The 72,089-nt window shown below is 47.1% G+C and overlaps 3 protein-coding genes and 1 long non-coding RNA gene across 4 annotated transcripts; all 4 read right to left on the reverse strand.

Moving 5' to 3' along the window:
- Window positions 1–28,261: 28,261 nt before the first annotated feature.
- Window positions 28,262–29,733, reverse strand: LOC123081545 (phenolic glucoside malonyltransferase 1-like). The gene has a single exon (XM_044504110.1). The coding sequence runs from the start codon at window positions 29,713–29,715 to the stop codon at window positions 28,342–28,344; it is 1,374 nt and encodes a 457-aa protein (XP_044360045.1). The 5' UTR covers window positions 29,716–29,733; the 3' UTR covers window positions 28,262–28,341.
- Window positions 29,734–31,686: 1,953 nt separating this feature from the next.
- LOC123081546 (malonyl-coenzyme:anthocyanin 5-O-glucoside-6'''-O-malonyltransferase-like) lies at window positions 31,687–33,195 on the reverse strand. Its single transcript, XM_044504111.1, has one exon. The coding sequence runs from the start codon at window positions 33,185–33,187 to the stop codon at window positions 31,823–31,825; it is 1,365 nt and encodes a 454-aa protein (XP_044360046.1). The 5' UTR covers window positions 33,188–33,195; the 3' UTR covers window positions 31,687–31,822.
- Window positions 33,196–41,558: 8,363 nt separating this feature from the next.
- Window positions 41,559–42,280, reverse strand: LOC123081547 (uncharacterized). Its single transcript, XR_006438735.1, has 2 exons — window positions 42,091–42,280; window positions 41,559–41,917 (listed from the first exon to the last, which is right to left on the reverse strand). It is a non-coding gene; the product is annotated as an uncharacterized lncRNA (long non-coding RNA).
- A 9,033-nt stretch (window positions 42,281–51,313) lies between these two features.
- LOC123084719 (serine/threonine-protein kinase RIPK) lies at window positions 51,314–56,134 on the reverse strand. The gene is made up of 5 exons (XM_044506212.1): window positions 55,641–56,134; window positions 54,581–54,716; window positions 53,135–53,271; window positions 52,431–52,554; window positions 51,314–52,237 (listed from the first exon to the last, which is right to left on the reverse strand). Exons 1-5 carry the CDS (start codon window positions 56,085–56,087, stop codon window positions 51,777–51,779), a joined length of 1,305 nt encoding a protein of 434 aa, XP_044362147.1. The 5' UTR covers window positions 56,088–56,134; the 3' UTR covers window positions 51,314–51,776.
- Between the last annotated feature and the right edge of the window lie 15,955 nt (window positions 56,135–72,089).

Raw genomic sequence — 72,089 nt, forward strand, 5'->3', positions numbered from 1 at the left:
TGAGTAAATGGAGAACACTAGGGTTCAGGCTGCCCATCCGGCTTAGTAACCGGATTTGGCCCCTCAGGCGACGTGCCGGAGTGGCGAGATAAATGCGTACTCATTGTATCGATTGGTTTCAATGTGTGCCTGCTTGGGTGCCGTCCGTCAGTCCAACGTGGCGGACGTGTCCGGACCTCCTCATATTTGCCCAACTGAACATGAGGCGCCAGTCAGGCTGGACGTATAGGGCCGGTTCAAGGAGCCCATTAAAATCACGATTTTGTGAGCGGTCATTGATCGGGTCGTCCGCCCCGGTATATAGGGGCATTTAAGGACTCATGTACATGCTATAAGAGGCTTCCTGATACTCTTTCCACATGTTGACTGGTTTTGAATCCAATCTTGAGTCTTCGTGCCACGTCAGATTTTCTCTCTATGTGTCACTGTCACATAGGCAAGTCCAGTCAGCTAGTCAAGAGGCGAGACAAATCCGGTCTCCCCAGCCCGAAATCACACACACTTGCCTGTGTCGGTCGGTCTATGTCCCCCGCGAGTCTCCTCGCCCCGCCTCCTGCCGGCCCCCGCATCTCTGGTGCAGCCCTGATGCTGCCACCGCCGACTGGGTCCTCCTGGAGCCGCTGGCGTATGTCGCTGACCGCACCACCGCCACCACCGCCGAAGCCATCTCGAGGAGCTGCTACACCATCCAGGCCACCTTCTGCACCGCCAACCCGCCGGATGTCTCCTGCGTGTGCATCCACTGCCCGGGCATCGAGGAGGTCGACTTCCCGGAGAGGCCCCGCATAATCTGCTCCCACAAGGACCTCCTCCTCTGGGTCACCTTCAAATTCGGCCCCTACAACGAGGAGGGGCTCCACGAGTACTTCGTCTACAAAGACGGACCCCGGCGGCCGTCACTCCACCTGCTCCCAGATCCCCTTCTATTCGTCACCAGAGCCTGGGAGGTCGGCCTCTTGCCCCATGGCGACGACGGCCATTTCTTGATGGCCGCTCTCTGTTTCACACAGGCCCCTTTGGTCTATGACCTGCATCTCTTCTCGTCCACAACATGGGCTTGGAGCACTAAGGTGGCATCAACGGACATGTCAGACAAGGTAAATTCTCGGACGTAGGTAGATGTGATTCACAAGGTGATTTCGCTTGGAGGAGGCACACTCGGCTGGGTCGATCTCTGGAGGGGAATTTTTCTCTGCAATGTGCTCGACGAGGTGCCTGTGGTGCAGGTCATTCAGTTGCCTATGCTGATGCCTGGCAATAAGGGTGGTCTTAGAGTATGTCCGTGGAACATTCGCGACATTGCGTCCAGCGATGGCTTGATTAAACTTGTTGAGGTAGAAACTTATGAAAGACAGATTGATGAACCGGTGTATGATGACATTCTTGTAGTTTATGATTCAGATCTTTTGGCAGAGCAGCCGGTGCGGGACAATGTTGGTTGGAAGATAATAACATGGTATAGGATGATTTCTTGGAACTATTGGCGTAAGGAGTGTTGTAGGGTGGAACCCTATGGAGAGATCTTTCACGAATTGGAGGGAGAATCCCCAAGAACAAGAAGAACACAAGATAGAAAACAAGAGGAAACACTCAATTGACTAGATCCAATCACACATATGCTAGATCCAAGAACATACAAGAGGTCACAATGATCCAAGAACAACAAAGGAAAGATACAAGATACTAGTTCATCCCAATCCTATGAGGAGAGAGGTCTTGATGATCCTATGATGGGGATCCTTCCCACATGTGGGGTCTTGATATCCACAAGTGGATCTTCTCCCTTAGGAGGTCATGATCTCCTAGAGGAGTGGGTACAAGGAGCAAACTCACATAATCATCTCATATACTTTGCTCTCCCTAACAAATGGTCTAGGTACGGAATATATAGGTGGCTGGAGGTGAGGGACAAGGTGGATGAAGAGGAGGCCCAAACAACAATCACAGCCGTCCATCCTGTAGGGCCTGTGCGCACGGGGTAAGTTGGGCCCGTGGGCACGGTACAAGCCCGTGCGCACGGGGTGCTCCAGCGCCAGCTTCCTGTGTAGTCCGTGTGCACGGGGTCTTAGAGGCCCGTGGGCACGAGGTCGCCTGGGAGGTGCAGAGTTGATCTTGTTGCACTCCTTCTTCCTCCTTGTGGCCTTGGGGTCCTTCTCCTTGGCCTCCGGGATGCTCCCCAACAGCTTGGTGGTGGTCGTCCTCGTACCTAGTGATGCACAATGATCCATGGTGAGGTAGCAACCAAGTCCTATGGATATTCATGTAAATCTTGAAGAGGAGCGAGTTCACCTTAAGTCCGGTAGGTCCACTTGGGGCTTGAGGTGCAATGAAGGTGAACATGGTGATGTCCATAGGATGCTCCGCAACTTTCCCTCCCCCTTGGGAAAGATCCGACCCTGGATCATAAACCATATCACCATGGGAAAGAGATGATGTCGTCGCGTATAAGTTGACGATCACCAAGCATTCGTCCTCTTGTATCTTGAAATGGGCACTCTCCAATGTCGCACCCTCTTGAAATTCCTTCAAAAGGAGCAAAGACAACAAGCACTTGGAAAAACAAATGTGGTTGGCATTAGAGCAAAACCAAGCATTCGAGAGGTGATTCACCCAACAAGTGTTGTCATCACGCATAGCATATGGTGTAACAAAGGATTGTGACATGGCATGAAAGCACATAAATTGAGTGAAATCAAGGACATCATGGAAACAAGCATGTAAATGTGAGGTAGCGATGCAAATATGTGTGTCAAGAGAATAAGAATCTACCTCAAACTCATAGAAAGCATGCATAAGGCGCTCAACAAATGGTCTATGGTATGCATATGAAGCATTCACAACACCAAAAATAATGAGATGTCTAAACACATGGGGCAAGTGCAAGACAATCCAAGCATAATGTGCGCGGGGTGTGGTGAATATAGAGTGGCACTCAACACAATAGAAAGAGCAATTGTTCATCATGTGCGAGGCAATCATAATGATCAAGTAGTGCAAGCTAGTAGTGCGAAGATGCAACATACTAGAAGGAATCATGGCTAGAATGTCATGTGTACAAATAGTGGGCATGAATAATTCATATGACATAGCACAAGCATGAAAGCAAGATATGAGCAAAACATCATCAATGTATTGGCGAGAGGGCATATGTAAATATCAATGGGGCATAATGACTCTCCCAACACAACAAGCATCAAAAGCATTGGGCACAAAGAAAACATGGCAATGGCTACTAGAATCTCCACCAAGCATGCAAATACACATAGAAGTAGTATAAAGATGAATCATGGGTAGATGCAAGCAAGGGTCACAATTGCATGGAAAATCATGTAAAGAGGCATAGCATGCAAAGTGAACAAGATACAATGGTCATAAAGTAACAAGTGATATATAGCCCATAGCCTTGTGAGAGCCAAGTAGAAGAGATGCGCGTAGTCGTTGCGCGAAGAGAATGGTAGGAAGGACAATCCACGGGATCCCAAATTGTCGTTGCTCTCAAGAGCTCGTTTCGTCAACTCTTGAGATTGAGAGGTTGACGAGTATACATGAGTACCTACACAGAACAAAAACAAAGGGAAAATTATGTGTGCGTGGTAGATGTACACATCATCCATCATGATGCGCACGTGCTTGTGTTGGTTAGCACAAAATATCTAATGCTCAAATAAACGAGTTGCACGATATAGAAACATGTCATCCATCATGAGAGGTTTGTTGTTATGTATAGCATAATGGAGACTCAAAGGATGTAATGCATCACTCGCAATATCTAGAGCATTGTGAGGAATGGTATGCATGTGCTGCACACAAGGGATGTAATCATGTGAAACACAATAATTTTCATGGCATGGCATATGAGATGAATTGCACAAATTTTGCAAAGGAAGCATAGCAATATCATCGCAAGAGAAACAAAAGCCAATGATCATCATCTCGTCATCTATGCCATATGTGCAAATAGGATTTATTTTAATGGGCAAGCATAGTTACTATGTTGAGATTGAAATGATGCAATATGGGATATCTTACTCATAGCATATGACAAGTTCAAAGGATTGTCAAACATGATGTGACCAAAAGAATTTTCACATGGTATCCTATGGAGCATAGCATCACAAGTAGGCAATTCAACATGCTCATCATCATATTCATCATAAATGGGTGGCATATCGAAACAAGACATAGTATGTGATGAATCCATAGGGTGATCATCATCATGCAAGCAATCATTTGCAAGATAGTCCACTAGTGGGACAAGAGAAGCACCATCACCTATGTTACCTATGGAGCTCCACTCATGTGGTGTAGGTGAGGTGTCGAAGATCGAGTCGTGGTCATCTTCATCATGATGGAACCATGTGGGGAGTGCATCGTATTCCACCATGGCCATCATCTTGTCCATAGGGAGGACGAAGTCGTCGAGGATCGGGGCATCATCATAAATGGGACCTAGCACCAAATGAGAAGACACAATAGAGGTAGAGGCCAAGTCGTTAGAGTTGAAAGTGGCCTCACATGACCTATAAACTATCTCACTCTCTCTATGTGGTGGTTCACTCACTCCCTCAAGGTAGGTGCACTCAAACTCACATATGGTGGAGTCACTCATCTCACTCAAGTGGTGGGGGTTGTGGTTCTCCTCACATGGGAGTTGTGGCAACTCGTCATATATGGGGCTAGTGGTGAAGTCACTCTCACTCTCAATATGGTGGCACAAGTCACTCAAGTCATCATTTGTCGCCGTGGTCGAAGGGAAAATCCCATGCTCAACAATCTCCATTGAGGGGCTTCCAAAAAAGGAAGTGTCGCCCTCGCTCGTAGGTGATCGCCTTGGACTTGATGATGTTGAAGTAGGCGTACTCGTGGGAAGTAGGCGAAGATGCCGTACGTCCAAAGGCGAAGATGCCTTGACATCACTTGGCGAATATGCCAAAGTTGTTGTCGAAGCCGCATCCTTGGGGTCAATGGTGCTGTTCTGTAGAGCCCGTGCGCACAGGGGTTCAGGAGGCCGTGGGCACAGGGTCCCGTGTGCACGGGGGTCCACTGCCCCTGTGCACGGGGGTGGCAGAGAAGCCAACTCTCGTCCCGAAGGTCGCTCTTCATGCTCTTGGTGGTCGCCTCGAAGATGATGATGGTGCCGCGTGGTACTTGCACCGCATGGCCGTAACGAAGACTTGCGACTTGAGCGTCTCCGCCGTGAAGATGACGAAGAGGAAGAAGACTTGTAGTTGGCCCACACATGTCGGATGTCATCCAATTGTGCATCCAACTTGGTGTCGATGTAGTCCCTTGTCCGTGCTTCGCGTTGGTGAATGTCGACGGTGAGTCGATCAATGCTTCACATTCTCGTTGTAGTCCGAAGATGGGCATTTTGGTGATGTAGTTGTTCGCGCCGTCGTTGTCGTGGAAGACCGGAGATGAAATGCCTTGCCTATCCATCACAAGACTCGAGCAAATGTGAGTGGAAGAAAGGAAAGAACTAGACCAATGTACCTTATCCAATGTTGAAGATGGATCAATGATCACTCAATAATGTAACAAGGAAATAGCACAATTGGTACCGGATCTTGTCAATTCTCACACCTACACAAGTAAGGCTTATGGTGGAGCTCGGTGAGGATAGTGGCACAAAAATTTGATGCAAAAATGTTAGCAAGGGTCAATAATGTTGGAAAAGATTCACAAATTTGCAAGTGAAATAAGTAGACCAATAGAAATATGTGGCACACGGAAACACACACACACGGATAGATAAATGGGGTCATGCAACCAAGGAATGAGCACAAAATGTGGAATCCACGGAAAACGCTCGTGTTGCACAACTCAAGAGAGACGCTAGCACGATTGCTCAATAGGCGGATACGACACTTGTGCACAACCTATAAGAAGCAAAATGTATGAGCTTTCTATCCCAAGTATGCTATGTGTATGATGTTCTGATGTTTCGCATACGATGATCCAAGATGATCAATATGGTAGTATGGTATGCAATGTGGCGATGCTATGGCTCTTGCTTACAAGCTTCTTTGCTCTCTTTTCTTTGCTTAAAAGCTTATTCTCTCTCTTTTTATATATATGGCCACATGCGAAATGCACAAACCAAGATAGCGATTTTGTATATGCGGGAACAATCTTGTGACACAAGAGATGATATGATGCCAAGATGATACCAATATGATCTGGTATGTGCACAAGTAACGTTGCCGGCAATACTCAAATGGCTAGTCTCGATAGGCAAGTGACGCAAAATGGGCTAAGGGGTTAACAATGTAATGGCAAGAATGTACAATGATAGGATACCACGATACCAAGATGATATAGAGGTTACCGTTCTTGCTTACGGTTAGGTTGTCAAAATGGTGAAGTGGTCGATGTCGATGATGACCTCGTGGCGATGATGAGTGGCGGTGGTCTTGATGTAGATACCAAGATGATGTAGACCGTCCCTAAGTAGCCGAAACACCTTAGGAAACGGTAAAAACCGCAAACTCAAAATCTCATATGGAAAATGTCAAATGGTGGAAGCGGAGATGGTAATGTGGAAGTGGTGGTGGTGGTTGACGAAGAAGCAACCGTCCCTAAGTAGCCGAAACACCTTAGGAGACTCAAGTCACAACTCAAACAACCACAAAAGCTATATGGAGCAAAAAGGGTTAGGTTGCGGAAGGCTATGGTGGTTTTGCGGATGATATGGTGGAGGGCCTAGGAAAAGATGCCAAAATGTAAATTTTTTGATGGAGTCAAATGGTGATGGAACCTATCTAGGTGGATGGGGGATATCAATAGCTACTCAACGAGCTAAAGAATGCGAAAATCGGACTCTGGATGTGGAAGTTATGGCTGAAACGGTGAAGTGCACGCGACTGCTGTAGGGGGGTCGTGCGCACGGGGTCTAGGGCCCGTGGGCACGGGGTCCCGTGCGCACGGTACACACACCGAGGGCACGGGGTCACCTGGTACATGCGGGTTTGGCGGATTTCTTCTCGATCTGGGCTCCAAATGGATGGATTTCGTTGCTGGGGTTTAGCTGGGGGTATGGGGGTGGTATGGGAGGGTGGGGGGATGAAGGGGCAGTGGCGGAAGCGCACTGGAAGGGTCGTGCGCACGGGGTCTGCGAAGCCCATGTGCACGGGGGGCCGTGTGCACGGGGTCCCGATGGCCCGTGTGCACGGGGTGCTCTGCGAGCGGACGAACTGCTCCGGATCCATGGGTAATCTCGAATCTGAGGTCAAAATCGAAGGATGGAAGGTAGGGGAAGGTGGAGGAAAGCTAGATCCACTTGAAACCAAGCAAATCCATGGATCAAATCCAAAAAAAACCTCATCAAACCAACAAATCATAAAAAAATTGGGGCTATTTTTGGTGGGGAATTTTCGAAATTGGGACAAAATCAACAAAACTAGGCTAGAAAAAAAGGGGGGCTCCAATTTCATGATCAACCTTGCTCATGATACCAAGATGTTGTAGGGTGGAACCCTATGGAGAGATCTTTCACGAATTGGAGGGAGAATCCCCAAGAACAAGAAGAACACAAGAGAGAAAACAAGAGGAAACACTCAATTGACTAGATCCAATCACACATATGCTAGATCCAAGAACATACAAGAGGTCACAATGATCCAAGAACAACAAAGGAAAGATACAAGATACTAGTTCATCCCAATCCTATGAGGAGAGAGGTCTTGATGATCCTATGACGGGGATCCTTCCCACATGTGGGGTCTTGATATCCACAAGTGGATCTTCTCCCTTAGGAGGTCATGATCTCCTAGAGGAGTGGGTACAAGGAGCAAAGCTCACATAATCATCTCATATACTTTGCTCTCCCTAATAAATGGTCTAGGTACGGAATATATAGGTGGTTGGAGGTGAGGGACGAGGTGGATGAAGAGGAGGCCCAAACAGTAATCACAACCGTCCATCCTGTAGGGCCCGTGCGCACGGGGTAAGTTGGGCCCGTGCGCACGGGGGTCCCGTGGGCACGGTACAAGCCCGTGAGCACGGGGTGCTCCAGCGCTAGCTTCCTGTGTAGTCCGTGCGCACGGGGTCTTAGAGGCCCGTGGGCACGGGGTCGCCTGGGAGGTGCAGAGTTGATCTTGTTGCACTCCTTCTTCCTCCTTGTGGCCTTGGGGTCCTTCTCCTTGGCCTCCGGGATGCTCCCCAACTGCTTGGTGGTGGTCGTCCTCATACCTAGTGATACACAATGATCCATGGTGAGGTATCAACCAAGTCCTATGGATATTCATGTAAACCTTGAAGAGAAGTGAGTTCACCTTAAGTCTGGTAGGTCCACTTGGGGCTTGAGGTGCAATGAAGGTGAACATGGTGATGTCCATAGGATGCTCCGCATCAAGGAGTGCATGCATTATGATGAGGAAATATCCATTGACCACTCTAGGCATCAAATCGGCAATGCCGGCGGAGAATTAGCTTTGAAGAATTGGTCTACGTCTTTCCCTGTTCTAAGTTCAAATTGTCACTGTGATGATACTGTTTACCTCTTGTGTAACTTGAAATTTGACACTAGAAAGATATGGTTGGTCGCTGTTGACCTGAAGATGAAGCAGCTGATAGATTTGGGAAGGACCCGTTTTTTTAATTATTATTATTACTATTATCTCCGGTTTGCATTACTTTTTGTGCACAGGAAAATGATCCAAGGACTTCGGCATCACTCTGCCGGTCTGCATTGACCGTGCTATGTCACCACTTCGGCGTGTTGAGCTCTCCGCTCCGCCACCTCGGGACCGGCTTGGGGGATGGAACCTTATCCCGCATCAAGCTCGGACCACGTCATCACTGCCGAACACATTAACCAGCTAAGTCGCTTTCATGCTCAAAGTTTTAATTTTTAACTTGTGTTCGGTTCGACCAAGCATTATACTTTTTTTGGAAAAAGTTGCTTGTAAAAAATTTCCTTGTCCAAACTTTGTTTGTGACACACATATTCAAATACCCCGTTTATTTGTGGGCTTTCTTTATGAAGCTTTTCCTCTTGCATATGATTATACTTGTACGGCTTCGTTCCTTATTCGTGTATTACGCCACAATATGCACCATATTGACTTAAGCGATTTGCAAGCTGGGTTGCCTGGCTCCTGTGCTTACCCCTACGTTCCCGATTGTTCGGCTAGGGAGTAAAGGGAGCACCTCTGCGATTGTCACGACCGGGTCCTCCGAGCTCTGACCTCAGACTGGGTGAAGCTGAAAGCTAGCGCTCTTATTGTTTTCAATCATGGTCGGCACACAATGGAACTCATGAGTACAAAAAATCTATTGCACAAGTCTCATAATAACAATGAGCGCCGAAGAAAGGTATCGGTGGGGGTACTATTTTCTTCGAAGATGCTTCTTACACTTTGCAGTAATATAGCATAAGTTCCCTGAGCGCGCTTTGTCTGTTACAGCCTTATGGCCTGATTGCCTGGTTATTGGAAACACTGTCGATATTCTCGACAGGTGGAGTACATAACACTTTTCGGTCCTTGACCGAAGAGGGAGAAGCCGACGGTCGGTTAAGACGCGTTTAAAGTTTGGTTGAACATAGATATGATATAAGTACTTCGGTACATGGAATCATTCTTTTACTTAAGTCACTTGGGGGCTGTTAAGCTTATTTGAGCCGTTTTATAATAAGTGTTCTTCTTCTTAGTCGTTGCAAAGTTTTATTATTATTATTTATCACTCTTTTTTTCGACGCGAGTGTGCGGTCACTAGCCGGGGAGCCTAATTTCTCTCTCAAAGCCGCTAGAGTTTAGTTTGCTAAACTGGCCTAATGAGAAGTACTCCGCCCTCGGGATAGGAGGTTGAAGCCCTAGGCTGACCCGCTCGATGTCTTGAGATAGGATGTATCATGTTAAAGCACGATAGAAGCACTTCTTTTTTCTAAGACCAATTTTCGGATTGGCACCGAACACTTGATCTTGTTCGGACGTCATGTTTTTACTGACGTTTCTTGGTTCTCCAAGCTTTTTGGCACATTTAAACTATTTGTGTGTTTTCAGCACAAGTCTCGCAGTGCAATGCCGGACACCTTTATAGATTCGGCAAAAACATTCTCGGTGTTGGGTTTCATAGTAATTTCAAAAAATTTCCTACGCACACGCAAGATCATGTGATGCATAGCAACGAGAGGGGAGAGTGTTGTCTATGTACCCAACGCAGACCGACTGCGGAAGCGCTGACACGACATAGAGGAAGTAGTTGTACGTCTTCACGATCCAACCGATCAAGCACCGAAACTACGGCACCTCTGAGTTCGAGCACACGTTCAGCTTGATGACAATCCCCGGACTCCGATCCAGCAAAGTGTCGGGGAAGAGTTCCGTCAGCACGACGGCGTGGTGACGATCTTGATGAACTACAGCAGCAGGGCTTCGCCTAAACTCCGCTACAGTATTATCGAGGAATATGGTGGCAGGGGGCACCGCACACGGCTAAGGAATAGATCACGTGGATCAACTTGTGTGTCTAGAGGTGCCCCCTGCCTCCGTATATAAAGGAGCCAAGGGGGAGGGGTGCGGCCAGCCCTATGGAGGCGCAGGAGGAGTCCTACTCCTACCGGGAGTAGGACTCCCCCCCAATCCTATTCCAAATAGGATTCCCAAGGGGGAAAGAGAGAGAGAGGTGGCCGGCCACCTCTCCTAGTCCTAGTTGGACTAGGGGAGGGGGGGAGGCGCGCAGCCCACCATGGGCAGCCCCTTTCACTTTTCCACTAAAGCCCAATAAGGCCCATATGGCTCCCGGGGGGTTCCGGTAACCTCCCGGTAATCCGGTAAAATCCCGATTTCACCCGGAACACTTCCGATATCCAAATATAGGCTTCCAATATATCAATCTTTACGTCTCGACCATTTCGAGACTCCTCGTCATGTCCGTGATCACATCCGGGACTCCGAACAACCTTCGGTACATCAAAATGCATAAACTCATAATATCACTATCATCGTAACCTTAAGCGTGCGGACCCTACGGGTTCGAGAACGATGTAGACATGACCGAGACACGTCTCCGGTCAATAACCAATAGCGGGACCTGGATGCCCACAATGGCTCCTACATATTCTACGAAGATCTTTATCGATCAGACCGCATAACAACATACATTGTTCCCTTTGTCATCGGTATGTTACTTGCCCGAGATTCGATCGTCGGTATCCAATACCTAGTTCAATCTCGTTACCGGCAAGTCTCTTTACTCGTTCCGTAATACATCATCTCACAACTAACATATTAGTTGTAATGCTTGCAAGGCTTATGTGATGTGCATTACCGAGAGGGCCCAGAGATACCTCTTCGACAATCGGAGTGACAAATCCTAATCTCGAAATACGCCAACCCAACATGTACCTTTGGAGACACCTGTAGTACTCCTTTATAATCACCCAGTTACGTTGTGACGTTTGGTAGTACCCAAAGTGTTCCTCCGGTAAATGGGAGTTGCATAATCTCATAGTTATAGGAACATGTATAAGTTATGAAGAAAGCAATAGCAACATACTAAACGATCGGGTGCTAAGCTAATGGAATGGGTCATGTTAATCAAATCATTCAACTAATGATGTGATCCCGTTAATCAAATAACAACTCCTTTGTCTATGGTTAGGAAACATAACCATCTTTGATTAACGAGCTAGTCAAGTAGAGGCATACTAGTGACACTCTGTTTGTCTATGTATTCACACATGTATTATGTTTCCGGTTAATACAATTCTAGCATGAATAATAAACATTTATCATGATATAAGGAAATAAATAATAACTTTATTATTGCCTCTAGGGCATATTTCCTTCAGTCTCCCACTTGCACTAGAGTCAATAATCTAGATCACATCACCATGTGATTAACATCGATAGTTCACATCATCATGTGATTAACACCCATAGTTCACATCGCCATGTGACCAACACCCAAAGTGTTTACTAGATTCAGTAATCTAGTTCACATCGCTATGTGATTAACACCCAAAGAGTACTAAGGTGTGATCATGTTTTGCTTGTGAGAGAATATTAGTCAACGGGTCTGTCACATACAGATCCGTAAGTATTTTGCGAATTCTATGTCTACAATGCTCTGCATGGAGCTACTCTAGCTAATTGCTCCCACTTTTAATATGTATCTAGATCGAGACTTAGAGTCATCCAGATCTGTGTCAAAACTTGCATCGACGTAACCTTTTACGACGAACCTTTTTGTCATGTCCATAATCGAGAAACATATCCTTATTTCACTAAGGATAATTCTGACCGCTGTCCAGTGATCTACTGCTAGATCACTATCGTACTCCCTTGCTTAATCAGTGCAGGGTATACAATAGATCTGGTATACAGCATGACATACTTTATAGAACCTATGGCCAAGGCATAGGGAATGACTTTCATTCTCTTTCTATCTTCTGCCGAGGTCGGGCTTTGAGTCTTACTCAACTTTACACCTTGTAATACAGGCAAGAACTCTTTCTTTGACTGCTCCATTTTGAACTACTTCAAAATCTTGTCAAGGTATGTACTTATTGAAAAACCTTATCAAGTGTTTTGATCTATCTCTATAGATCTTAGAGCTCAATATGTAAGCAGCTTCACCGAAGTCTTTCTTTGAAAAACTCCTTTCAAACACTCCTTTATGCTTTACAGAATAATTCTACATTATTTCCGATCAACAATATGTCAATCACATATACTTATCAGAAATGATGTATTGCTCCCACTCACTTTCTTGTAAATACAGGCTTCACCGCAAGTCTGTATAAAACTATATGCTTTGATCAACTCATCAAAGCGTATATTCCAACTCCGAGATGCTTGCACCAGTCCACAGATGGATCGCTGGAGCTTGCACATTTTGTTAGCACCTTTCGGATTGACAAAACCTTCTGGTTGCATCATATACAACTCTTCTTTAACAAATCCATTAAGGAATGCAGTTTTGTTTATCCATTTGCCAGATTTCATAAAATGTGGCAATTACTAACATGATTTGGACAGACTCTAGCATAGATACGAGTGAAAAACTCTCATCGTAGTCAACACTTTGAACTTGTCGAAAACCTTTTGCGACAATTCTAGCTTTGTAGATAGTAACACTACTATCAGCGTCCGTCTTCCTCTTAAAGATCCATTTATTCTCAATTGCTTGCCGATCATCGGGCAAGTCAACCAAAGTCCATACTTTGTTCTCATACATGGATCCCATCTCAGATTTCATGGCTTCAAGCCATTTTGCGGAATCTGGGCTCATCATCGCTTCCTCATAGTTCGTAGGTTCGTCATGTTCAAGTAACATGACCTCCAGAACAGGATTACCACTCTGGTGCGGATCTCACTCTGGTTTACCTACGAGATTCGGTAGTAACTTGATCTGAAGTTTACATGATCATCATCATTAGCTTCCTCACTAATTGGTGTAGTAGTCACAAGAACATATTTTTGTGATGAACTACTTTCCAATAAGGGAGAAGGTACAATTACCTTATCAAGTTTTCTACTTTCCTCCTACTCACTTCTTTCAAGAGAAACTCCTTCTCTGGGAAGGATCCATTCTCAGCAACGAATATTTTGCCTTCGGATCTGTGATAGAAGGTGTACCCAACATTTTCTTTAGGGTATCCTATGAAGACGCACTTTTCCGATTTGGGTTTGAGCTTATCAGGATGAAACTTTTTCACATAAGCATCACAACCCCAAACTTTAAGAAACGACAACTTTGGTTTCTTGCCAAACCACAGTTCATAAGGCGTCGTCTCAACGGATTTTGATGGTGCCCTATTTAACGTGAATGCAACTGTCTCTAATGCATAACCCCAAAACGATAGTGGTAGATCGGTAATATACATCATAGATTGCACTATATCCAATAAAGTACGGTTATGACGTTCGGACATACCATTATGCTGTGGTGTTCCAGGTGGCGTGAGTAGTGAAACTATTTCACATTGTTTTTAACTGAAGGCCAAACTCGTAACTCAAATACTCTTCTCTACGATCAGATCGTAGAAACTTTATTTTCTTGTTACGATGATTTTTCACTTCACTCTGAAATTCTTTGAACTTTTCAAATGTTTCAGACTTATGTTTCATCAAATAGATATACTCATATCTGCTCAAATCATCTGTGAAGATCAGAAAATAATGATATCTGTCGCGAGCCTCAACATTCATCGGACCACATACATCAGTATGTATGATTTCCAACAAATCTGTTGCTCGCTCCATTGCTCCATTGCTCCGAACAACAGAGTCTTAGTCATCTTGCCCATGAGGCATGGTTCGCAAGCATCAACTGATTCATAATCAAGTGATTCTAAAAAGCCCATCAGCATGGAGTTTCTTCATGCGCTTTACACCAATATGACCTAAACGGCAGTGCTAAAATAAGTTGCACTATCATTATTAACTTTGCATCTTTTGGTTTCAATATTATGATTATGTGTATCACTACGATCGAGATCCAATGAACTATTTTCATTGGGTGTGTAACCATAAAAGGTTTTATTCATGTAAACAGAACAACAATTTATTCTCTTACTTAAATGAATAACCGTACTACAATAAACATGATCAAATCATATTCATGCAAACACCAAATAACACTTATTTAGGTTCAACACTAATCCCGAAATTATAGGGAGTGTGCGATGATGATCATATCAATCTTGGAACCATTTCCAACACACATCGTCACTTCACCCTTAACTAGTCTCTGTTTATTCTGCAACTCCCGTTTCGAGTTACTAATCTTTAGCAACTGAACTAGTATCAAATACTGAGGGTTTGCTATAAACACTAGTAAAGTACACATCAATAACATGTATATCAAATATACTTATGTTCACTTTGCCATCCTTCTTATCCGCCAATCACTTGGGGTAGTTCCGCTTCCAGTGACCAATCCCTTTGCAGTAGAAGCACTTAGTCTCAGGCTTAGGATCAGATTTGGGCTTCTTCACTTGAGCAGCAACTTGCTTGCTGTTCTTCTTGAAGTTCTCCTTCTTCCCTCTGCCATTTTCTTGAAACTAGTGATCTTGTCAACCATCAACACTTGATGTTTTCTTTGATTTCTACCTTCGTTTGATTTCAGCATCACGAAGAGCTTGGGAGTTGTTTTCTGTTATCCCTTGCATATTATAGTTCATCACGAAGTTCTACTAACTTGGTGATGGTGACTAGAGAATTCTGTCAATCACTATTTTATCTGGAAGATTAACTCCCACTTGATTCAAGCGATTGTAGTACCCAGACAATCTGAGCACATGCTCACTAGTTGAGCGATTCTCCTCCATCTTTTAGCTATAGAACTTGTTGGAGACTTCATATCTCTCAACTCGGGTATTTGCTTGAAATATTAACTTCAACTTCTGGAACATCTCATATGGTCCATGACGTTCAAAACGTCTTTCAAGTCCCGATTCTAAGCCGTTAAGCATGGTGCACTAAACTATTAAGTAGTCATCATATTGAGCTAGCCAAATGTTCATAACGTCTGCATCTGCTCCTGCAATAGGTCTGTTACCCAGCGGTGCATCAAGGACATAATTCTTCTGTGCAGCAATGAGGATAAACCTCAGATCACGGATCCAATCCGCATCATTGCTACTAACATCTTTCAACACAATTTTCTCTAGGAACATATCAAAATAAACGTATGAAAGCAACAACGCGAGCTATTGATCTACAACATAGATATGCTAATACTACCAGGACTAAGTTCATGATAAATTAAAGTTCAATTAATCATATTTACTTAAGAACTCCCACTTAGATAGACATCCCTTTAATCTTCTAAGTGATCATGTGATCCAAATCAACTAAACCATAACCGATCATCACGTGAGATGGAGTAGTTTTCAATGGTGAACATCGTTATGTTGATCATATCTACTATATGATTCACGCTCGACCTTTCGGTCTCCGTGTTCCGAGGCCATATCTGCATATGCTAGGCTCGTCAAGTTTAACCTGAGTATTCTGCGTGTGCAAAACTGGCTTGCACCCATTGTAGATGGACGTAGAGCTTATCACACCCGATCATCACGTGGTGTCTGGGCACGACGAACTTTGGCAACGGTGCATACTCAGGGAGAACACTTCTTGATAATTTAGTGAGAGATCATCTTATAATGCTACCGTCAATCAAAGCAAGATAAGATGCATAAAAAGATAAACATCACATGCAATCAATATAAGTGATATGATATGGCCATCATCATCTTGTGCTTATGATCTCCATCTCCGAAGCACCGTCGTGATCACCATCGTCACCGGCGCGACACCTTGATCTCCATCGTAGCATCGTTGTCGTCTCGCCAATCTTATGCTTCCATGACTATCACTACCGCTTAGTAATAAAGTAAAGCATTACATCGCGATTGCATTGCATACAATAAAGCGACAACCATATGGCTCCTGCCAGTTGCCGATAACTCGGTTACAAAACATGATCATCTCATACAATAAAATTTAGCATCATGCTTTGACCATATCACATCACAACATGCCCTGCAAAAACAAGTTAGACGTCCTCTACTTTGTTGTTGCAAGTTTTACGTGGCTGCTATGGGCTTAAGCAAGAACCAATCTCACCTACGCATCAAAACCACAACGATAGTTTGTCAAATAGACTCCGTTTTAACCTTCGCAAGGACCGGGTGTAGCCATACTTGGTTCAACTAAAGTTGGAGAGACAGTCGCCCGCAAGCCACCTGTGTGCAAAGCACGTCGGGGGAACCGGTCTCGCGTAAGCGTACGCGTAAGGTTGGTCCGGGTCGTCTCGTCCAACAATGCCGCCGAACCAAAGTATGACATGCTGGTAGGCAGTATGACTTATATCGCCCACAACTCACTTGTGTTCTACTCGTGCATATTACATCAACATAAATAACCTAGGCTCGGATGCCACTGTTGGGTTTCGTAGTAATTTCAATAAAATTCCTACGCACACGCAAGATCATGTGATGCATAGCAACAAGAGGGGAGAGTGTTGTCTACGTACCCAACGCAGACCGACTGCGGAAGCGCTGACACGACGTAGAGGAAGTAGTCGTACGTCTTCACGATCCAACCGATCAAGCACCGAAACTACGGCACCTCCGAGTTCGAGCACACGTTCAACTCGATGACAATCCCCGGACTCCGATCCAGCAAAGTGTCGGGGAAGAGTTCCGTCAGCACGACGGCATGGTGACGATCTTGATGAACTACAGCAGCAGGGCTTCGCCTAAACTCCGCTACAGTATTATCGAGGAATATGGTGGCAGGGGGCACCGCACACGGCTAAGGAATAGATCACGTGGATCAACTTGTGTGTCTAGAGGTGCCCCTGCCTCCGTATATAAAGGAGCCAAGGAGAGGGGTGCGGCCAGCCCTATGGAGGCGCATGAGGAGTCCTACTCCTACCGGGAGTAGGACTCCCCCCCCCCCAATCCTATTCCAAATAGGATTCCCAAGGGGGAAAGAGAGAGAGAGGTGGCCGGCCACCTCTCCTAGTCCTAGTTGGACTAGGGGAGGGGGGAGGCGCGCAGCCCACCATGGGCAGCCCCTTTCACTTTTCCACTAAAGCCCAATAAGGCCCATATGGCTCCCGGGGGGTTCCGGTAACCTCCCGGTAATCCGATAAAATCCCGATTTCACCCGGAACACTTCCGATATCCAAATATAGGCTTCCAATATATCAATCTTTACGTCTCGACCATTTTGAGACTCCTCGTCATGTCCGTGATCACATCCGGGACTCCGAACAACCTTCGGTACATCAAAATGCATAAACTCATAATATCACTATCATCGTAACCTTAAGCGTGCGGACCCTACGGGTTCGAGAACGATGTAGACATGACCGAGACACGTCTCCGGTCAATAACCAATAGCGGGACCTGGATGCCCATAATGGCTCCTACATATTCTACGAAGATCTTTATCGGTCAGACCGCATAACAATATACGTTGTTCCCTTTGTCATCGGTATGTTACTTGCCCGAGATTCGATCGTCGATATCCAATACCTAGTTCAATCTCGTTACCGGCAAGTCTCTTTACTCGTTCCGTAATACATCATCTCACAACTAACATATTAGTTGTAATGCTTGCAAGGCTTATGTGATGTGCATTACCGAGAGGGCCCAGAGATACCTCTCCGACAATCGGAGTGACAAATCCTAATCTCGAAATACGCCAACCCAACATGTACCTTTGGAGACACCCGTAGTACTCCTTTATAATCACCCAGTTACGTTGTGACGTTTGGTAGTACCCAAAGTGTTCCTTCGGTTAACGGGAGTTGCATAATCTCATAGTTATAGGAACATGTATAAGTTATGAAGAAAGCAATAGCAACATACTAAACGATCGGGTGCTAAGCTAATGGAATGGGTCATGTCAATCAAATCATTCAACTAATGATGTGATCCCGTTAATCAAATAACAACTCCTTTGTCTATGGTTAGGAAACATAACCATCTTTGATTAACGAGCTAGTCAAGTAGAGGCATACTAGTGACACTCTGTTTGTCTATGTATTCACACATGTATTATGTTTCCGGTTAATACAATTCTAGCATGAATAATAAACATTTATCATGATATAAGGAAATAAATAATAACTTTATTATTGCCTTTAGGGCATATTTCCTTCACTCGGATATTACTATATATGCATCGGTTTCGAATTGTGTCTTCGGTCAATAGTTGGGTTGCCCGGCTCCTGCACTTGCTTCCTACGTTCCGCTTTGTTCAGCTAGGCGTGCAAAGCGAGAACCACTGCGGTTGTGCTTCCAGCTCACACGGTTAAGCACCTCAGTGGAGAAAGCCGAAAACTAACTGTCACAATAAGCGTAAACTGGTCAGCGATCCGATGACTGTGTTAAATGACGGGCCACTCATAACAATGGCCGAAGTGTTTACGGCTTGACCTTGACTGTCGCCGAACACTACCGGGGGCTATTAACTGGCCTCCCAAACAAAATCCTCGATATTTTTCTCTTACATTAGAGCTGAGGTTTCATGATCATGCTTAGCATGACAACCCAAAGAAAGAAACCGATAGCGGGACTATTTTCTTTGGAAGACATTTCTTATGTTAAACCGTAATATAACATATCTCTCTGCGTACCTTTGTTTATAAAACCGTATGGCCAGATTGCCTTGTTTGTCGTAAATCTTTGCCCTCATAAAGGCTTTATAAAGTAGGACAAACACTCCTCGGCTACTGGCCGAGGAGGTGGAAGTCGATGGTCGGTCAACAAAGTTTTGTACAATGCGGATCCGAGCATTAATGACGTAAAGTACTTGGATACATAGAGTCATTACACATAATTTGTGATTTTACTATGGATATTGATCCTTAATTCGGCCACCCGTGCCCGCATTAAGGCTCGGGGGCTACTGGGCTTTGGGCTTATTATTTACAAATGTTAAAGGGGCACATCGATCCCCTGATCTGGTGTTGCCACCCGACCAGTGTCTCGGGGGCTACTGCATTACCTATCCAACGCAGAAAATTTAAAGTGCAATACAGTTTCCGAGGAGATTTTGATCCTCAGGTTGGTCGGCCACACCCAACCTGAGTCTCGAGGACTGAGCACGCCGCTTTTTGTGTCCCGAAGTATCCTGCCGAGCTAGGACTTGATCCTCAGGCCGATTTTACAAATCAACCTGAGTCTCAGCGGCTACTGGGATCAGCGGTCTTACGTCATCCTTCAGGTGCATCTCGGATTTTAAACAGATACACACCTTGAGGGCTATTGGCCATATATCTTGGCAGAGAATAAATTGCAATAATAAAAAATATTGACAAAAAATCGGCCCACAGTCGGGGTGGTGCACCACCTCGGAAGCAGTCCAGCATAAAGCTCGGGCGCTAGTGGCTGGCTCCATAGAGGGCATTTCCGGCATTAAGCTCGGCTAAACTCCTTCAACTTTTTTGAACCAAGGTGATATGACACCTCGGATATAGTCCGACGTTGGAGCTGGGACACTGTCCGGCGTTGGAGCTCAGATATAGTCCAGCATTGGAGCTCGGATACAGTCCGGCGTTGGAGCTTGGACATAGTCCGGCGTTGGAGCTCGGATACATTCCGGCGTTGGAGCTCGGAAGCGGTCCGGCATTGGTGCTCGGCCGCAAAAAATACCTCGAATGCAGTCCGACGTTAGAGCTCGGACGCAAGAGGACACTGCCTCCCGGGAACAACTTCAAACCCGAGGTGTGGCATAAAAATAACAAGGCATTGATAACGGCCGGAAACTTAAAGGGGCTCCTCGGATACCCGACGTGTAAACTCGCCGAATGCATTTCGGCGATCCTCAAGATCGAAGATGAGAAGATTTGTTGAACCAGTTTTCAAGACCGTCAACCGAAGATGAAGAACAGTTCGGAAGAATCGAGGAGCGTCCCTAACTTGAAGACCAGTTCAGGGGGCTACTGACGGTGTCCTGGACTAGGGGGTACTCATCACATCGTCTCCCGATCAGTTGGATTGGGCCGAGGACCCCCATGGCCGTATACTCATGGGCCAGTTCGGACAGCTGCCGCATACAAGGAAGATTCCACAAGACTTGGCGATCAAGACAAAGACTCCTCCCCACCGGCGTATTCGGCTAGGACTCTTGTTATCCTAGGCCTCTGGTGCATTATATAAACCGAGGCCAGGCTAGTCGATAGATATATACAACAATCATACCATAGGCTAGCTTCTAGAGTTTAGCCTCTACGATCTCGTGGTAGGTCAACTCTTGTAACACTCATATCATCAATATCAATCAAGCAGGACGTAGGGTATTACCTCCATCAAGAGGGCCCGAACCTGGGTAAACATCGTGTCCCCTCCCTTCTGTTACCATCGATCCTAGATGCACAGTTCGGGACCCCCTACCCAAGATCCGCCGGTTTTGACACTGACAGAGGATATTTCAGTCCAGCTTACCCATGTCAGTTATCCAAATATCTGAAAGGCGCTCTAGGTAATCATACTTCTGCTTTGCTACTACATGTTTTGGGTAGAGGAGTATAGACAGCTTTTCCTGTTAATTTAGGATAAGGTTTAGGATAAGGTTTTGTATCTCTTCCCAATTGGAAAATCAAGAAGAAATTGAGTGTGATTGGTTGACCGGTGGCCATTTTTATAACAGGCAGATATTCTGAATTGATATGATATGATATGTTGCATTCTCTGGGTTTGGGCGTCTACCTCTTCTGTTTTGTCATAAGATCCTAGTTACTATGAGTGTTTACAAATTCTAAGGGGCCTCTGCATGTCGTACCATTTTTTTTGCCAAATTATACAAACAAAGAACACTACAAATACTGCAGACAATGCCGTTTTGTTGTGAAATCCTTGTTTACGACAATTATGAGCGCTTTAGAATTTAACAGTCCTCTACATGTCTTATCACGGCAGCTTCTGCTGGGTCACGGAGTTAAAGAATACTACAAATGTTGCATACATGGCAACAGTAAGTATCACAACTCATTTACTTTAAGAGCAGTGTTATCACATAATTTTCTTTGTTCTATGCTATGTATGGGTCAGATCTCCGTGAAACTAAGCACCTGAGGCCAGTTTGTTTACTCATTTTATTCTTAGAATTACTCTGTGAAAGCTATAGGATTCTGGTGTGGATGTCGCATACAGTGGCGAGCTGCAGGCTAGAATTGAATTTACATGCTTTTTCCTATGCCAGTCGTACATTACAATCTTGGGCTATATTGCAGACAAACGAGGCAAATAGGCTGGTGCTTATGCAAGGGCAGCAGCTGATGGAGCAAATTGCAATGGAGGTCTTCAATGCTGTGAAAGGATGGTGGCCGACTGCTCCATGACTCCGGGGAATGTCTGCCAGCGTAGTTCTGATTCTGTAGTTTATCCCTTTTTGTCAGATCTGTTGTGTACTTGATTACATTTCTTTTCTGCTGAACCTGTTGTATCTGGTGTTGGTTTCTATTAACAACAATCGCAGGGCCCCCCTCTTTTCTTCAGAAAAGAAAAGCTATTTCCGAGCTAAATTATGTTTATAAGAATGCCAGCATCACTGGTGTCTAAATTCAGAGACCAAATATACATCCATTGTTGAACAGAATCCAAGTGCCCATGTCATATGAATTACATGACATGGAAATGATCTTAAATGACTGCACGCATATATACATTATCAGAGTTTTACCTCGACTAGCTACAAGGGGGGCCAGAATTTTCGACGGGGCCGTCGGTAGGGTGAGTGTTGATGTGGGCTTCGTCGCGTGCCGCCAACAACAAGGTTTCCAGCTTCCACGGGAGGTATCGACGGCGACATGGTGCTGAAGGGCGGTTGCAGCACAGGAGACCGTCGCGGTGGAGGCTGAAACTGGCCGCGGTCGTTCAGCGGCAGTGGATGCACCATCTGCCCGAAGCCGGCTGTGTTAAACACAGGATGTGGCTGCTGGGTGTTGTTCACTGCATATATACCACAATCAACAAAAGCATAGTTAGTACCAGGAGTTGAGTATCGCAACCACTGAACTGCATGTACTAGTGGATTTTATGATGGTAAGAAATGCTTTGAAGTTCACAGTCTTTAGACAATATGTCACTCTCTCCTTAATCACAACTTATGAGAAGAGTTCTGCTCTGTTTCACCAACTTCATACGCCTCTGCATGCTTCCTTTTTTCTTTCATGTTTTCCCTTGTAAAATAAAATAGATGTACTTTCTAAAGATGCAGCTTATGACTAAACTCTCAGTTTAATGTTACTTGAGTTCTATCAAATTTGCTAATTGTTTTAAGACAGGTATGCAAATAAGAAACACAACTGCATCACAAGCTTCACCTATGCTAGTACCTGATCCTGATGAGATGCAACTGGGAAATTGTGGCCAGTTAGGCTGGTACGTTGGTTGCTGCTGCAATGCAACAAGGAGTGGGTGCTGGTAGCTGCCATAGCCTGGGTCTGCGAAACTACCATATTCATGATGGCTTCCATTGTAAACAATCTGGTGCAAAGGCACATTCACATCTTCAGAGTTGCTTGCTTGTACTATAACCTGGGGCAAAGCTGCATTTACGAGGCAAATGAAAAGCTGTTAAATTCATGAAAAATCATTGTAGCGGTCATCATGAATGAGGTTCAGAAAATAAAACAAGCAAGCAACTTGAATTGCACATTCAAGCACAAGTTAGCCAACATCCCTTTACCTACGTCTACGTATATATCGAGCCACTCGAAAGATAGCGAAAAGAAAAGAAGGCAACACCATCAGGGTTTAACCATTAACATTAGTGGTTTGCTTTGTTAAAAATGATCAACCACTCTCGCCTCACCACCCCACACCCCAAGGTCCTATTTTTATTCTTCTAAGAAACATGAATAATATCTTTATTCATACCAGATCACCACAAATGCACCAGTAACCATTGTTCTAAACAACGCCTAATGCATCTTGGTCAGTAATTACCTGGAGTGACACTCAGATGACCTGACAACACACAAGCTAGTCATGATGTCGAACAACGGGACATGGTGCCATTGTTTTCAGTGTCTTGTTTCTCATGTCAATTGAGATCCTCTGCGCTTTGTCGACATCCAACCTCACCTTGGAATTCATGTGGACAACATCGTCACCATGGATGCTCAGGGTGGGGAAAGATGGTAATAAGTTCATTATCGTCGAGTTTCCAACAATGTCGTCCCCCAGCTGAGCCAACAAAGCTGAATGGTGTGGGTTCTCGACGAGTATATCATCGACATGAACATCCCTCTCCTTGCGCCAACCACTGTCGGAAAGCACTCTATTCCATATGGCCGCCCTCCAACCAACTAGCTTATGTGGCCAACGCTTCTTGGCTGGATCATCTGGTGGCGGTCTCACAAAGCACCATTCATCATATGTTCTATCTGGATCACATGGCGCGACGCTTTCTTCAACCGCATCAGGTATTTGAAAATGTTTGATCTCGATAAGCTTGAGCAATCCATCGATGCAAGTGACATCCCGAAACATCCGTGCGCACTGATGGTCGGCGGCGTCGGCTTCGTTCCCAGGCATCGGGCCAGGAAGTGGGATGAACCACTGCGGCACATATTGATCATTAGAGAGCACATCGCACACCATTATACCCTTCCAAAGATCGACCCAGCCCAGCATGCTTCCTCCAAGTAGGATCACCTTGTGCGACGCCATGGGCCAATGCTCATCAAGTGGTGGTCTCTCCAAATTAGCCAGCTTCATGGTCCAACCGTTCGACACGGACGAGTACAAGTGCAGTTCATATCCCGAGTTATGGCTCGGGCACAGACCAGCCAGCATGTATTCCCCATTGTTACATCAGTAAATGCCGAGATCATATGGCAGGAGGTAACTACGACCGGGTACCGGAGGAATCCGGGAGAGCGCCGGCTTTCCTGGAATGGCCTGATAAATGTAGTACTCACTGGTGGACCAGTTCATTGGCAGGTGCAGGAGGAGGAACTGCTTCTCGGAGCGGATAACATGTGGCTCGTCGGCGAAGTCGGCATCCTGGAGGCCGGGGCAGTGGATGCAAAACATAGGAGAGGGCTGGCAGGCGGGCGAAGCAGATGGAGAGCTGGATGGCGTGGCCTTTACTTGTCTCAGCTTTAGCCGTGGTGAAGTTCTGGCGGTCGGCGAAGTAAACCCTCGTGTCCAGGAGGATCTAGGCGGGGAGGCCATTGGCGGCGTCCAACTCCGGCGTGGCGGGCGGATGCAAGCAGGCGGCAATTCTGGAGTTGGATATAAATTTAATCATCGTTTGTTCTTGCTGGATTCTGTGAGTCTTACGGGGATCGAGTGGGAGAGAGATTGAACCGGATTTGGGGACAACTAGGTCCTACGTTCGCTAGATGTTTGTGTTTAGCGACAAAGTCGGAGGTGGCATGTAGAGGCCGAGGCGGGGAGAGCGCCGGCGGCCGGCGACGCGGAAGGAGACGACCGGATCAGGAGACTATCGACGCGGGAGCAACGGAAAGAGTTCACCAGCGTCGGTTTTTTTTGGGCAACCGCCGTGGAGTTTTTCCTTTTTTGAGGGATGTGTAGTTTTTGATTTTGAAACCGACGTGGGGGTTTCTATTTGCGAGGAAGAAGGGCCTTCTCCTTTTCATATTCGGCTTAGCAAACTGAAGCCGAAACTAAAGCCGGCCCAGCCTGCCGAAGCAAATACTTGGCGCGCGCATTTGTTTTCGTGCGTTTCAACAATGTGTTCATGACATTTCCAAAAACAATTATACAATGTAAAGAAAAAATATTTGCATAGTTTACAACAAATGTTTTGGTGCCATGTGGAATTTTATAAAAGATGTTCACGTGTTTCAAAAATATGTTCATGGCATTTTATATTTTTATAAAATGAACATAATGTTCACATAATTTTAATTTTTTTGCCCCATTCAAATATATGTTTGTAAAATTTTCTTAAATGGTAATATAATGTAAAAAAACATTCATGTAATTTTAAAACAAATGTTATGTACATTAAAAAAATGTTCAATGCGTATTTGAAATTTTTCAACATTTATTCATAAAAATATCCGAAATATGTATTTAAAAAATATTCATGATGTATTTGGAAATGTACAGCATGCATAAAAACATTACACATGTATATAAAAATGTTCATTCCCTATTTAAACTAGTAAACGGCACGTGCCATGCACGTATATGAGATAGTTATAAACACATATAGTAAGTGGTGTAATTTTAAATATCACCATTTGAACTATCATGGGTATTCACGCAACTTGTCAATTAGTTAAGGACTGGCTTAACCAATGAACGTTCGCGGGTAGCACGACAACTGCGAACGGTTTGCTTAGCAATTATGTTGGCCGATGATTGCAAGTCTAGTTAGCAAGTATGGCAAATCCGGCTCAGCTTAGTTCTTTTTACCAGGATTTGTTGTGCTCACAAACTACATTTCCTCGAGACAATGCAAATTGTCATAGAAAACGTCTGATTTAACATCGGCTTCCAACGAACTTCAGCTAAATAGTACCATCATTATTTAATCATTTATTATAAAGGTGGTAGAAGTCATGTAATTTTTTTCCGACCAGTGGTGGTCTTTTCATATGTTAATACTTTGAACTACACAAATAACTTCTAATAAAATTGGTGACATGTGCCTTTCCATTTCAAAATAATAATAACTATAAACATATAATCAATTTGATAGTGTATGCGTGTAATATTGATTTTACACAATGTAGAATACCAAGAAAAGAATACGCTTCATCCTCAATCATTTATCTTAATAAATTTTAATGCATTCTGAATTGATCTACTATTGTACATGTTGACTATAAAATAGACTATAGATGACATGGCACTGGTTTATAGCCAGCAGCTGGCTATACTATTTACCATGCTCTTAATAATCTACCTGGCCTATTGCTGCATGCATTCTGGTCTGCTAGAAATTTCTAGATAGTGTTGGGAGCATCACGTGTGCATTCTGCCGATTTTACCTAAGTGGCGTGCTGACAGCACAGGGAAGGAGCGCCCCGCAAATCCGTGCAATGTGAAACGTCAGATTGACATATATATCCAATGGTCCATATGCAGCCACGTAGTCATGTAGACCAACCCATTAAATCTGAACTGTCCAATTGGGAAGATCCAACGGCCCATATGACTTGCTACTGGTACACTATATAGGAGTATAGAAATGTTCAAGTGATGCCAAGCTTTTTTTTCTTTTGAAAATCCCTTCCCATATTTTTTTTGGGGAAACTTCTGATCTATTCATCTTCAATCGTACAACGAATACCAGAAATAATAAAAAAATAATATCCAGATCCATAGACCACCTAGCGACGACTACAAGCACATAAGCGAGCTGAAGGCACGCCGCCGTCATCGCCCCTTCATCGCCGGAGTCGGGCACAACTTGTTGTAGTAGACAGTCGGGAAGCCGTCGTGCTAAGGCCCCATATATAGGACCAACGCATCAGAATAGCAACCGCCACTGATGAAGAATAACGTAGATCGAAAGGATCCAAACCGAAGACACGAATATAGACGAACAACGACGAGATCCGAGGAAATCCATCAAAGATAGATCCGCCGGAGACACACCTTCACACACCCACTAGCGATGCTAGACGCACTGCCAAAACGGAGGTTAGGCGTTATTCCATCTTCAGGGAGCCGCCGTCGTTTCGCCTTTCTGGACAGGACACAAACCCTAACAAAACAAGAAGAAACGACTAAAAACAGAGGCCTCCCGCCGGCCCTTAACAGGATCCACGGCGCCTCCGATGGCCCTAGGGCCACCGGAGACGAGGCGGACCTGCGGCGGTGCCGACAAGAGGTAGGAACCCTAGCTTTTGTTTTGGAGGAGACGGTGGTTGCAAGAATATCTAGATTTGATCCGACCTTTCCCACATACTAAATAATTAGAATGTTCTTACAATCGTTCATCGCTGAATTCGCCAGACATGGTGGGACACTATTACAAAGCACATGTCAAACATATTGTCAAAACTAAACTTCCCTCTCATGTGCCACCAATCACCATATTAGCCTGCCGATTTATCTCAATAATGTTCGCGTATTTGAAAATGTTCGGGTGATGCCAAGCATTTCTCAAAGTACCTTTGTCACGCTTTTTTTGTGATGGCATAAAGTTGAAGACATAACCACTTCCACAGTTATGCAATCTTTTTTATCTTCTATAGATTATAGTGAGTCAAATCTGTCTAGATTCTAGGGAGGGGCGATGATGGTGGCGTATTCAGCTTGTTTCAGTGCTTATAGTCGTTACTAGATGGTCCATAGATCTGGATGTAATTTTTACTGTTTCGACTATTCATTGTACTATCATGATTGACGATGAATAGATTGAAACTTTTCTCGCAAAAAAGAGAGACCATAGTGATGCAAATCTCTCTATGATTTTTCATCTCAGGAAGAGTAGTTTGCGAATAGTGGTCTGCTCCGTCTGATGTACACTACTATCGTCTACCGTCCGTCTATCTAAATTGGCCAATGATTATAGGCTAATAAAACCAAGAGCGATATACAACCAAGATAATCACAACCATAAAATAATTATTCTTCAATCCATGATTCATTGCAAGAATTACATACAGACAGTTATAATACGTTGGGAAGTTCATGTGATCAAACAACGAAAAATAGAGAGAGAGAGAGAGAGAGAGAGAGAGAGAGAGAGAGAGAGAGAGAGAGAGAGAGAGAGAGAGAGAGAGAGAGAGAGAGAGAGCGCTAAATAGTTGTACTAGTACGAAATTGTAGTCCAGAGGTGGACTACTCACACCTGACCAGGACATAAAGGATGAATTATTGGTGAAGATGATGATGAATTCAACTCCAGAGTGCCAGAGTAGGACACGGACCCTCATCATCAACTATATATAGGCCCGCTCTTGCATGCCGATGGCATGCATGGCATCGTCAAAGCACCGTCGAAAATGCTCCATGCCGCTCGTCGGCAGTGAGATCCCTACCTCGATGCCGCCATGCCCGTCTCGCGCCTCCGCCATTGACATCGCGCCGGTCTTTGCCACTGACACCACGTCCACCTTCGCCGGCGGCCCAAACCCGAAATCAATGCCGTACACGCGGAACCTTGGCGAACCGGCGACGGAGAACAGACCAACCTTCGCCGCCTCCTTCACCCGCTCAACACACCCGTCCCACCTGTCTTGTGACCCCTCGCCCACCTCTTCCTGGAGGGCATCAGCGATCGCCATGAACGCCGCAACGAGGCCCTCCGTGCCGGGAGCCGCAAGCTCGCCATGGCGCGCGGCGGCGATGGCCGGACCTAGGCAGTTGCCCAGGTACCTGTCAGGGACGGGCGGCTTCAACCGGGTCCGGTGATCAACGGAGAAAAGGAAGTAGGTTGTTTTAGTTTGGTTCTGTTCCTGCTTGGCCCGGCAGTAGCAGGACCACATGAAACTAAAGGCGGCGAGCAGCGACGAGCATCTGGGAGGCGGCGCGCCCTGCCTGGCAGCCTCACGGGCGACCGTGTCCTTGATGCCACGTAGGAGCTCCTGAGGCAGCGTGAACGTGCCGAGGAGCTGGTCGTCGGGGACAGAGGAGACGCTGCTGCTCACGAACTCAATCTCGCTGCCGTCGCTCGGCAATCCTTTGGAGTAGATGTCGTAGAGGCCCCTGGGATCGGCGATGAGCGTGCGGTCGATGACTGGCGGCGGCGGCGGCATTTCGGCAGCACCGGCGCAGAGGGCGGCCCATGTGTGGAGGAAGTGGGTGGAGCTGGCGCCGTCACAGGCGGAGTGGTGCAAGGTGACACCCAGAGCGACGCCCCTCCCCCCGAGCAGCACCGTGGCCTGCACGGCGAGCACCGCACGGCCCTTCGGCAGCGGCGGCACGAGGGGCGCGAGCTTGGCCACCTGGACAGGCTCGGCGTGGGCAAGGTCTTGTTCGATGTCGGAGTCGTACTCGGCGACGGTGAAGGCGACGCCGTCGCCGGGCTGGTAGAAGAGCTCGTAGCGGTTGCTGTCCGGGGCGAGACGAACGTGGCCGGCGAGCGGGTAGAAGAGGGTGAGGGCCTTGGAGAGGGAGGCCTTGAGGTCGGAGATGAGCTGGTCGACGTTGTGGTTGTGCTGGAGGCGGTAGAGGAAGAGTCGCTGGACGGGCGGCGGGCGGAGCCATTTGACGTCGAAGAAGGTGAGCGGGAGGGAGCGTGGCGGGAGGTCGAGGTCGGACGGCCTCACCACGCCAGCGTCCACGACGCGGAGGTCGTTGCTGTTGGCGCCCATGTTGGTCGATCCGTGAAACTTTGCCGGGGGTGTGTGGATGAATCTATCTTTCACCTTGAGTTACGTACATTTTATACCACCGTTTTGGTGCAAGCTAGAGGTAGCTAGGTAGCGAGCAACGTGGTAAATTTGGTACGGGAGCAAAGCACGTGCTGGTTGGTTGGGCTCTTTGAGTGAACGCCTCCGTTTGTTGTGTACTGTGCTCTCTCTCTTGTCCGCTCATTTCAACGGTTCATCTCAGTGTTTGAGAATGCACCGGTGGTCAACCTCAGTGTTTGAAAAGGACCTGACATCTTTTCACGTACCGCTGGCTGATAATAACTCCTTTGGGTCCTTTATTAAAGCATCCCATATGCACTTCCGCGTTTGGCTGATATATAATCCTTTTGTATATTCAATTTCGTCATATCAAATATAATGGTCACTACAAGATTTTGGGTCTATTTATCTTTAAACATGTAAATTTGAGGTGTCGTCCTCCTCTTTATTTGAATTGGTTAATGGGAACCCACAAACTAAAACGATGGTTTATGATTGCTTGATTCTAAACAGTTTCCTTAGTTTTTCCAAGGAATAAAATTCTAAGAACGGAATAGTTAGTTCATAAATGAAAAATCACATTGTATTTGGAATACGAAAATTTCTATAACCATCGATGTTTTCTTTTGTGAACTGAGCATAGCTCAGATGGTTAGGTTCCTTGTGGAAAAATCAAGGGGTCTTACAACCCTGGAATCGTGCATGGTCGTGCGTTGAGATGTACGGCTTAAGTCGTGACGGGTCCTTGACGTTTTGTGTCTTGCCTCCTTGCAATTCATAGCTAGAGGTTGGCAAGGCGAGTCCATTGGTTGTAATCGTGGTGTGAGTAACGTTGTAAGATGATATGCATGGTATCCGCTTCATCAACATGCTTTTTCTTTAATGGATGATACACATGCTATGCATAATCCTGAAAGAAATAACTAACTCTTATAGTCTCACGGATCCTCATTCAACCAGCATAAAAGATCATGACGTTATTAAATTCATGCTACAGCCACTTGCTCCAAAAGTCTGAACTATGAGTGAGAGTCGGATATTATACTCCAACACTCCCTCTCACGTCTATGCTCATTTGGAGTTATGACGTGGGCAGCGGAACCGGGGGCAGGCCACAATTATTTATTTCGTTTACTGAGTTTTGTACCCTAAATTTCTTGGCCGTAAGTTGTATGCACCTAACTAGTTCACCCATGAGTCCGAACTTTGAGAGAGGGTCGGACATTATAGTGTTATAGACGTAACATATGCTATGCATTGGTTGAATAGTCATGGCATGCTCATTATTGATGGCTAGTTTAGAAATTGATCCTCTGTTGTAACATTATTTCCTGAACGAGGTATCTTCTAGAAGTAGTATTCAAACCATTTCCTAGAAACATGATTCAACTATCCAGGTATATAAGTGCTTTGGTCTTTAGCAAATCACTCCAACAATTTGAATCCCCAGCACGATACTTCAGATGAGGTTAACATGCATTCTAGATTTGGAGATGTTTCCTTCTCACAATATCACGACATATCCTTTGCCATGTCTATAGAGTGGCTTGAATGACACATATCATTGGCTTCACACATCTTCGGCTCGCTTCAGTAATTGTAGTGATCGCTAGGTGGTCTACGAATTTGGTTGTAATTTTTGTTATTTATGGTATTTGTTATACTATCAAGATTGATGATGAATAGATTGACAGTTTTCCCGCAAAAATAAAATAAAAATACAGTGCATATTGAACTTTTTAAAAGCTGAACTTTCCAACGTTCGAACAACTTTATAGAAGAATCTATCAACCAGTGTAATACCAAATATTTTCTTATGAATTGTAAATATTGATAGTTTCTACAGAATTGGTCAAATATATACACGCTTGACTTTTGAAAGAAATTAATACAAACTAGTATATTTGATTTTATTTTATATTAGAAGGGACCTTGGAGTACTACCATAAAGAACATCGACAAGCATGAAAGGACATTGGTACTATAATATTTTATTTTACATTCGAGCATCGAACTTTTGAAGGGTCTTGGTACTACAATAAAGACTTTTCTCACTAAAAGAGATGTCTTATTGCATCCCGATGGCGCGCATGGCTTCGACAAAGCACCGTTGAAAATTCTCCATGCCGTCCGCCAGAAACGAGAGCGCCACCTCGACACCGCCACCACCGTCATGCGCATCTGCCACCGGCATCGAGCCGGTGGCAGTCGCAGACATGGCCACCACCTTCACCGGCCGCCCGAAACCAAAGTCGATGTCATACACGCGGAACTTGGGTGACCCCACCACAAACACCATGCCGGCCTTCGCGGCTTCCTTCACCCTCTCGATGCATCCGTCCCACCTCTCCTGCGAACCCTCGCCCACCTCTTCCTCCAGCGCGCCCGCGATCGCCGTGAACGCCGTGAAAAGACCTCCCGCGTCGGCTGCCGCGAGCTTGTCGTGGCGCGCGGTGGCGATGGCCGGGCTACAACAGTTGCCGAAGTATTTGGCAGGGACTGGCGGCTTCAACCGGGTCCGGTGATCCACGGAGAAAAGGAGGTGGGTTGTTTTTGTTTGGTTTTGTTCATTTTTGGCTCGGCAGTAGCAGGACCAGATGAAGCTGTAGGCGCTGAGCATGGATGAGTATCTGCGCGACGGTGCACCGTGCTTGGCCGCCTCTCCGGCAAGCGCGTCCTTGATGGCAGTTAGGAGCTCTTGAGTCAGCGTGAATGTGGCGACGAGCTGGCCGTCGGGAACAGAGGACACGCTGCTGGTCACGAACTCGATCTCACTGCCGTCGCTCGGCATTCCTTTGGAGTAGATGTCGTAGAGTCCCCTGGGATCAGCGACGAGCGTGCGGTCGATGACGGGCGGCGGCGGCATTTCAACAGCGCCGTTGCAGACGGCGGCCCAAGTGTGCAGGAAGTGGGTGGAGCTGGCGCCGTCGCCGGCGGAGTGGTGCACGGTGACACCCAGAGCGACGCCCCTCCCCCCGAGCAGCACCGTGGCCTGCACGGCGAGCACCGCGCGGCCCTTCGGCAGCGGCGGCACGAGGGGCGCGAGCCTGGCGACCTGCACGGGCTCGCCGTCGGAGGGACGGGCAAGGTCGTTGACGTCGGCGTCGTACTCGGCGGTGGTGAAGGGGACGCCGTCGCCGGGCTGGTAGAAGAGCTCGTAGCGGTTATTGCTGTTGGGGGCGAGGCGGACGTGGCCGGCGAGCGGGTAGAAGAGGGTGAGGGCCTTGGAGAGGGAGGCCTTGACGTCGGAGATGAGCTGCTCGGCGTTGTGGCTGCCGTGGAGGCGGTAGAGGAAGAGGCGCTGGACGGGCGGCGGGCGGAGCCACTTGACGTCGAAGAAGGTGAGCGGAATGGAGCGCGGCGGGAGGTCGAGGTCGGACGGCCTGACCACGGCAGCGTCCAGGACGCGGAGTTCGTTGCTGTTGGCACCCATGTTGGTCGATCGGCGAAACTTTGGTCGGATGAGAATCTACCTTTCACCCTTGAGTACCTTGCGTGGATGTTATATTACCGCCTTGGTGCAGGAGGTAGCTAGGTCGCGAGCAGCGTGGTACAGGAGCAAAGCACGTGCCGGTTGGTTGGGTTCAAACGCCTCCGTTTGTTGTGCTCTCTCGTCCGCTCGTTTCAACTGCCATGCATGCGTCCACCTAGACCTTTTATTATTATTATTTCCGTCCACCTAGACCTAGGAGGTACCAAGCATGGCATCTAGCATCGCAGCCAGCAGTTCATCTCAGTGTTTGAGGATGAACCAATGATCAACCTGACTTCTTTTTATGTACTGCTGGCTGATAATAAAGCATCCCATATGCACTTTCGTGTTTGGCTGATATATACTTCCTTTGTATATTCAATTTCGTCGTATGAAATATAAAATTGCACTTTAAAGGATCCAAAATCTTTAAAGGACCAAAAAAACTTAAAAGTTGCACACAACTCTGCACTCAAATTGCACTTTTTGGAATATTCACATAATGAGCATACAATAGTGTATTTTTTTGCATTCTACTACGCACATATAGTTTAGTACTTGTGTGTGTACTCACACACTGAAAAACAAAAAAAGAACTTGTGAGTTTTGAGTATATATACTAGTAAATTTGGTACAGGAGCAAAGCTCGTGCTGGTTGGTTTCAACGGCCGTGCAGCCTGAGTGTTTGAAACGGAACCAATGATCCATCTTAATGTTTGAGAAGGACCTGACTTCTTTTCATGTACTGCGCTGGCTGATTGAGAAGTATATATACCAACTCTTATTGGGTCCTTTACTCCTTTATTAAGGGATTTCAATATTGGGTCACTTTCTTGTTTCGCTGATATGTATACTACTCCACTCTTTTGTGTATTCAATTTCGTCATATCAATATAATATACTGCCTCCCTTCCATATTATAAGAACGTTTTTGACACTTAGTGAAAAAAGTGTAAAAAAACGTTCTTATATTATGGGACGGAGGGAGTACTTACTAGTCACTAAATTTTTTTGGATCTATTTTATCTTTTAAATTGCAAAATTTGAAGAGTCGTGCTCCTCTTTATTCGAATTGGTCATAGTGACCCACAAACTAAAATGATGGTCTATGCAAAAAAATAGCCCGCTCAGTTTTTCAAAGAATAAATCCTAAGACTGTAATAGTTAGTTCCCACAAAGAAAAAAAATTGTAATAGTTAGTTCCCACAAAGAAAAGAGACTATAATAGTTCGTTCGACTCCTGTCCGGGGGTGAATTTTCGTGATCTTATCTGGGTGGGCTTCTTTTTGAAAAATATGTGTTGGGTGCTAATGCCTATGGATTTTTTTTTTCTTGCATGCTACTAGGAACAAAAAAAAGATTAAGCCACACCTGCAGAAAAAAAAGACTAAGCTACTACCTCCTTTTCAGTTCATTAAGCCCACACGTATCCCTAGGTCAACAATTTGATCAACATAATATGAGTTATTTATTATATAAATTATACTACCATAAGAAACTTCAAATGTTCTATTTTCTACTGGTATAATTTTTGTGATATATAATTCATATTACATTACTAAAATTAGCGGCTTAGAGACACACACATGACCTATAAAACCGGAGAGGAGTGAGTAGCTAATAAAAAGGTGAGTTTCATGATGAGCAAGTGCAACCCGCAAAATTACTATTCTCAAGCAAACATGGCGCAATGCAATAAAAAGGTGAAAGGAACAAACAAGCAATCCCTCAAATGTATTGCATATATTTACATTAAACAATAGCAGCACAATTTTCTAACAATGCGTGGCACAAGTGGGGAGTACTTCATGACTGCGCCAGGCCCGTCCTTCAAAAAACACATCATCATTGCGGCCCAAAAATGGAACACGAAACCCTCAAGGAGAACCGTGTCAGCCAAAATGAATTCTCTACCAAAGTGGCATCTCGGACGGGCTCTGCCCAAACAGTGTCGTTTGTGAGTATTTTCAGAGTAGAGGAACAAATCCAGAAAACAAAATACACTTGTGCCACTACATGTACATGCTGCTAGATAAGTGTGGAGTTCCACGGGATGTCCGAAAAGGAAGTGTTGAGCTCCACAGTTCAACTTAATGGTGGCACTCGTTCGGTCACTCCCCACTAACTCATGGCTTTGGCTTGTTGATCACACGTTTATTACCATAGAAGTTTCAAGACCATGCTGATGAACATAATCATAACCATTGAAAGAAAGATGGCATGGAATTATATCAAATGTGTATTATCATCATGGATGCATGTACCAAGAGATAACGAGAGATAGATGACATTAACACTAAAAATAGACACACCACAACAAGAATTCATCAATATGCCTGATATTTACTTTGTTAAGTACACGATGTTCAACTAACAGACACCGCAACAAGAATCCACTAATATGTCGGATATTTACTGTCGTGAAGTACATGAGTTCAAGTTATCTAGCTAAAATACGGGTTATAAAATTCAATGGGGCCGTCCATGAAATCTATTGTTTTTATACCTCACTTATGTTCCAAAGTTAACTAATATAAGTTCGTTTTTAATTCAAGTTTCATGAAGCGCAAAATTTGAGGCCGACTTGGAAATCTTGTTCTATCAAATAGAACATAAAGATACAAAGTTCTGGTGTGAGTGCTACATTAAGTAAGCCTTGCACCATGATGAGTTGAGAATTAGAGAGGAAGAGATAATAGTATTTACATATCCTTTTGCATTGTTTACTACCCCTCACAACTATCAAGCTAAATTGAGTAGATGTCACTATATATGTCAGTATGTCATGTGCTAAACCCTATAACGGTATATGGATGTTGGCATGATGTTGGCCTATAGCAAACCTAAACTTGCTACCTTGATTGTGCTGATATCACGGTTTAATACATGATCTTATTGTGCTGGTATCACATGCCAGGATTATGTAATGCGTAGAGTACATGACTCTTTGATGAATATGTTTCTAAGCTCTCCACCAACCGAACCTTCATTTTCTTTCTTGGTATGATGGATCGGCCATGGAAAATTGTGGCTTTCACTTCTAGTATTTCCTAAGTTTTGTGCATTTATATTTTGTCCATTCAATGTTGCTATGAGCATGGCAGGCATAGGAATAGTTCCATGTCCCACTTTTCCCTTGATCTCTTCACTCCAGGTCCATTGTTCATGTACCATCAATTGACTTCCTCTATTGATGTTACCTCTACACTAACAACCTGAAGGTGATGTCTCATCTTGCATCTTTTATTTCACTACCTATTACTCGAAATCATACTAAGATGCAACTGTTTTTCTAAAAGTTTTTTTATTTGACATTGGTGGACAGATTGCTTCTTTGTTGGTTGTGATCATGTTTATGTGTTTGCTTAATTAAATTCATTGAGGGCCAATGCCATGCATCTGCATAGTGAAACTTCCATCTTCTGCCTACTCCATGGCAACATCAGACTCTAAAAGTACGTGCGCAAAAAATCTCTTGAGATCTCCAAAAATCATTCTAAGATGTTGCAAGACTTCAAACATGCCCACACAACAAAACTAATTAGGCACATAATAAATCCTATTTTGTTGCAAAAAAAGATGAAATGGGTTGCAACACATGCGACATGAGAAAACACATCAAACAAGAATAACACATGCAACAATGAACAGAACACATTGCAACAATACAACCCCATCAAGTAGACCTCCAGAACACTGCAATATCTCGCTCATGCATGTACACCAAGCAGCATATGTTCTTGCAGCAGGTCATACCCACTTAAATAACGTAAAAAAAAATCGGTCGACTAATCCCTCACTGCCAATATCTAAGGCGCCATCTTTGCTGATGCGAGCGTGCTAACGGCGAGTCTAGCTTATTGGAGCCCCTTCGATGTTACATGCAGCGACACTAAAACCATTCTTCCCTGCTCGGCGGTGCGAGGTACCTCCATTTCAAGCTCCGACGGTGAGGTGCGCGATCTCTTTCATCTAGGGGAGGATGAATGGTGTAGGTGATCAAGGAGTAAGAGTAGGTCGACTCTATGGAAGAGAAGCATGATGATGTATGGAGGATAGAGTAGATATGGTATGGGCATGAGGTGGAGAGATGAGTGTGTAACGCCCCGAGACCGATGTGCCAGTTGTCGTCCAGTTATTCGCCGTCGTTGCCTTGTCATTTGCTTGCGTGTTGCATTGCATCATGTCATCATGCCATCCTCTCATAAATCTTTTGCAACTCAACTAAATAAATGGCATGGATCTTTGATCCATTTAAATCGAGGGAACTCGCATGGTGATGTCTCTTTATAACATATATTCTCCCACTATTATTAGGGAGCTATAAGTAATATTCCATTAACTTTGGAATCACCATAACACACTTGCAATTTAATTCCATGCCTCTTATGCTTCAAGTTGCACCTCCAAACTTTGCCAATAATTCTTTTCCCATTTTTCGAGGCTCCTCCTAAATTCTCAATATTTTTGGACCTACCGAATGCCCACTTCTTATTCAAACTCTTTTGGATTTAAATTCAAACGAGTTCGAATCCAATCTTCACGCACACGCTCACTTCTACTTTCTTGGCCCAAGCTCATTTTTGCGAGTCCGGAAAAATTATCCCAGTGCCCAAATTCCTTCTCCAACCTTTTCTTTCTCTTATTTGTGCCTTTGCTATTTGCTATTTTGGCAAATAAAAGGAAATGAGGAAAAGAGTAGGAGAGAGAGCAGCCCAGCAGGCCCCTGGCCGTTTTCCTCTCCATTGGGCCGGCCTCCCAAGGCCCACTCCCCAGCTAACCCTAGCGCAGGGAGAGAGCCCATCGTCTCTCCCTCTCGATCCCATCTCTCCCTCTCGTCCTCATCCAGCACCGCCTCCCACCTCGTCTTCTCTCCCCGTTCCCCTCGTCCTCTCCCTCGTCTCTTTTCCCTGCTCTCCGCCGCCACCCACTCACACCATCGCGCACGCCTCCCTGATCCGGCGTCCTGCTTCCTCCTCCGCCGCGCCAAGTCCCTCCTCCTTCCCGAGGCCGCCGCCGGTGCCCCAAGTCCCCCTCGTCCTCGACCCCCATCTCTCCCTCGACCAGGCCTGCCGCCGCCATCGCGAATGTCGCGGCCCCGCGCCCTCAAGCTCCGGCGACCGTCGCCGCTCCGTGCACCCTGGCCATCCTCCTGCACCCCTCGACTCCTTCCCCTCGACCTCGAGCTCCTCTGTCAGCGTCGCGGATCTCCGTTTCCTCTTCCTCACGTGGCATGGCTCCCTACCGTGTGCCTTGATGCTCGCCCGCAAAACCCCCTCCCCGCGTGCCCCTGCTCCCTTCGGCTCCTTGCTGCTGGCTCCGCCTGCGCTAGAGCACGCGAGCAGCAGCAGCCTGAGCCGCACCCTGCCTGCACCGCGCCATGGCCGACCAGAGACCAAGAGCCCTACTCCTCTTGGAGTTAAGCAGATTGTTTTGCCGTGGTGATTACCTCCGGCCTCTTCTCTATTTATATTCACGTACATGGTACAGGATAGATACAAGTAGTTAGGATTACAACGTGTGCTGGGATTAGATAAGAATGACCCGCACAACAAACTCAATCTAATCCTAACTATACAACTTGACGTACACGTTTAACATTCCCCCGCAATCTCACCCGGTAGTGAGGTTGAGATTGGTGCGCAGGCGCTCGAGCATAGTCTTGGTGAGAGGTTTGGTGAATGCATCAGCTACTTGATCAGCCGAGGCAACGAACCGTACTTCTCTCTTACGAAGTGAAAATCAACCTCGATGTGCTTAGTACGAGCATGGAACACCGGATTAGCAGTCAGGTACGTGGCACCGAGGTTGTCACACCATAAGACGGGTGCTCGAGGTTGTGAGACATGCAGTTCTTTCAACAAGGACTGTATCCAGGTAGCTTCAGCTGTACCATTTGCGAGGGCCTTGTACTCAGCTTCAGTCGATGAACGCGAAACAGTTGGCTGTTTCCTTGCACTCCATGAGACAAGGTTGGGCCCAAAGAAGAGCGCAAAACCTCCGGTTGATCGCCGGTCGTCGCTGCACCCTGCCCAATCGGCGTTAGTAAACACGCTAATGAGCGTTGATGAGGAGCGTCGAATGGTCAGGCCGGTGGTGACTGTTCCCTTTACAAAACGCAGAATCCGCTTTACAGCTTCCCAGTGCACATCTGTGGGCCGCAACAGGTACTGACAGACCTTGTTCACCGCAAAGGAAAGATCTGGTTGAGTCAGAGTTAAGTATTGAAGTGCGCCAACTGTACTGCGGTACCTGAACGCCTCTTCCTCATTCAGACTATGACCCAACTCACGAGACAGCTTCTGATGTGTGCACATAGGAGTAGAAACTGGTTTGCAATTCGCCATATTTATGCACTGTAGCAAATCTAGAGCATACTTCTGTTGTGTGAGATTTATTCCCCCTGGATTGCGAACCACTTCAACTCCAAGAAAATAATCCAGAGTACCGAGATCCTTAACAGGAAAAGTGGCAGAGAGCTGGCGAAGAAGAGAATCCATAGCCTGGGAGGACGAGCTGACAATGACAATGTCATCCACGTATACCAGCATATAAATAGTCACACCATCATGCATAAAAATGAAGAGGGAAGTATCAGCGGCAGAGGGAACAAAGCCGAGTTGTTGCAGTCGATCACTGAGACGAGCATACCATGCTCGCGGGGATTGCTTTAAACCATAGATGGACTTGTGGAGCTTGCAGACATGGTGTGGCCGAGACGGATCCTGAAAACCAGGAGGTTGTTGCATGTAGGCGTCCTCTTTGAGAATCCCGTGAAGGAATGCATTGCTTATGTCAACCTGACGAAGATGCCAGCCTCTGGAGATGGCAAGGGAGAGCACAAGACGAACCGTAGCAGGCTTAACAACAGGGGAGAAAGTCTCAGAATAGTCAATACCATGCTGCTGTGTGAATCCATGAGTGACGAGCCGAGCCTTGAATTTATCCAGCGAGCCATCCAACTTGTGCTTGACCTTAAAAACCCACTTACAACTGATGATGTTCTGCCCTGGCGGCCGAGGAACGAGAGTCCAGGTGTGATTCTGCTGGAGAGCATCGAACTCAGCATCCATTGCCTGACGCCAATGAGAGTCGGCGAGGGCATCACGATATGTGCGCGGCTCAGCATGAAAGGCGCGACGCCGAGGATCATATCTCACGGTGCCGTCGGACGGGACCAGTGTCTTGACAATGTTGTCATGGAGCCGGGTCTTCATCGGATGTGTCGTAGCATCAGGAACAGCTGCAACCGGAGACGATGTGGCTGGAGACGGCGTCGCTGCCGGAGCGTCCAAGTCCAGCGGACGGGTAGGCAAGCTCGCGTGGGGACTCGGCGAAGACGAGCACGCAGGAGAGCTCGCTCCAGGCGAGCGTGCAGAGGGGTCCCTCACAGAGGAGGCGAGCGGACCGTCGCGGGAGCCCTGCCCAGGCGTGGACGCGCAAGGGGATGCAGGTGACGAAGATGCCGGGCTACCGGGGCCAGGCAAGGGAGGCTCATCTGCATGGCGAGGCGCGGACGTGCATGGCGACGTCGGTGTTGAGGAGCTGCTGGGTGGCGTCCGATCTGCACAGGTCTCATAGCTGCTCGAGGCAGGGTTAGCCAACAGGGAAAGATCATATTTTCTCATGCGATCATCAACAACAGCAGGCTCAGAAACAGGAAACAGTGAAGATGATGGCGTAGGTAAAAGTGGAGCCGAACTGGATGTAGCAAAAGGATATACGTTCTCATCGAACACAACGTCACGTGAGATGTAGATGCGCCCACTCGACCGATCCAAACATTTATAGCCTTTGTGCATTGAGCTATAGCCAAGGAAAACACACTGCCTAGATCGGAACTCAAGTTTTCTATTGTTATAAGGGCGCAAATTAGGCCAACAGGCACATCCAAATGCGCGAAGAAAAGTATAGTCTGGGCGCTCATTTAAAAGACAGCTGATGGGTGTAGCATTTTGGAGAACTCGAGTAGGCATGCATTAATAAGGTAACACGCGGTGAGAAATGCTTCGTCCCAAAAGCGCACAGGAAGTGAGGAGTGGGCGAGCAAGGCAATGCCCGTCTCGACAATGTGCCGATGCTTGTGTTCGGCAATCCCATTTTGTTGGGACGTGTGTGGGCAAGAGACACGATGGTGTATACCCTCACGCTGAAAATACCGAGATAAGCGGTGGTATTCACCACCCCAGTCGGATTGAACAACTCAAATTTTGGTGTTGAGCATACGCTCGACATGTTTCTGGAAATTGTAGAATGCTTGTTCTACATCAGATTTGCATTTGAGCAAAAAATCCAGGTGAACCGGCTGAAATCATCTAAAAAACTCACATAATACTTAAACCCGCCGACAGAGGTAATGGCAGGACCCCATACATCGGAATGAATAAGTTCAAGAGGAGTATGAGTTACATGAGTTGAATCTCGAAAAGGTAATTGATGAACTTTCGCACGTTGACATGCGTCACAAACACTAGACTCGGAAGGTGCACAAGCAAATTTATTTGATCTAAGAACAGACTCAACGACGTCTTTGGACGGATGACCTAATCTTCGATGCCAATGTTCGATGGAGAGCTTGACACCAGAGAGAGCACGATGACTGGACACAAAGGAAGTGGACTTGAGGCTTGGCACCGGGTAGAGACCTCCACGGCATCTACCTTGCAGAAGAACCCTCTTCGTTGCTCGGTCCTTCAAATAAAAAAATTTAGGATGGAATTCGGCAAAGGCATCATTATCAGAAACAAGCTTGTTTACGGAAAGAAGGTGTTTGCTAACATGTGGGACGTGCAAAACATTACGTAAGTATAGAGGTCTAGATGAGCCAGCAATAGTTGAATGACCAACATGAGAAATATGCAGACCTGCACCGTTGGCGACGTGAACCTGGTCCTTGCCGCCGTAACGCTCCTGGAACGAGAGACGATCGAGGTCGCTCGTCAGATGGTCCGTCGCACCGGTGTCCGCATACCAGTGAGGATCGACAGAGTATGAGCCAGTGTTGGCCGAGTTGCCGGAACGCTCCCTGTTGTCCTCCGGCTAGAAGGCATGGTTGAAGCGATTATGGCAGTAAAGGGTGTCATGGCCAAACTTGCTGCACACCTGACACTTCAAGTTGGAGCGGCCGTTGCCGCGGCCACACCCCTGTCCGCCACCTTGTCCGCCATGTCCGCCGCCTTGTCCGCCATGTCCACCGCGTGCACCATTGCCGCCGCGGTCATTGCCACGAGCAACAGCGTTGGCGGAAGGATGGATTTCACCTAACGAGTTCTGCTGCTCTAGGTGAAGTTCAACGCTAAGGAGGTACGCATAGAAACTGTTGAGACTTACTGGATCATCCCGCGCCCTGATCGACGCGATGAGGGGCTCGAACTCGGAGCCCAGCCCGACGAGCATGTAGCCGAGCACTTCATCGTCAGTGAGGGGCTTGCCGATGGAAGCCATTGCATCAGCGAACCCCTTCATCTTGCGGTAGTATTCGGAGGCAGAGAGGTCCTTCTTCTTCAGGTTGGAAAGCTGATACCTGAGCTGCATGATGCGGGCGCGATTCTGCGAAGCGAACATGTCGTGCAGTGCAGTCCAAACGGCGGCGGAGGTCATCAGCTGGGTCATCTGGCCGAGGATGTCCTCGGTCATGGACCCGAGGAGGGCGATCATGACAAGCTGGTCCTGCTGGTACCAGCGAAGAAACTCTGGATTGGCCACATCGACGGCTGCATCACCAGTTCCTTCCTTGATGGTGTGCGGCGGGGCTGCGTGGGTGCCGGCAACATAGCCGAACAGGCCGTTTGCAGCAAGGGCGGGGACGGCTTGGGTCTTCCATAGCAGGAAGTTCAGGCTACCGAGCGAGGTGACTGAGATCGGAGCGGAAGTGGAGGAGACGACGGACAGGGTGCCGGCGTTGAGGGTGGTGAGGGCGCCAGCGGTGCCGGAGGGGGAAGCAGGGGTGGTGCCCGTCATGGTGGAAGAAGGGAGATTGGATCTTTGGCTCTGTATACCGAGTTAAGCAGATTGTTTTGCCGTGGTGATTACCTCCGGCCTCTTCTCTATTTATATTCACGTACATGGTACATGATAGATACAAGTAGTTAGGATTACAACGTGTGCTGGGATTAGATAAGAATGACCCGCACAACAAACTCAATCTAATCCTAACTATACAACTTGACGTACACGTTTAACACTTGGACCTTGTCAGGTCCACCCCGCTCCGGCCACAACACCGGCAAGACCACTGCTACATCTGTACACCGCGTTGTTGCTCGTTGCCTGCCAAGAACGTCTCCGTGGATTTGCGCCAAGTACCACTACCGCCAAGTTCCGCTCCGTACGTGTACGACTACACCGGGTGATGCGACAAGCCCCGACAACGTGTACATCTACTCCGTCAAGACCGGACCGACAAGTACCCCAACGTCATGTGTACAACGACCGTCGCCGAAGACCCGGGTAGCAAAACGTCAAGTACCTATGACCGAAGAACGCCATGTACCTCTCCAAAAGACAAACATGTACCACTACCGTCGCCGAGATCGCGAGTACCTCTACCGTCGACCCTAGAGCATGAGAGAACGACTACTTCCACTACGAACGTCCCGAGAACGTCTACTTCCTCTACTTTGCACCGAATGAGAACCGTCCCTTTTGCACACTTCGAAGGTATAACCCCGAGACGACCGTCCGAGAACGCTTGCATGTGATGTATGAGATGCTCGTGCTTGCTCCGTGCTCGAATTGTCGATGCACGCCGCCCCTCTTTTGCCTTGCCACCCACATGTGGGAACTCGGTATCCGAGATCACCCCACCATCCCTGCTTGTCACGTTCTGCACACTTCTCCTTTGCATCGGTATCTCAATCGAGTTACCAAAACCGAAACGTTGTCGTGGTACCGTTTCTGTTATCGTCGCCGTGGCATCCTTTCTTTCCGCCACGATGACATATGCTCCATATAATGCTCTTGTCAAATTATTCATAATTATTGCATAAAACTTGAACATGTCATCCGCATCATGTTAACAACATCAAGAATATTTAAAATTGTTGTTTGTATTAATTTGCTATATGCATATGGGGATTTACCGGATTTGTCATTTGCTATAGCCGGCCCCATTTAAATTATTTAGATAGATAATCCCTTTATGTTTCACCTCTTGACATGCTTAACAACATTTAATATTGTTGGGTACATAACCGAGAGAGAACTAAATAAGTCATGTGGTGTTTCGTCAATATGCAACTCGTTGCATATTGATCTCCACTTAATTTGTAGTTTTGTTTGTGCACTTTGCCATGCCATGCATATTTAAACCGGACATGCATCATACTTGATTGTGCATCATGTCATGATTATGTGGTGGTTGTTTACTATGTTGTTTGCTTCTTTCCGGTGTTGCTTCTTCGGGTTGTTTCCGGTAACGTCGTGTTGTGAGGATTCGTTCGACTGCGTCCGTTTGTCTTCTTCATGGACTCGTTCTTCTTCCTTGCGGGATTTCAGGCAAGATGACCATACCCTCGAAATCACTTCTATCTTTGCTTGCTAGTTGCTTGCTCTTTGCTATGCCTATGCTGCGATACCTACCACTTGCTTATCATGCCTCCCATATTGTTGAACCAAGCCTCTAACCCACCTTGTCCTAGCAAACCGTTGATTGGCTATGTTACCGCTTTGCTCAGCCCCTCTTATAGCGTTGTTAGTTGCAGGTGAAGATTGAAGTTTGTTCCTTGTTGGAACATGGAGATGTTGTTCCTTGTTGGAACATATTTACTTGTTGGGATATCATTATATATCTTATTTAATTAATGCATCTATATACTTGGTAAAGGGTGGAAGGCTCGGCCTTATGCCTGGTGTTTTGTTCCACTCTTGCCGCCCTAGTTTCCGTCATATCGGTTTTATGTTCCCGGATTTTGCGTTCCTTACGCGGTTGGGCTATTATGGGAACCCCTTGACAGTTCGCCTTAAGTAAAGCTCTTCCAGCAATGCCCAACATTGATTTTACCATTCGCCACCTAGCCTTTTTTTCCTTTGGGTTTCGCGGACTCAAGGGTCATCATTATTTTACCCCCCCCCCCCCGGCCAGTGCTCCTCTGAGTGTTGGTCCAACCGGTCAGCTGCCGGTGACCACCAGTGGCAACTCTGGGCTGGCCTACCCGTACCTAGGACAATCTGAGTGTGCCCTGAGAAAGAGATATGTGCAGCTCCTATCGGGATTTGTCGGCACATTCGGGCGGTGTTGCTGGTTTAGTTTTACCCTGTCGAAATGTCTTGTTGTACCGGGATACCGAGTCTGATCGGAATGTCTCGGGAGGAAGTCTATTCCTTCGTTGACCGTGAGAGCTTGTGATGGGCTAAGTTGGGACACCCCTGCAGGGATTTGAACTTTCGAAAGCCGTGCCCGCGGTTATGGGCAGATGGGAATTTGTTAATGTCCGATTGTAGATAAATTGAACCTTAACTTAATTAAAATGAATCAACAGCGTGTGTTACCGTGATGGTCTCTTTCCGGCGGAGTCCGGGAAGTGAACACGGTGTTGGAGTTATGCTCGACGTAGGTTGTTTTAGGATCACTTCTTGATCATACTTTTATCGACCATGCTTTGCCTTCTCTTCTCGCTCTCATTTGCATATGTTAGCCACCATATATGCTAGTCGCTTGCTGCAGCTCCACCTCTTACCTTTACCTTACCCATAAGCTTAAATAGTCTTGATCGCGAGGGTGCAAGATTGCTGAGTCCCCGTGGCTCACAGATACTTCCAAAACCAGTTTGCAGGTGCCGATGATGCCATGCCAGGTGATGCAACCAAGCTCAGGAGGAGCTCGATGAAGATCTTGTCCTTTGTGTTGTTTCGTTCTAGTTGATCAGTAGTGGAGCCCAGTTGGGGTCGATCGGGTACCTTTGTCGCATTTGGGGTTCTTTTTTTATTTTGGTTCCGTAGTCGGACCTTGATTGTATTTGGATGATGTAATGCTTTATTCATGTATTGTGTGAAGTGGCGATTGTAAGCCAACTATGCATCTCTTTCCCTTATTATATTACATGGGTTGTGTGAAGATTACCTTACTTGCGACATTGCTTTCAATGCGGTTATGCCTCTAAGTCGTGCTTCGACACGTGGGAGATATAGCCGCATCGAGGGCGTTACAAGTTGGTATCAGAGCCGACCCTCGCGGTTACATGGATGGTTCCAGACAGGTGCGCGGTCATGTTGTTCATGACGTTTGTGACCCGTCGTGGCACCCGGCATGGCACATGTACCGGACTGGATGCACAGACGTATGTGCCAAGAGGGAACGTTCATGTGGCCCGACGAGGACGTCGGTTCCTCTGAGTGGGGGTGTTTGTAACGGCCTGGCTTATTAGGGATGATAGACTACTCATATCAATAAGGAATTCCTTTTTTTCCGGGAGCCCATTCTGATAGAACTCCAAAGTTAAGCGTGCTCAGCTTGGAGTAGTGTCAGGATGGGTGACCGACCGGGAAGTTGCTCCCGGGTGCGCACGAATGAGGACAAAGTGCGCAGAAAAGACTAGTATTGATCTGTTGGGCCAGTCTAGATCCCGCCAGGAGTAACGACCACCGGCGAATGTGTCCGGAGCGTTACAGAGTGTTGCTATCTACAACGGTGTGAAGGCAGACTGCATCATGCGACATGCTTTGTTGGTCCATGAGGCTACCTATTAACCGAGAAGTTGAACCAAACAGAAACTGGAGTCGGGTCACTTCCGCCGGCGAAAGACCGGAGTCCTCAACACATGCACGGCCCAAAGGTCATCAGAGGCAGGGCAGACCGCCGACAACACCGACCGGCGAGGGTCCAAATTTACATTAACCGGTCTATGGTCCGCTCTGCCTCTTTATCCCCCTCAACCGACGCACCTCCAAGATAAAGAAAAAAGGTGCCCCAGCAAGCACCGACGACCAGACCCGAGAACCCAAGGACGCGCGTGGCGACGTACACCACCGATCCGGCGGTGGAATGCGACGGCCGGCGGATCAGCACCAGGAGGAGTAGGGAGACGACGGCGATGACGAGCACAACGAGAATCCCGCAATGTACGAAGATGCATCTGCTACACTGATTAGGTTCCACTTCCGCTACCTCGTCTCCGGCGTCAGGATGCTGGTCGGGGAGGCGCCGGATGACGAAGAACCTTTCTATCCACGACCAGAAGCCGTGACGGCTGGGCTCCGCCATGGCCGCGTCGTCGGCGTCTCCGGCGGGACTAGTGCTGCGACTGGGAGCAGGCGGGTTCTCGATATCAACCATCGATCGATCGGGAATTCGGGATCGACCTACTTGCTTGTCCTCGTACGTACAGCACTCTTTTTCCAGAAGGGACGTACTAGCGCTAGCACCTGGTAAGGCACTGCGTGGGTGCAATTTAACGAGGACACACGATCTTGTACAGTAGTATACTAGTATCCGAGTAGTGCAGCTCTTGTACGCGTCGGTCGACATCTTGTTCCCAAACATGCAGTACAGACGTCGAAAGGACAAACCGGTTTCGTACATGCAGTACGTACTGTACATATGTGTCCGTCAATTGAGGGAAATCGGTTTGTCCAAAAAGAAAAAAAAATAGACAAACGCCTCTCTCGCCTCCTAGGAAAAAAATAAGAGTTAATTCCATTTTTTACCCCAAGAGTCAACAAATTGACAGAATTTACTCAATTTTTAAAAAATCTTCAATTTATAGGAATGGACTCTACGTTGAAAATATAACTTTTCATGGACGTGCATGTATCATTTACACTACATTTCCCTGAAAGGCGAAATAGCTAAGTTACGTGTGGAGATGGTGCTCCTAAGACGAGAAAGTAGTAAATTTATAAAATAAAGTATAAAATATCTTATAATGTACCAATATGTGTGTGTGTGCGCGCGCCTTCTATGGCCTGTGATGCATTCCCACCAAAAGAATTATATATATGTAAATTCTTTTTTTTTGAACATCAGTACAGACACAAGCGCTCATATACACGCGCATACACTCACCCCTATGAACGCACACACGCACACCCAACCCCTATGAGCACCTCCGAAAGACTGAGCCGGCATATCATCTTGAAATTTATGAAGTCACCGTAGGCACCTAGTCGTCGACTGGAACGTCTCCTCCCACTGAACGCGCATCGCCGGAAATCTTGAAATAAATCCAAGAATAAATGCGAGCATCAGGATTTGAACCCAGTTGGTGAGTTGGGGATACCACAGTCCCTCTAACCATCCAACCACAGATTGATTCGCTACGTAAATTCTTTTTAAAGGTCGTGAGAACTTAAGAAAAGTGCCAATTATTTTTTAGCGGGAAGTGCATGCCTATTATTGTTCACGTACGTGGTGGCGAGCGAGCGGGATAAGCGTGCATGCGTTCGCCCCGCCGTGTGCTTTCAGTTCCGTTGCGAAAATCTCAGATTTTTTTTTTGAACATCAGTACAAACACAGGTGCTCATATACACGCGTATACACTCATCCTGATAAACGTATACACGCACACCTTTAAAAGACTGAGACGGCATATCATCTTGAAATTTATGAAGTTATCAAAAATCCCATCTGTATGATGCCCGGCCAGTCTTAGATCCAGTTTCGTTGGTCGATCATGTTGCCTTTTTTGAATTCAATCAATGGGCTGTTGCCAGGCTCATCTTTTCTTAGGCTTGCGGTAATACGCGTCAAGATTCTTCATCCAACGGCTCAACAGTCTTGCCCTTGGTCCCAGCGTTCTGTTCGTGGTGTTTCTTTCTATTTTTGAGGGAGATCACATAGGGTTTCTTGGCTCTCAAGTGGCCTAGAGGAGTACTACACATTTCCTCGTTCTCGAGCTCTCTCTTCCTCCCGCCCTAACCCTCGCCGTTAACCCTCGCCGCTCTTCTAGCCCGAACTGAGATTCGTGTTTCCGAGCGAGCTCCTTGGTCACGAGGGCGAGCGGATCGGATGACCATGTCAAGCGAAGCGGAGCAAGGCCATGGCGCTGGCGACGACCAAGATAGCGGCGGCCTGCCTGAGGACCAGTTGTTCGAGATGCTCACCCGCGTCTCCCTCGACGACCTCTCCGCGTGCCGCCAGGTGTCCGCCCAGTGGCGCCGGCTCACGTACGAGCCGGCGTTCTCGCCGCTGCACTGCCGCCGCCGCGCCGACGCCGTCGTCTCGGGCTACTTCGTCCAGGGCATGGCGCGCAACCGCTACTCCGCCACTTTCGTCTCCATGCACCCCTCCCAGTCCTCCCAGGCCAGTCCGCCCGTCTCCCTCGACTTCCTGCCGGCCGCGCACGTCCGCGTTGAGGCCGTGTCCGCGCACCGCGGCCTCGCGTGCTGCGTCGACGCCGAACGCATGGGTGGCAAGGCGTCGTCGGCGCGATGCTACTACGTGTGCAAGCCCGCCACGAGGCAGTGGCGGGCGCTGCCCAACCCGAGGCTGCGCTTCCCCACGGCGGCCACCGCGATGGTTGCACGCCCCGCCAGCGCCGGCGCCGGCGCGGACTTCCAGATCCTCCGGCTCTCGGTCCCTACGCTGCGTGACCACCTGCGCTGCGAGATCTTCGACTCGTGGAGGTGGGCGTGGCGGCGCTCGGCCGACGTGATGGTGTGGCCGGAGTCGCTCGTGGCCGCCAGCCCGCCGGTGAGGGCCCACGGCGCCATGCATTGGCTCCGGTGTCCGGACAGGGCCAGCGCCGCCGAGGACATCTTCGCGATCCACATGAAGAGCGAGGCGTGGAGGCTCGTTGCTCTCCCGCCGGAGGTGGAGGACAGAGCGGACAGGTGGGCGCGCAAGAAGCTGGTGACGGTGGAGGGGAAGCTGTGCCTGGCGGTGATCGTGGAGGACGAGGGGGCGGCGGAGGTGTGGGTGATAGCCGACTACGGCAGGCAGCAGGAGAGATGGGAGAAGAAGATGGCGGTGAAGTTGAAGAGTCTAGGGATGCAGGAAGGGAGAAGGCTTACACTCGGTGATCTCTGCTCCTCCGAGATCGCATTCTTCAACAGTGCATACAGAGTGATCTGGTAGTAAAATCGCTAATTCTCTTTCACATCTTCCTTGCAATCTCTATACTAGAGTATTATATTATTCTCAAGTGAAGTGGTACTAATTTTGCGTATGTCCTACATGCAGGTACGATTTTTGGAGGGGCAAGATAGCAGAAGTCACCGTTCATCACAAATACATACAAGAAGTTTTCAAGTATGAGTCAGATTTGGTCCCTTGGGACATCCATGCACATAAAATCTAGACTTGCAGACACTGCAAAGTTTGCGTTTTGGAAGACGCATTCTCTAAAAATGCAGTGGCATCTACTCTCGTGTGCCGGTATACTGGTTGAGCTTTTTCTTTTCGTGAGAGGAGACAAGTACAGATCTCTTGATGATGTCGACCAATTCAATTAGCTCCGCCTCTGATTATCTATCACCAATTAGCCCCATCTTTTATTATCACCGTTTGGGGTTAATAAATTGTGTTGAATTTTGTTGAAATTCAGATGGGGTCTAAGCTTTTATTGAAGGATGTACAATGCTTGAATGAGATAAGTTTCTAAGAGAAATGGTCTCTTTGGATGGACATGTCTTTTGAATATTTGAGCAATTTTTCATATAAGTTTGTGATAGATAAATCTTGATAAATAGGTGAATTAAAGATAGCGACCGAACGAGCAAAATTAGTTGACACGTAATCAGCTTTGTACGATAAAAGCACAATGTCTAGATCAATCACTAGTGCCAAAAATCCAAAAACAATCCCTAGCGTAAGGGATAACAACACATGCGGTGGAAGATGAGGCGGGCGATTATGCAGTCGGATCTGCTCATCGTTCTCGGCGGATTCGTGCCCGTCTGAACCTGAGTTTTAAGTGTGACGAGACGGAGCGAGATTGAGTCTTCGCTTTTTTTCTCTACGGAAACAGTTCCTTCGCTTCTTGTTCTCTTTCGTTCTTCCTTTTCGTAAGCCCCTTTTCTAAAACCAAACCCAAGCAGCCGGCATAGGCTGCCGAAGCCAAATCAAACCCAAGCAGTCGAGCCCGTCTCCGATTTGGACATCTACAATAATAGTAATAACCATAATATCTTTTTCAAAAGAAAACCCACAATAAACACACAAGATCTTCGCTTGCCTATGATTACTTTCATGACCACAAGTTCAGTCCGATGTCTACCAATATGACAGCGAATTTGAGAACTAGACCGTGATCGTACATATACAGAAACACTACCTTGCCTAATTTATACTCGGTGCAAATCCGTGTACTTTTTTCTGCCCTACTACTAGTCCTGGGGAAACATGTATCCACAAACTCTGAAGGAACTGAATTAAAACACTAAGAAACTGAAGCGCATGCCAATGCAAAGTAGGAGGAGTAGTATGAGAGAGATGGTCCATTTTTCTTTCATGACATTGCTCTATTTACGGACTCCAATCCGTCAAGCCTCCCCTCTTCTCGTATCATAGGCAGCCTTGTTGTTCCACAAATATCCGAATCTGAATGCGCCCGCGCTCCTCCCCACTGTTCGAGTTCGACCCGTCCAAGTTCGGAAACACGCTTACACAAGACCATCACTCGCGCTCAACAACAACGGCCACCGACTCGGCCGCGTCTCCGGACTTCCTCCGGCCCGCTCGCCTCCTGTGGCGCCCCTCCCTGCCGCCGCCGCTGTTCCCGTTCTCAGCCGGCGCAACGTACACGAAGGGCCCGGCGAGGCTATCCTCCTCGAGCGCGAGGAGCGGCTCGAGCGCGCTGACGACGGCGGACATGTGCGGGCGGGACTTGGGGTTGAGGCTGACGCACTTGTACGCCAGGGCCGCGGCCTTCTGCACGGCCCCGCCGGCATACTGCCCCGCGAGGTTGGGGTCCATGACGCGGTCCAGGCGCCGGGAGTCGTTGAGGTAGGGGCGCGCCCAGTCCACCAGGTTCTGCTCCCGCGGCGGCCGGCTCTTGTCCACCGACTTGCGCCCGGTGAGCAGCTCCAGCAGCACCACGCCGAAACCGTACACGTCGCTCTTGGCCGTCAGATGCCCTGGAGATCAGTTTCAAATTTGAATGAGATAAAATGCACGGATCTTTCATTAAATGAAACGAATGTGATAAAACAGAGTCTTAAATAAAATTTGAATGAGATAAAATGCATGTATGTTAACGAACTCCGGATTTGACCACGATAAACATTTGCGGGTTATCTGTAAATATCTGTGGGTTGGTAAATGTTTTACCTGTCATGATGTACTCCGGTGCGGCGTAGCCCTGCGTGCCCATGACCCGGGTGGAGACGTGCGTCTCGTCTTCCTCTGGTCCATCTTTGGCTAGCCCGAAATCCGATAGCTTCGCTTTGTAATCCTAATCATGGTTTCAAATTTAAAAGGTTAACTTTCAAAACAAAAAAAAAAGGTTATAAGAATGTTACTCAACTGCTCCTGCATGGCAATTACATTGTTATATCACTGAACCAAACTAAATAGTAGATGGACTAGAGGTATGCTTGCACTAAGAGCCAGACACTCAGTGTCTAAGTGGGTATGACCGAACCAAACTAATGAGACACACTAGCGGCGTGTCATTTGTGCCAAGAGTCAGTCGCTCGCTCAGTGGGTAAGACTGAACCAAACTAATCCAACAACTACGCTAATCGACAATCTGATCAGTCACATCACTCTCTATACGCATACAGTCAGCACTACGAGTCAGTCTCAGTACGGGACGGATGCGCAGCAACAGTTGAAACTGGAAACCCGACCCAGTCCAGTTCACAGTGTGCAAGTCAATCCTTGTTGTTCAGTGGTTGGCATTTGGCAGCCAGACAAGTTCAGCAGTTTAATTAGTTTACTCGCCGCGAAAGACCAAACCCACCACCAAGTCGTACATATCTTTGCGAGGAGAAGTAGATTTAGGGGTAGGGTAGGTGAAGGATCGTACGTACCGAGTCTAGCAGGATGTTGGAGGTCTTGAAGTCCCGGTAGATGACCGGGTTCTCGGCCTCATGGAGGAACGCCAACCCTTTGGCGGCGCCGAGGGCGATCTTCAGCCGTGTTGACCATTGCAACGACGCCGCGTATTCTGCATCCAAAATTGGAAGAACCATGTATAATTAACCAAGCAATGGGTGCACATGCATGGTAACAAAAATATATGCAATAAACCAAGAGCAAGTATCGCGTGTTCATGTTCGCTCAATTCTGAGTGCTACCCTGTTGTTCTCACTAATAATGAATAAAAGCACCAAGCATCTACCATAATTTTGTCCCTCTTTCCCACGGTGATCGCGATGAGTCCCGCATTATGTGGCCAGCACAGTTCGCAACTTTTGACTTAGGAGCGAGTTAGTACTAGCGGGGGTACATGTATTTATCCAAAAACCACGCGTTGGGAGGCCCAGGTTTAGCGAAACAACTTTGCATAAAGATTAAAGCGGAACAGCTAGTAGCAGAGACGAGACAAGAATTGGTGCAGGTGTCCTATCCGTCTACCACCTTTTTAATCTCTGGCGGGAACCTTGTGATTAAGCATCAACGAATTAGACGGGCGGCAGGACGCGGCACCAAAAGAGCAAAAAGGAATGCGGTGTGAAGATAAAATATCAAAGTGGTTAGCCGAAAATGACCCCAAATCTCTCCGATATATACGATCTCCATGACCGTGTACATATGCCAAAGAGATTAGATGATGTAACGCCGGAAATGGACAGGTGGTTTAGAAAAGAGGTTTGAATCCATGGGGGAAAAGGGGAGGGGTGGATTAATTAAAATCAATTAGAAACTGGTGAAGGGTGTGGAGCAAGGAAAGCCACTGGATTGATCGATCGAGTTGGTAAAACCGCAGCCTCCGGTTCCAGTTGGATCGATGTGTGACTCTGGAATCTCTCTCCTTTTTGGGTTGATGAATGATGCGGCGAGGGAAAGGAGACCGTCGACGGCAACGTCTCAAGGAATATCCCTTTCTTGTGGGCTGCTAGATTAACACTGCGTGCCACACTAGCTACTTACACTATTCCCTCTTTTCTTTTTTCCGTGTTTAACTCTTTAACACATACTCTAACCACACACACACAAGATAATTAAGCACTTAACCAAAGTTGTGGTAGGTATCAAGAACTTTCTAAAAGGGTAGTTTTTGGGAACCATAACCTCAATTACGATAGTTTTATGCTATTTGCGCCTCTCTTTTTTCTTCTTTTTTGCCGTTTACTTACCCTGTTCAAGCAACCTCCGTGTTTAACTCTTAGCACATATAGTACATGATTAAGCACCCTAATGGCACATGATCTTTTTACCTTTGGACCACGTCAAGTAAAAACATTATACTTTAAGGTTATCGTAGAAATGCAAAAAATAAGTAAACATCTTGACGTCTTTATAAATCTACTTACTTTTGAAGAGAAGCTTCTCTAGGCTGCCCCTGGTCATGAACTCGTACACGAGGAGCCTGTGCTCGTCCTCGTAGCAGTAACCGATCAGTTTGACCAGGTGAGGATGCCTCAACTGCCCCAGGAATATGACTTCGGTCTGCATCGTGGAAAAATTCACACAGTTAGTTTTGTGCCGGTCAGTCGGATGTACTCCATGTGAAATAGTAGAAATCGTCAAGAAATCACACATGTAAACGTGCTAATTCACTACTACCATCCTTTAAACTAATCAGGCAGAAGGGTATATTAACAATGGCAGCCCTTTGAGACAAGCAAGCAAACACTGTTTTATTGAAATTGTCCTGGGCGTGCGTGTTGCCAAGCATTCACATACAACTAAAACTTTCTCGAAAGATCTGTCGACGTTCATCTTGTGGAGAGAATATGTCAACACCAAGGAAACTCATTCTTGTAAGAAAGGACTTCGTGTGTGCTTTGGAATATTCAGAAATCAAGTTGAGATATAAAAACCATATAGAGGTAGGTATGCTACAAGTCTACAACATATATACTAATTAATCAACTGCAATCAGGAGACAGTTTCTTCTTCTAAGTCCATCTCACGGTTTGCTCAATTAAGAAAAATACATCATCATTTCAGAAAACTCACGCAAACTTCTCAAAAAAAAACTTACAAACCCATTTCAGAAGGAAAAAACTGCATGCAAAAATAGCTTTCAACTTAACTCGAGTGCTTGTATATATCAGTATAAAAATTGGTTGCTAACTGACGCAAACTTCTGATAATCATTCAGAGCAGCTCAACTAACTTTGAACAAGCAGGACTCATGGCCAAATTAAAGTAGAGTAATCCTACGGAGCATTTCCGGTAAACCCATGGACGGATGTACGTATCACCACAAATTAAAGTAAAGTAGTTTAATTGCCGGGCCAAGACCTACAAGTAGATTAATTGACTAAGTGCGCGCATAGGACAAGTGGTAATTAATTAGCTCTGCACTTGTCAGTAATTTTATTTGGTAATGAAGCAGGAAGAGCTAGGCGGCGACTGCATACGTACCAGCCACTCGTTGTGGCCCTGGTTGCCCTCGAGGTCGAGCAGCTTGACGGCGACGGGCTGCGCGCGGAGCCCCGGCTTGACCTTCTCGTCGACGTAGCCCTTGTAGACGGGGCCGAAGCCGCCCTCGCCGATGAAGTTGGTCATGGAGAAGTCCCTGGTGACGGCGCGCAGCTCGGCGATGGTGAAGACGTGCAGGTCCGACCCCGCCAGAGACAGCGACAGGTCCTCCGGCGACACCATGCCGCCGCTCATGCTGAGGTCCGAGAAGGACATCCGGCCGTGCAGCGACCGGCTCGGCCGAGGCGCCTTCCCCGCCGCCGCCACCTTCTTCTTGCTCTTCTTCTTCTTGGAGGCCTTGCTCATCTTCTCGCCCTTGCCGGCGGCGGCCGCGGCCTCGGCGTGCGAGCTGAAGCAGCCGAAGAGGGACCTCCACGCCGACCTCGCCATCCGTGCGTGCCTTCCGCGTGTGCGCGTCGCTCTGCTCTACCTGCTGCTTTGGCGGTATCGCGGTATATATACACGCCACGCGGGTGGGGGTGGGGTGGGGTGGGGGTGCACTGGTGCGAGGCGCCGGCCGGAGCTCGTCTTGGTTGCGGCTCGCTCGTGTGGGGTGGCGCGGATCAACGGCGCGCGGGGTTGGGTCCGGTGTGACGTGGCGGGGCAGCTGCGGGGGATGGACGGACGGGATGGGGTGCGGGGGGAGGCCGATTCTTTTTCTTTGACCCGGGCGGGTCGTTGACACCGCGGCGCGGGGAAGGCGGAGGTTTCTGCGCGCGCCGTCTGTGGGAACGGCTCGTATCCGGCGTTCTCACCAGAGCACGCCGTGCGTCTGATTAGAGACGGACGGTCCAGATGGGGTCGATGTGGTACGTAGGATGATCTTGTGGTACAACGTGTACTTTTTCGTCCGTTTCAGATTGGACCGACGGGAGCGCCAAATGGATCGAGAAAGATTCAGCGACAGCTAGCAGAAGCAGAGGGCCAGTAATTTCCTTCTCTATCATTTCCAAGAAGGCAGTAAATTTCTCTCTACTTGTGTCTTTCTTCCTGGTCAAGTTGTTCAGAATGGTCAGTTTGGATTTTTATATTTTTAATAAAACCTGTTTAAATTTTCCTTTCTTTGTGGTGAAGCCCACGCTGGATGTGCTTCGGACATCCCGTACGATCAAGCATGGCGATTGTGTTGGCACTTTTGGCATACCCTCTGGTACTTACACTTTTTGTACGTCCTCATTCATGTAAAGCCTGCCCTGAAGACGCACCTTTCGTACTTGCAGTTTCTCTGTACTTTATACATGTATATGCATATACAACTCGTACCGACGACATGAGCGAAATGTGTATCTTTTTCCGGACCCCATGCACCGCATGAAACTTGCAAGTCACGTTGCTGCCCTCGCTTGCGTGAGGCCGGGACTGCTAGGGGTCGGTCGATAGCTACGGCCCAGGCCCGGAAAACGGGAACTTAAACGCACACGTCGCGGCACAACAGCGGACGATGCTAGCTTGAGCTCGCCGTTCTTTTCTTGAAACGGCAATGCAAGCTGGCGCGAAGCACGCACGAACCATCGAAAACTTGTATACCACCTGGCTCCGATGCCCCAGCATTAATTAAGAAAGTGTCCAGACAACGAGAGAGCTCTGTACTGTGTTATTTATCAAAAGGAAAGCTCAGATGAAACTCTTATGCATAGTGGCCATGGATCATTGGATCAGCACGGTTCAACCGACCGTTTGGTGGTGGATCGCCATGTCGATTTGTTTGGCTCTAGAGCACACGCATGCCGTAGTTCATAAGTAAGTGATTGAGCAGTCCCATGCAACCTCCTCCCATAAAATAAACAGTAGGCCCGAGTAAGGTGCCTTTGCTCTCTGTTATGTTGTTAGAGCAACTCTAATGGGGCGACCCATTTCGTCCGCCCGCGTCCGTTTGGGTCGGCGCGGACAAAATTGGCGGTCCAACGCGCCGACCCAAACTCAAATCGTGTCCGCCCGGCGTCCGCGCCGACCCATTTCCGGCCCAAAATTGCGCCTCGAATGCGTCGGCGCGGACGCGAAGCGGACGCGCCGCGCGTCTCCTCGCCGTCCGCCGCGTCCCCACCTGGCGGCTACCCAACCGTCACCGGTCGTCTTATTTATGACGACCACCGACAGCGGGCCCACGCGTCAGTCAGTGCGCGCGTCCTTTTTTAACCATGTGTGCGGCAGGGTCGGCCTCATTCACTTCTCCCGTCCACATCTAGCCCCCCACCACTTCCTTTGCTTCCTCGCCGGCGACCGCAAACCCTAGAGCGCGCCATGGGCCTCTTCGGCAAAAGCAATGGCAAGGGGAAGGGCACCCCCGGAGCCTCGTCATCTCGTGCTCCCCCTCTCCCTCCCCCTCCACCGCCGGCGCATTTCCGTCCTGGACGCCGGCGCCTGCACATCCCGGTGCACCAAGTGCGGTGGCATTGGGAGTACAGGCAGCCCCTCCCCTACCCCGACGTGACGCTGCCGCACACTTGGCATTTGGATCCAAACCGGATCCCGGTTCCGCGGATCCAGCGGGCGCACGACGACGAGGTGCGCCGGCGCCGCGCGCTGCTCACACCGGAGCAGCGTCGGCTGCCCGAGTACGCCGCCGACTCTCCTAACTGGGAGGCTTGGTTCACCCTCGAACATGAGTAGCAACGACGCTCGGGTGTCGACGCCGTCCCGCCGCCGTTCCCACCGCCGCCCCCGCAGGTAGAGCCGGAGGACATGAAGGCGGAGGCGGCGCACCAAGCCGCCCTCGAGGAGGCCCTGCAGCACGCGCTGGAGGCTAGCCGCATCGAGGAGGACGCGCACTGGGATGGGCTGGAGCAAGGCCTTGCCCTGTCGGCGGCGGGGGACTCCGTCCACACCCCGCTCTTCGTGCCGCCGCCTCCGCCGTCGCCGCCCGTACAGCCCAAACCGGAGCCGGAGCCGTCGCGTAAGCGTTCCACACCTCCACCCACTTGGCCAGAGGAGGCCTACTCGTGGACGGGCCAGTACCGTGAGTGGGTGAGCGCGCCTCCCATCTACTTCGCCGCGACGCCGGAGGAAGAGGCGGCCCACCACTAGTACAGAACCGGGCAATAGCACCGGTTCGTAAGGCCCTTTAGTGCCGGTTCCATAACCGGCACTAAAGTGTGGTCACTAAAGGCCCCCCCTTTAGTACCGGTTCAGCGCGAAGCGGTGCTAAAGGGCAACCACGTGGCACGGGCCAGCTCCGGGGGCCGGGAGCCCTTTAGTACCGGTTGGTAACACCAACCGGTACTAAAATGTTTGGGGGGTTTTTGGTTTTATGATTTCTTTTTCATTTAATTTTATGTTTTCCATTTTAATTCTTTTTCATTTGCTGATATTTTACGATACTACACATTGTACACGTTATGCATATATATATATATATATATATATATATATATATATATATATAGAATTTCTAGTAGAACCAATCATATATATATCATCAATGTCTCACAAACCACCATATTAATTCACACATACACACATGTATAGCTATATACAATTTCTCCTACATATGCATGTTGCCTTCGGAGCCAGTGGCATTAGCCTAATTGGTGCCTTCGGAGCATGATGACAATTGAAAGTGGTTCATGACCTGGTCGATGGGGCGGTAGCGGGTAATAGTATTCTCCCTTCGGATTTATGACCTGGTCGAGCAAAAATCCCGCTATTTCCTCTTGAAGTGCTTCTACGCGCTCCGTTTCTAGGAGCTTGTCCCGCACCTCTTTGAACTGTTAAGAAGGAGATCAATATGCATGTGTATTAGTTGTGTGACTAGATATCGATAATGGTGTAAAAATTGTGAATAGTGTTCTGACAAGCGTACCCATTCCTGTCTTTGAGATCTGCTCCTTTCGGACGCCATCATGCGAATGTTCTCGCAAACGCAGAATGCACAAAGATCAGTCCCCTGCGCCAGCTTCAGGGCCTTTATTACGAGAATGGAATTTAATTTGATCAGATAATAATTAATCAAGCATGATAATTAAAGAGATGACAGCTAGCTAGCTAGTACTACTTAATTACTTACCTTGGGTCGAAACCATTTCAGTTGTCGTTTCCATTCGCCTTCCGTGACGCTGATGAACCTTGCCCAAGCCCTACCCGCCGACAAAGAAAATGAATAAAGGGGTTATTAAATAGTTCATATCATGAAATGACGAACTAAATAGGCCGAGATATATAGTTAATAATGATTGAAATTACCTGTTGACTATCCCAAACAAGATGTTATAGTCACTATTTGCTTTGAGTAGTGAGTCTAGTATTTGAACTGTTCCGGCGTCAACTTTAATGATACACAAGATCCAGTGAAATCTGCATGCACACACGTTTGCATGTCTTAATTAAGCGGGCATATGTAAGCAAAAACATGTAGCTAGCTAGTAGGCAAAAACAGAGAATTTGTAGTACAAAAAAGTGTGACTCACTGGAAGTTGTAAGGAAGTAGTATATCTTCATTGTATTTGAGGCGCTTCAAAAACTCTAGTATGCTGTAATCTACCTGCTTTTCATGATGCTTGTTTATTTTTCATGTGTATTCATTAACGGTGTTTGGGTCAATGAACCCAATGCCATAGCGTCCACCTTTTCTCATTTCATACATCTTCATCCTGCATAATACCACAGAAAAGAATATAGTGAGGATAATTATAGGTAATGGTTGATCAAAAGGATCACTACAGCTAGCTTGAGACTTAAATTACAGAAAGAAATCACTTACAGACAATAGCAACTGACGATAGATTTGTCGAGTGCGTCTTGATTGTATAACTGAAACAGTTCAGAATACTCAACGGTCACAGGTTTCTCATGGTAGTAATGATCCTTCTTGACTTGCACCATGAGGGACTCTCGATCGGATCTCTTGGTAATGTCCATGTACCATTGATGCAATTCATACATTCTCGTTGGGAGCTTCTTGACCTCTTCTGGCTTGACCAAAGGTTGGCCCCGGGCATATTTCTGTATTATTTTCTCCTCTATAAGCACATGCATGTCCTCAATCTCGAGGAGTTGTCCAACAGTGATGTTGAGAGTTTCAGCCTGCATTATATGCTCCTGGGTTATTACCACATCGCCCACCTCGGGAACGTAAACTGTTTGCCCACAATAATATTGGGCGCGCGTACTGTCACGTGTTGTTGGCGGCACAACAAGCGGGGGGATCGATTGCGCCGCCTGTTCTCCCAGCTGGGCAACGGTTTTCCCGCATTTTTTGACAGCTGCTTGTTGTTTGCTCGAGCTCGAGCTCGCCTCCTTCTGTAGACGTTATCGATGTAACTTCCTGATGTGGCGCTCATAGTCTGTGTCAACATGCTTAGGAGCTAGTGGTTGAGCCATACGAATGAAGTGGTCAACTACTTCCACAGGCACTTTCTCCCTTCGCGACGGTGGCGGTTTCGGTCCAAAATGGGCGTCGACTTCTGCCCGCACTATGGCATTGGTTTGCTCCTCGGTCCTGTCGTAAGCCCTCTCAGGAAGAGGAGTAGTGAGGTTTGGACCATATTTATATCGCTTGCCTTCGCATGTACTTCCTGTACTATGACCTCGACTCGTACCGCTACGCACCATAGCTGCGGGGTGTCTCTTCTGCGATTGCTGAGGCGGCGGAGACGGCTGACGGGGCTGAGTTGGACGAGGAGGAGTGGCCTGAAGCTGTGCCGGACTTGGAGGAGGAGTGGCCTGAGGTTGTGCCAGACTTGGAGGAGGAGTGGACGTCTGACGCTGTGTCGGACTTGGAGGAGGAGTGGCCTGACACTTTGCCGGACTTGGAGGAGGAGGAGTGTCCTCACGCGTTGGTGGACTTGGAGGAGCGGGAGTCTGCTGACTCGGTGGCGGACTTCGACGAGGAGTCGGGTGACGTGGTGTCGGTGGCCTTCGAAAGATGATGCAATCCTTTCTCCATAGGATGATACGATGTTTGTCATCTCCGAGTGTGTGCTCCTCGTCGCCTCCAGGAATGTCAAGCTCTAGCCCCGAATATTGGTCCACCACCTCATCAACCACGACACGAGCATAGCCTGCCGGAATCGGGTTGCAATGGAAGGTTGCATCGGGGGAATTTGTATAAGCAACGTCGTCCGCCACCTTCAAGGATATGTTCTTAATTTTGAAGTGTAGCTCGCAGTTAGTGTTCTCCGCGATGTCATCCACGGGGTATCTATCTAGCATTGCGTCAAACCGGGCGGAACCCACACTGCTTCTCGGCATGGATGGGGCGGTGGTATCCAATGCTGGATCATCCACTAGCTGCTGCAGCTGCTGAGACCCCCTTTGTTGGCTAAGTGAGTCGATCTGCTCCTGCTGCCGCTAGAATTTGACTACCAAATCCGCGTGCGCTGATTCTAGGCCTTGAAGTCGTTCATAGTCTAGCTTCCTCTTCTCCTCCTCAATCTTCCTCTGCTTCTCCTCCGCAATCTTCCTTCTCGCACGGGTTCTGTAGTCGGCGTTCCAGTCCGAAAACCCCTCATACCACGGAATAGCGCCATTGCCTCGTGTTCTTCCCGGGTGTTCAGGATTTCCCAGGGCACGCGTAAGCTCGTCGTTCTCTCTGTTGGGCTGGAACACCCCCGTTCGAGCCTCTTCTATTGCAACAAGTAAATTATCGTCGGCTCCGTTCAGACATGCCTTCGTCGAAACTTTGCATGTCTTCGGGTCCAACTCCCCCCATGCGCATAGAACCAAGTCCTGCACCTGGGGGGCCAGCTCTTAGTAACCGGAGTGACATCTGCATCCTCCATCTCTTTCTCAGACTAATCCCACTTAGGCATTGCCACCGCGTAGCCACCTGGCCCCAGCTTATGGAACTTATCCTTTTTTTTGGCATTCTTCTTGTTTATTCTCGATCGTTCCTTAGCTAATTCTGAATCCTTGAATTTCACGAAATTGTCCCAATGAGCACTTTGATTCTCTAGTGTTCCCTTGAATACTGGACTCTTCCTTCCTTTCTTGACGTACTTGTCCCATTCACGATTCTTGTGGTTCTTGAATGCAACCGCCATCTTCCTAAGAGTAGCGTCCTTGACTTTCTGCACATCTGCTTCTGTGAAATGATCTGGTAGGGTGAAATGTTCCATGAGAGTATCCCAAAGCAGACTTTTTTGTCTGTCGTCGACAAAAGTAAGATCTGGACGTGGCTTTGCTGGCTCTCTCCATTCTTGAAGGGAGATCGGGAGTTGGTCCTTCACAAGAACTCTGCACTGACGAACGAACTTCTCCGCAATCTTCTTAGGCGCTAATGGTTCACCATTAGGTTTGATTGCCTCGATATTATACTTTACGCCCTCCTTCAACTTTTTGTTCGGGCCTCGTTTCGTCCTGTTTCCTGAAGATTTGCTCGATCCGGATGGCTGAAAGAAGAAAGATCGATTCGTTAATATATCTTCAACTCATTTAAAACATGTGATGATCACCAGATGCCTGCTTATATAAATATATATACATCGCCGGTCTTTGTTGTTTCAGGATCAACATATTCTTCGTCATTGTCATAATCGTAGTTCATGACTTCATCAATTCGGTCGTCGCGATCGAATATCATATCACCCTCTCCGGCGTTGTTTAGAAATTCGGAGCCGTCATAATCTTCTTCATTCTGATCATCATCTGGCCCGCGTATTATATCGAACATGGTCTGTTCTCCCTCTCTGTCGGTATTGTCCGCCATAGTTTTTATTTAACTATGCCAAAAGAAATATAAAATAATTTAGTATTCAAATTACATCGTATCGAATAATAGATATAATCTCGAATACATCGTCTCGAATAATAGATATAATCTCGAATACATCGTCTCGAATAATAGATATAATCTCGAATACATCGTCTCGAATAATATATAATATTGAATAGTACATCACTGGCTAGGTAGCTAATTAAAGATCGAATACTATAGAAGAATCTAGGACACTCGCGGTTCCTGCGGCGCGGGCGGTGGACACCCAAAGAGAAGGAACCCTCACAGGATCATAGCTGAAGTGAGATCCCTGAAGAAACTGCCAGGTATTGGAGAACCTGCCGCACTCTAACGCAACCATGTAGCGATGGACGTGCTCGTCCTCCTCCCTCACACGGCGAAGTACCACCTCCGGCGGGGCCGGCTCCCTCCGCACCGAAACTGGCCCACGCGAACGCCACCAAACGAGATCAGGGTCGACGACGGGACCCGGGGCCGGGTTCCTCATCAAGCGGTGTGCCCCTCCAGGCAGCACCTCCCAGTGTCAGCTCGGCGGAGCCCAGTCCCGGACATGGGTCAGTCGGACGTCGTCGCGGACGGGTCGACGGCGAGTATGCGGGCCGGGCATCGTCGAGAACAAATACTAGCTATATGCCCGCAAAAAGTAACATTTTTTTAATGATTGGATTTTGATAACTAAAATTTCTAACATTTCTATATAACACTAATTATGCTATCATTGCATATGTCAAAATTCTATATGCTATTTCATACTAATTAAGCATCTAACACTAAAAACAGAAAACACAACTTTTATAGATCCATTAAAAAACTGAAAAACAACATTATATAAAAAATTTCCATACTAATTAAACACTAATTATATCCATCTAACATGCATTCATACATATATACTAGTGAAAAAATAATAATCTAAAAAATCTAAACTAATTAAACATACAAAATACGTATATACTAATATATACATGCATTAATTCATACATATGTACGTGTGTGTGTGTGTGTGCTCATCATGCTTGTGTGTGTGTGTGTATGGGCTCGGGGAGGGGCGGCGCCCATGGTGGCCGTCGGGGGCGAGGGAGAGGGGTTAGAGGGGGAGAGCTCACAGAGGGGTGACGGCGAGGGCGAGGCGACGGCCGGGGGCAGCGACGGGCCGGGGCGTGACGCAGGGGCGGCGACGCGGGGACGGCGCGATGGGGACGGGCCCGGGGTGGCGACGGAGATGAGGGCGGCGACGGGGACGGGGGCGGCGACGGGGACGGCGTCGATCGATCGGGGCGCGCGGGCGGTGCTTCAATGGGGAAACAGAGGAAGAAACAGAGGGAGAATGAAATTTTCGTAAGTGTTGTATACATAGAAGGCACCTTTAGTACCGGTTGGATCCACCAACCGGTACTAAAGGCCTGTTTTGGCCAGGCCAAGCGGCGGGAACCGCACCCCCTTTAGTATCAGTTGGTGGCTCCAACCGGTACTAAAGGCCCCCCTTTAGTACCGGTTGGTGCCACGAACCGGTACTAAAGGGGGTGCGCTGGCGCAGGTGCGGTGCGCAAGTTTAGTCCCACCTCGCTAGCCGAGGGGCGACTGTTGGGTTTCGTAGTAATTTCAAAAAAATTCCTACGCACACGCAAGATCATGGTGATGCATAGCAACGAGAGGGGGAGTATGATCTACATACCTAGTAGATCGACAACGGAAGCGTTTGGTGGATGTAGTCGTACGTCTCCACAATCCGACCGATCAAGCACCGAAACTACGGCACCTCCGAGTTCTAGCACACGTTCAGCTCGATGACGATCCCCGGACTCCGATCCAGCAAAGTGTCGGGGAAGAGTTCCGTCAGCACGACGGCGTGGTGACGATCTTGACGTACTACTGCTGCACGGCTTCGCCTAAGCACCGCTACAATATTATCGAGGACTATGGTGGCTGGGGGCGCCGCACACGGCTAAGGAATAGATCACGTGGATCAACTTGTGTGTCTTTGGGGTGCCCCTGCCTCCGTATATAAAGGACTAAAGGGGGGAGGCGGCCGGCCAAGGAGGGCGCGCCAGGAGAGTCCTACTCCCTCTGGGAGTAGGATCCCCCCCCCAATCCTAGTTGGAATAGGATTCGCGGAGGGGGGGGGGGGAAGAGAGAGAGGGGCCGGCCCCCTCTCCTTGTCCTATTCGGACCAAGGGAGGGGAGGGGCGCGTGGCCCATGTAGGGCTGCCTCTTCTCTTTTCCACTAAGGCCCATCATGGCCCATTTAGCTCCCGGGGGGTTCCGGTAACCTCCCGGCACTCCGGTAAAATCCCGATTTCACCCGGAACACTTCCGGTATCCAAACATAGGCTTCCAATATATCAATCTTTATGTCTCGACCATTTCGAGACTCCTCGTCATGTCCGTGATCACATCCGGGACTCAGAACAAACTTCGGTACATCAAAATGTATAAACTCATAATATAACTGTCATCGTAACCTTAAGCGTGCGGACCCTACGGGTTCGAGAACAATGTAGACATGACCGAGACATGTCTCCGGTCAATAACCAATAGCGGAACCTGGATGCTCATATTAGCTCCTACATATTCTACGAAGATCTTTATCGGTCAGACCGCATAACAACATACGTTGTTCCCTTTGTCATCGGTATGTTACTTGCCCGAGATTCGATCGTCGGTATTCCAAATACCTAGTTCAATCTCGTTACCGGCAAGTCTCTTTACTCGTTCTGTAATACATCATCACGCAACTAACTCATTGGTTGCAGTGCTTGCAAGGCTTAAGTGATGTGCATTACCGAGAGGGCCCAGAGATACCTCTCCGACAATCGGAGTGACAAATCCTAATCTCGAAATACGCCAACCCAACATGTACCTTTGGAGACACCTGTAGAGCTCCTTTATAATCACCCAGTTACGTTGTGACGTTTGGTAGCACACAAAGTGTTCCTCTGGTAAACGGGAGTTGCATAATCTCATAGTCATAGGAACATGTATAAGTCATGAAGAAAGCAATAGCAACATACTAAACGATCGGGTGCTAAGCTAATGGAATGGGTCATGTCAATCACATCATTCTCCTAATGATGTGATCCCGTTAATCAAATAACAACTCTTTTGTTTATGGTTAGGAAACATAACCATCTTCGATTAACGAGCTAGTCAAGTAGAGGCATACTAGTGACACTTTGTTTGTCTATGTATTCACACAAGTATTACGTTTCCGGTTAATACAATTCTAGCATGAATAATAAACATTTATCATGATATAAGGAAATAAATAATAACTTTATTATTGCCTCTAGGGCATATTTCCTTCAGTCTCCCGCTTGCAGTAGAGTCAATAATCTAGTTCACATCGCCATGTGATTTAACAGCAATAGTTCACATCACCATGTGATTAACACCCATAGTTCACATCGATATGTGATCAACACCCAAAAGGGTTTACTAGAGTAATCTAGTTCACATCGCTATGTGATTAACACCCAAAGAGTACTAAGGTGTGATCATGTTTTGCTTGTGAGATAATTTTAGTCAACGGGTCTGCCACATTCAGATCCATAAGTATTTTGCGAATTTCTATGTTAACAATGCTCTGCACGGAGCTACTCTAGCTTATTGCTCCCACTTTCAATATGTATCTAGATCGAGACTTAGAGTCATCTAGATCTGTGTCAAAACTTGCATCGACGTAACTTTTTACGACGAACCTTTTTGTCACCTCCATAATTGAGAAATATTTCCTTATTCCACTAAGGATAATTTTGACCGCTGTCCAGTGATCTACTCTTAGGTCACTATTGTACTCCCTTGCTTAACACAGTGTAGGGTATACAATAGATCTGGTACACAGCATGGCATACTTTATAGAACCTATGGCTGAGGCATAGGGAATGACTTTCAGTCTATTTCTATCTTCTGTCGTGGTCGGGCATTGAGTCTTACTCAATTTCACACCTTGCAACACAGGCAAGAACTCTTTCTTTGACTGTTCCATTTTGAACTACTTCAAAATCTTGTCAAGGTATGTACTCATTGAAAAACTTATCAAGCGTCTTGATCTATCTCTATAGATCTTGATGCTCAATATGTAAGCAGCTTTACCGAGGTCTTTCTTTGAAAAACTCCTTTTAAATATTCCTTTATGCTTTCCAGAAAATTTTACATTATTTCCGATCAACAATATGTTGTTCACATATACTTATCAGAAATGTTGTAGTGCTCCCATTCACTTTCTTGTAAATACAGGCTTCACCGTAAGTCTGTATAAAACTATATGCTTTGATCAATTTATCAAAGCGTATATTCCAACTCCGAGATGCTTGCACCAGTCCATAGATGGATCGTTGGAGCTTGCATATTTTGTTAACACCTTTAGGATTGACAAAACCTTCTGGTTGCATCATATACAACTCTTCTTTAAGAAATCCATTAAGGAATGCAGTTTTATTTATTCATTTGCCAGATTTCATAAAATGCGGCAATTGCTAACATGATTCGGACAGACTTAAACATATATACGAGTGAGAAAATCTCATCGTAGTCAACACCTTGAACTTGTCGAAAACCTTTTGCGACAATTCTAGCTTTGTAGATAGTAACACTACTATCAGCGTCCGTCTTCCTCTTGAAGATCCATTTATTTTCTATGGCTTGCCGATCATCGGGCAAATCCATCAAAGTCCATACTTTGTTCTCATACATGGATCATATCTCAGATTTATGGCCTCAAACCATTTCGCGGAATCTGGGCTCATCATCGCTTCCTCATAGTTCGCAAGTTCGTCATGGTCTAGTAACATGACTTCCAGAACAGGATTACTGTACCACTCTGGTGCGGATCTCACTCTGGTTTACCTACGAGATTCGGTAGTAACTTGATCTGAAGTTACATGATCATCATCATTAGCTTCCTCACTACTTGGTGTAGTAGTCACAGGAACATATTTCTGTGATGAACTACTTTACAATAAGGGAGCAGGTACAGTTACCTCATCAAGTTCTACTTTCCTCCCACTCACTTCTTTCGAGAGAAACTCCTTCTCTAGAAAAACTCCGAATTAAGCAACAAAAGTCTTGCCTTCGGATTTATGATAGAAGGTGTACCCAACCGTCTCCTTTGGGTATCCTATGAAGACATATTTCTTCGATTTGGGTTTGAGCTTATCAGGATGAAACTTTTCCATATAAGCATCACAATCCCAAACTTTAAGAAATGACAACTTTGGTTTCTTGCCAAACCACAGTTCAGATTGTGTCGTCTCAACGGACTTAGATGGTGGCCTTTTAAACGTGAATGCAGCTGTCTTTAATGCATAACCCCAAAACGATAGTGTTAGATCGAAAAGAGACATCATAGATCGCACCATATCTAATAAAGTACGGTTATAATGTTCAGACACACCATTATGCTGTGGTGTTCCAGGTGGCGTGAGTAGTAAAACTATTTCACATTGTTTTAACTGAAGGCCAAACTCGTAACTCAAATATTTTACCTCTGCGATCATATCGTAGAAACTTTTATTTTCTTGTTACGATGATTCTCCACTTCACTCTGAAATTCTTTGAACTTTTCAAATATTTCAGACTTGTGTTTCATTAAGTAGATATACCCATACCTGCTCAAATCATTTGTGAAGGTCAGAAAATAATGATACCCGCGCGAGCCTTAACACTCATCGGATCTCATACATCAGTATGTATTATTTCCAATAAGTCAGTTGCTCGCTCCATAGTTCCGGAGAACGGCGTTTTAGTCATCTTGCCCATGAGGAATGGTTCACAAGCATCAACTGATTCATAATCAAGTGATTCCAAAAACCCATTAGCATGGAGTTTCTTCATGCACTTTACACCAATATGACCTAAACGGCAGTGCCACAAATAAGTTGCACTATCATTATTAACTTTGCATCTTTTGGTGTCAATATTATGATTATGTGTATCACTACGATCGAGATCCAATGAACTATTTTCATTGGGTGTGTAACCATATAAGGTTTTATTCATGTAAACAGAACAACAATTTATTCTCTTACTTAAATGAATAACCGTATTACAATAAACATGATCAAATCATATTCATGCTCAACGCAAACACCAAATAACACTTATTCAGGTTCAACACTAATCCCGAAAGTATAGGGAGTGTGCGATGATGATCATATTGTTGGAAATATGCCCTAGAGGCAATAATAAAAGTATTATTATTATATTTCCTTGTTCATGATAATTGTCGTTTATTCATGCTATAACTGTATTATCCGGAAATCGTAATACACGTGTGAATACATAGACCACAATATGTCCCTAGTGAGCCTCTAGTTGACTAGCTCGTTGTGATCAACAGATAGTCATGGTTTCCTGGCTATGGGCATTGGATGTCGTTGATAACGGGATCACATCATTAGGAGAATGATGTGATGGACAAGACCCAATCCTAAGACTAGCACAAAAGATCGTGTAGTTCATTTGCTAGAGCTTTGCCAATGTCAAGTATCTCTTCCTTCGACCATGAGAGCGTGTAACTCCTGGATACCGTAGGAGTGCTTTGGGTGTATCAAACGTCACAACGTAACTGGGTGACTATAAAGGTGCACTACAGGTATCTCCGAAAGTATCTATTGTTTTATGCGGATCGAGACTGGGATTTGTCACTCCGTGTAAACGGAGAGGTATCTCTGGGCCCACTCGGTAGGACATCATCATATGCGCAATGTGACCAAGGAGTTGATCACGGGATGATGTGTTACGGAACGAGTAAAGTGACTTGCCGGTAACGAGATTGAACAAGGTATTGGATACCGACGATCGAATCTCGGGCAAGTAACATACCGATAGACAAAGGGAATTGAATACGGGATTGATTAAGTCCTTGACATCGTGGTTCATCCGATGAGATCATCGTGGAACATGTGGGAGCCATCATGGGTATCCAGATCCCGCTGTTGGTTATTGACCGGAGAACGTCTCGGTCATGTCTACATGTCTCCCGAACCCGTAGGGTCTACACACTTAAGGTTCGATGACGCTAGGGTTATAAAGGAAGTTTGTATGTGGTTACCGAATGTTGTTCGGAGTCCCGGATGAGATCCCGGACGTCACGAGGAGTTCCGGAATGGTCCGGAGGTAAAGATTTATATATGGGAAGTCCTATTTTGGCCACCGGAAAATGTTCGGGATTTTTCGGTATTGTACCGGGAAGGTTCTAGAAGGTTCCGGAGTGGGGTCCACCTGCATGGGGGGACCCACATGGACGTGGGTAGTGGGGGCAAGGCCCCACACCCCTGGTCAAGGCGCACCAAGATCCCCCCTTAGAAGGAATAAGATCATATCCCGAAGGGATAAGATCAAGATCCCTAAAAAGGGGGGATAACAATCGGTGGGGAAGGAAATAATGAGATTTCTTTCCTCCCACCTTGGCCAACGCCCCAATGGACTTGGAGGGCAAGAAACCAGCCCCTCCACCCCTATATATAGTGGGGAGGCGCATGGGAGCTATACACGAAGTTCTGGCACAGCCCTACCTCTCTTCCTACTCCTCCTCTCCCATGGTGCTTGGCGAAGCCCTGCTGGATTGCCACGCTCCTCCACCACCACCACGCCGTTGTGCTGCTGTTGGATGGAGTCTTCCTCAACCTCTCCCTCTCTCCTTGCTGGATCAAGGCGTGGGAGACGTCACCGGGCTGTACGTGTGTTGAACGCGGAGGTGCCGTCCGTTCGGCACTAGGATCATCGGTGATTTGAATCACGACGAGTACGACTCCATCAACCCCGTTCACTTGAACGCTTCCGCTTAGCGATCTACAAGGGTATGTAGATGCACTCTCTTTCTACTCGTTGCTGGTCTCTCTATAGATAGATCTTGGTGACACGTAGGAAAATTTTGAATTTCTGCTACGTTCCCCAACAGTGGTATCAGAGCTAGGTTTATTGCGTAGATTCTTTGCACGAGTAGAACACAAAGTAGTTGTGGGCGTTGATGTTGTTCAATATGCTTACCGTTACTAGTCCAATCTTGTTTCGACGGTATTGTGGGATGAAGCGGCCCGGACCGACCTTACACGTACTCTTACGTGAGACAGGTTCCACCGATTGACATGCACTTGGTGCATAAGGTGGCTAGCGGGTGCCAGTCTCTCCCACTTTAGTCGGAACGGATTCGATGAAAAGGGTCCTTATGAAGGGTAAATAGCAATTGGCATATCACGTTGTGGTCTTGCGTAGGTAAGAAACGTTCTTGCTAGAAACCCATAGCAGCCACGTAAAACATGCAACAACAATTAGAGGACGTCTAACTTGTTTTTGCAGGGTATGCTATGTGATGTGATATGGCCAAGAAGAATGTGATGAATGATATGTGATGTATGAGATTGATCATGTTCTTGTAATAGGATTCACGACTTGCATGTCGATGAGTATGACAACCGGCAGGAGCCATAGGAGTTGTCTTTATTTATTGTATGACCTGCGTGTCATTGAAGAACGCCATGTAAACTACTTTACTTTATTGCTAAACGCGTTAGTCATAGAAGTAGAAGTAGTCGTTGGCGTGACAACTTCATGAAGACACGATGATGGAGATCATGATGATGGAGATCATGGTGTCGTGCCGGTGACGATGATGATCATGGAGCCCCGAAGATGAAGATCAAAAGAGCAAAATGATATTGGCCATATCATGTCACTATTTGATTGCATGTGATGTTTATCATGTTTATGCATCTTGTTTG

The sequence above is a fragment of the Triticum aestivum genome, chromosome 4A (genome assembly GCF_018294505.1).
Source record: "Triticum aestivum cultivar Chinese Spring chromosome 4A, IWGSC CS RefSeq v2.1, whole genome shotgun sequence".
NCBI lineage: Eukaryota > Viridiplantae > Streptophyta > Magnoliopsida > Poales > Poaceae > Triticum > Triticum aestivum.

What these genes read in the sequence shown, in the direction of transcription:
- LOC123081546 (XM_044504111.1), bottom strand. Translation starts at nt 33,187, where the DNA reads ATGGGTGCCAACAGCAACGAACTCCGCGTCCTGGACGCTGCCGTGGTC.
- LOC123081545 (XM_044504110.1), bottom strand. Translation starts at nt 29,715, where the DNA reads ATGGGCGCCAACAGCAACGACCTCCGCGTCGTGGACGCTGGCGTGGTG.
- LOC123084719 (XM_044506212.1), bottom strand. Translation starts at nt 56,087, where the DNA reads ATGGCGAGGTCGGCGTGGAGGTCCCTCTTCGGCTGCTTCAGCTCGCAC. An exon ending in AGGGCCACAACGAGTGGCTG is followed by an intron (nt 54,717 to 55,640) that starts GTACGTATGCAG and finishes TCCACGATGCAG; the next exon opens with ACCGAAGTCATATTCCTGGG. An exon ending in ACCGGAGTACATCATGACAG is followed by an intron (nt 52,238 to 52,430) that starts GTAAAACATTTA and finishes ACTGATCTCCAG; the next exon opens with GGCATCTGACGGCCAAGAGC.